The sequence below is a fragment of the Eucalyptus grandis genome, chromosome 6, assembly GCF_016545825.1.
Source record: "Eucalyptus grandis isolate ANBG69807.140 chromosome 6, ASM1654582v1, whole genome shotgun sequence".
NCBI classification, from domain to species: Eukaryota; Viridiplantae; Streptophyta; class Magnoliopsida; order Myrtales; family Myrtaceae; genus Eucalyptus; species Eucalyptus grandis.
The window spans coordinates 20,441,839-20,512,079 of NC_052617.1; the positions used below are offsets into that span (position 1 = coordinate 20,441,839).

At 40.2% G+C, this 70,241-nt stretch overlaps 7 protein-coding genes and 1 non-coding gene across 10 annotated transcripts; 3 read left to right on the forward strand and 5 right to left on the reverse strand.

The window, feature by feature from the left end:
- Nucleotides 1-2,671: 2,671 nt before the first annotated feature.
- Nucleotides 2,672-25,857, reverse strand: LOC104448845. The gene is given in 33 exon segments (XM_039315676.1): nt 2,672-3,586; nt 4,287-4,481; nt 5,090-5,976; nt 5,979-6,508; nt 7,561-7,715; nt 7,802-7,913; nt 8,028-8,184; nt 8,187-8,222; nt 8,346-8,463; nt 8,607-8,735; nt 9,882-10,036; nt 10,115-10,132; nt 10,135-10,353; nt 10,454-10,616; nt 10,738-10,820; nt 10,823-10,883; nt 10,970-11,071; nt 12,218-12,269; nt 12,402-12,498; nt 13,230-13,329; nt 13,411-13,493; nt 13,496-13,540; nt 14,641-14,795; nt 17,042-17,177; nt 17,252-17,324; nt 17,438-17,538; nt 19,295-19,327; nt 19,330-19,459; nt 20,285-20,394; nt 23,212-23,355; nt 24,440-24,503; nt 25,292-25,354; nt 25,474-25,857. Coding segments are annotated over 30 exon segments (4,845 nt in total). The 5' UTR covers nt 23,345-23,355; nt 24,440-24,503; nt 25,292-25,354; nt 25,474-25,857; the 3' UTR covers nt 2,672-3,109.
- A 2,650-nt stretch (nt 25,858-28,507) lies between these two features.
- On the reverse strand, nt 28,508-31,564 carry LOC104448846 (probable alkaline/neutral invertase B). 3 transcript variants are annotated; one of them, XM_010062767.3, is made up of 5 exons: nt 31,402-31,564; nt 30,565-31,040; nt 29,791-30,222; nt 29,099-29,657; nt 28,508-28,910 (listed from the first exon to the last, which is right to left on the reverse strand). In XM_010062767.3, exons 2-5 carry the CDS (start codon nt 30,988-30,990, stop codon nt 28,615-28,617), a joined length of 1,713 nt encoding a protein of 570 aa, XP_010061069.1. In that variant the 5' UTR covers nt 30,991-31,040; nt 31,402-31,564; the 3' UTR covers nt 28,508-28,614. The 3 variants fall into 3 exon arrangements, with proteins under 3 accessions (XP_010061069.1, XP_010061068.1, XP_010061067.1); XM_010062766.3 differs by having other exon boundaries at nt 31,398-31,564; XM_010062765.3 differs by having other exon boundaries at nt 31,271-31,563.
- Nucleotides 31,565-35,049: 3,485 nt separating this feature from the next.
- LOC104448848 (protein IWS1 homolog A) lies at nt 35,050-37,777 on the forward strand. Its single transcript, XM_010062768.3, has 4 exons — nt 35,050-35,719; nt 35,925-36,086; nt 36,192-36,262; nt 37,171-37,777. The coding sequence occupies exons 1-4, from the start codon at nt 35,321-35,323 to the stop codon at nt 37,478-37,480; spliced, it is 942 nt and encodes a 313-aa protein (XP_010061070.2). The 5' UTR covers nt 35,050-35,320; the 3' UTR covers nt 37,481-37,777.
- Nucleotides 37,778-37,937: 160 nt separating this feature from the next.
- Nucleotides 37,938-41,926, reverse strand: TUB3 (tubulin beta chain). The gene is made up of 3 exons (XM_010062769.3): nt 41,362-41,926; nt 39,027-39,296; nt 37,938-38,938 (listed from the first exon to the last, which is right to left on the reverse strand). The coding sequence occupies exons 1-3, from the start codon at nt 41,759-41,761 to the stop codon at nt 38,265-38,267; spliced, it is 1,344 nt and encodes a 447-aa protein (XP_010061071.1). The 5' UTR covers nt 41,762-41,926; the 3' UTR covers nt 37,938-38,264.
- Nucleotides 41,927-43,256: 1,330 nt separating this feature from the next.
- LOC104448850 (BRISC and BRCA1-A complex member 2) lies at nt 43,257-49,309 on the reverse strand. Its single transcript, XM_039315569.1, is given in 14 exon segments — nt 43,257-43,725; nt 43,805-43,902; nt 44,548-44,613; nt 46,708-46,761; nt 46,844-46,933; nt 47,027-47,075; nt 47,181-47,311; nt 47,392-47,490; nt 47,605-47,640; nt 48,236-48,326; nt 48,423-48,501; nt 48,504-48,614; nt 48,895-48,985; nt 49,073-49,309. Coding segments are annotated over 14 exon segments (1,140 nt in total). The 5' UTR covers nt 49,151-49,309; the 3' UTR covers nt 43,257-43,658.
- Nucleotides 49,310-49,723: 414 nt separating this feature from the next.
- LOC120295208 lies at nt 49,724-49,824 on the forward strand. Its single transcript, XR_005552566.1, has one exon. It is a non-coding gene; the product is annotated as a small nucleolar RNA Z161/Z228 (small nucleolar RNA).
- A 634-nt stretch (nt 49,825-50,458) lies between these two features.
- Nucleotides 50,459-57,663, reverse strand: LOC104451650 (putative E3 ubiquitin-protein ligase LIN-1). The gene is made up of 16 exons (XM_039315872.1): nt 56,258-57,663; nt 56,111-56,174; nt 55,616-55,999; nt 55,421-55,506; nt 53,988-55,268; nt 53,437-53,581; nt 53,082-53,339; nt 52,693-53,002; nt 52,491-52,615; nt 52,288-52,407; nt 52,018-52,149; nt 51,668-51,790; nt 51,468-51,584; nt 51,237-51,380; nt 50,893-51,147; nt 50,459-50,774 (listed from the first exon to the last, which is right to left on the reverse strand). The coding sequence occupies exons 1-16, from the start codon at nt 57,193-57,195 to the stop codon at nt 50,757-50,759; spliced, it is 4,500 nt and encodes a 1,499-aa protein (XP_039171806.1). The 5' UTR covers nt 57,196-57,663; the 3' UTR covers nt 50,459-50,756.
- Nucleotides 57,664-62,482: 4,819 nt separating this feature from the next.
- LOC104448852 (peptidyl-prolyl cis-trans isomerase 1) lies at nt 62,483-64,161 on the forward strand. The gene is made up of 2 exons (XM_010062773.3): nt 62,483-62,785; nt 63,520-64,161. The coding sequence occupies exons 1-2, from the start codon at nt 62,576-62,578 to the stop codon at nt 63,826-63,828; spliced, it is 519 nt and encodes a 172-aa protein (XP_010061075.2). The 5' UTR covers nt 62,483-62,575; the 3' UTR covers nt 63,829-64,161.
- The last annotated feature ends 6,080 nt before the right edge of the window (nt 64,162-70,241 follow it).

Below are 70,241 nucleotides of genomic sequence, written 5' to 3' on the forward strand. Positions count from 1 at the left end.
ACTCTAATACACCAGACAGAGTGAATTTCTCAAATACAGTACACCCAAGAAAAGCGAACCAAATACAGCAGTTTCCTTCCTCGAGTGCCAACGCCAGGTTGACTTCAGCAAGAGGTCATGCGCACTAAATTTTATAATCCAAATGAGGAAAGGCTCTTCCCACAGTTTTTTTTTTTTCCAAATGAGGAAAAGCTCATTAGTATATATTGTATGATAACACACCCATAAAAGAAAAGATTACTCAATATTATCCCTAAACTTTTGATAAATGTTCAATCTAATCTTCAGACTATATGAAAATGTTTAATGTAATCCCTACACTTGAATTAACAGAAGAATAGCATTGGATATTTTCATATAGCCTATAGACTAAATCATATATTTATCAAAAATTCGGAGATCATATTGGACAAATCAAAAGTTCAGGTGATAATATTGTACGTTGGGTTAAAGTTTATGAATCACGTTTGACAAATTAAAATATTAGGGATGAAATTGTTTTTGCATATTGGGTTAAAGTTCATGTACCATTTGATAATTATTCCAAGTACAAATAATAACCATTACTAAAGAACAATATTGACAGACTGAATAGTCAGGATTTTCTACGAAGCCCTTATTAATTTATAATGAACAATGCATGACCATTTGTAATTAGTATGTCATTGCAACACAGCATAGACCTATACTAATTCAGTACAGACACTCCTCTTGACTCGCTCTCGAGGTAGATCATGCATACTATATGGGGAACACATGGTAATGGGGTCGTGCAATTTTGCTAATAAGCAAATCGGCATTGGCAAGCTAATCAATCAGTAATTAGCTTATCCATGGAGAAATTAACCAATCGATTCTAAATATACTATATGTATGTCAATTTAGTCCTAAACATTTAATTATTGTCAATTTAGTCATAAATTTTTGTGTGAAATTTCAATTTCTCTCTTAATCATTTTGGTACCATATAAAAATAGGGTTAATAAAATGAAAAATCCCAAACTAGTACATATGTGACAAATTTACCCTAAACTAATTTTGGGTCACGAATAATCCCAAACTACAATACCTATCACAAATTTATCCCAAACTAATTTTTAGGTCACCCAAACTCCACATTGGTACACTAATGATACATTTACCATCCATTAGCTTCTTTCAAATTTTACCTAAAATTGCTAAGCTAGATGACACAAGACAAGAACTTAATTGGCATGGCAAATCCACATGATAATCCATAACAATTTGGGGTAAATTTATCATAAATATACCAAATTGAGATTTTTGATAACCCAAAATATAATTTGGGATAAATTTGTCACAAGTAAACTAGTTTATGATTTTTTGTGATCCAAAAATTATTTTGAGGTAAATTTGTCACAAAGCATTAGTTTGAGGTTTTTCGTAACATTAATCCATAATAATGAAAGATGAAAAGAGAAATATCGACAATTTTGGTGCACCCATTAGACAATGTATTACAGGTACGACACTGTAGCACCCAATTTACAAACTATACCTAATATTCTTCACCAATATATATAACCAAGGGTGCACGACTTGAGAATTATTCAACACCTGGAATCTCGAAGCTGTGACCATCGGTGCACGATCTAAAATTTGAAAGATCCCCCCTAAAAATGCTTTTCGGGTCAATCGGTCCCACGTGCACTCATTGTGGTGGCAAACAAGCAGGTTTAAACTCGAGCAAGTAGCTACTTCAGTCAATCTCCGGGACATGATTGTTAATCGTGAGGGACAATGATTCGTCATTTTCCTCAATCGGTCTCGAAAGGTCAGTCAAACCTCGTTGGTAGGCCTCACTCCAAAGTATCATTTCCATGCCGAGACAAACCCTCGTGGCTGGAAAAAGCTAGTTGAAGCGTGCGCGGTGCTCATGAACTTTGATCCCGCATTACTGATACATGTCCTGAAAAAGGCTTGTGTATATTTCCACTAGGAAGAATTCAAGATTGACTAAAAGATTCTCAGGATTCTTGCCCTGGGACAATCCGAAGCCATCTTTACATCTAACTTGCGAAAAAAAAATACCAGTGCATTATTCCTTCTCCTTGGAATATGAAGGTATCAGAGAGGTATCAACCATTAAATAGCTCGATATTTGGAGGTGTTGAAGGATGGAGAGAGATTATAAAATGAATGTAGACCTTATTATAGTCTGGATTTGAATGCTACTGATGTGGAACCAAAGATACATTTCAATACACCTGCGGAGGATCTGGTGGGACATCGAAGATCGACTTTTCATTTGGTGCATTCCCTCGGAAATGATGATAATTTGGACAATCATTGCGCTTTTGTTCGTCAATACTTTAGTTCCTACCAACACTAAGGCTTGTTTTCCCTCCTACTTGCCTCTAAAGGTCTTTGGGACCAAAGGGTAAGTCAAAATATATCTTGGTCAGAGAATCAGTGAATCTATCTATATATCGCCGACAGCACGCAGTAACTAGACAAAGCATCACATAAGCAATTAGAAGCAAAATCCTGCAACAGCATCCATCAAAGATAAACTACATCAACCGCCAATAAATCCCATGGACACTAGCGCTCCATTCGTCCATGAAAATTACCCCGGTTAAGCCACAAGTTCTTCACAGGAGAGTTCCGATGTAACTTCAGAAAACAACTTCACTTGGTCTTTAGGACATTTGATTTCCGGCATCTATCATTTGCCATAAAAAAAACTTCCACAACAAGCCACTCTTCCTTCGAGTCACTCTCTAGCCTTTCCTTTTTCCATTACAGATCAATGGACAATAATCAATGAGGACCTTCAACTAGTAGAATTTGTATGTTACATATACACACCGGTGACATGAATGCGTGGCCATGACAAAATGGCTCAACATATACAATGAATAAAACAAGGGGAAAATTTGGAAGCATACCACAAGCTCCTACAAAAGAATACAGAGAGTACGTACCTAAAGGGCACAAGTTCTATTCAAACTCTCCAATAAGCAGCTTCAACATCCTACAGAAGCATTTTATCTAGCAGCACCTTGAATCATTGAGTAAGCAACATGAAGCCTAGAGGATCGAGAACTCAAAACTCTCATATCTGTGTATAAATGAGAGTATGTCCTTAGCCGAATGGTGAAGGTACAGGAGCAGGACCTGCAAGAGCATCCGATCTTTTGATGCTTCCCATACCACATATGATGCATCCAGGAGTTGATAAAGCTGAGAACTTCGCTCCACATAGATCACAGACATCGTACCCAATAGTTGAAAGACGGCTGAGAGTGGCAGCACAGAACTGAGAGGGATCTTCCAAAGGATCAATAGATTTGTTGGACAAACCCCTCTGAACGCACATGTCAATAAGACTCCTTAGCTCGTCCTGTTTGCCTGGAGGTGCTTTTGACAAGAGGAGATCAAGCATCTGCTTGGCATAAGCAAAGTTTTGAACATCCATGTTTCGTTTGATGGCAGTCCGAATGCAATTTATTCGGTGCTTTGCAAGTAGTGGCAAAGAACCCAAATGTCGGGATAGTCTGGCCATCTCATCTTTAGCACTAATTGCACTGGCACCTTGGACTTTTTGCAGGCGTCCAATTTCCTGTGGTATCAAAGTCAATAGAGGTAGATGTGGTCTGAAGAAACTCAAATAACGGGGAAAACAATTAAGCGGACTCCTTATTGATTATGACTACTTTATCCTCCCAAACTCTCTGCATTATATCAAAACAAATTTCATATCACAGAGGTGGCACTGACAATGTCACAGAAAAATGGGCTTCACTAACAAGAAAGAACCTCGTGCAATTACATATAGTAATCACTTTTCTGGGCACCGCTTACAGAATGGCAAAGTGAAATTTTACTCTGGCTGTATAATGTGAGCGGATGAGGTTCCATGAGTGGGTCTTGCTGTAGTCAAATTCTCTATATTCAGGATATGACTACTCAACTAAAATGAATGCAGCATTCTCAAAAGTGGCAGTCATACATCGAAAACCATAGAAGATTAGACCATGTCTCCACAAATATTCCTTTGTAAAATGTGCTGAAGGTTTTCAGAGCTGCAGTGTCAATATAAAAAATGTAATGATGCAAGTTTGGGCATAATAATATGGCCAAATTATGGATATCTAGAGGAAATAGAGTTCACCTATAAGAATAAGTTGTGAAATTTGCATGTTCAACAATACTGACAAAATGAACCGAAAGAGATTTTCCAGAGTTAAACTGACTTGCCTTCAAAATCAAAACGAGCATTTCATTAATTTACTGTAACTGACATAAAAATTACCACACACCTGTAGAAGAGTAACTGCAATTTTGTACTGAGCACAAATAGTGCCTTGTGCCTTAATATCAGCCCCACGTGACTGGTCCTTTGCAAGTGCCAGGAAGGCTTCATCAAAACAAGATAATGCATCAGCTAGCTGATTCTGCTCAAGGTGTACAAGACCAGTTTTAAAACATACTGATGCAGCAGCCCCACGTGGAACCTGTAAATGCCAACAACATAAAATTAACATGCATTCCACATGAGGAATCCAACAATCAGTTGTTGAAGCAGAGTGGGAGTTCAATGTGGCCACTGGCCAACTAATGCATAACCTCAATGTACAATCATCTAATCATATATCAAGCAAAACTTTGACAACGTTAAGATTGCAACATCATTGAAAAATGAGAATAAAACAGGGTGCAGCCCCACTTTGTTGTCCATAACAAGAGAGAGATCAAATGGAGTTCTTCACAAAATTTTAAAAAGTAAAAAGAAAAAAAAGAAAGAAAGAAAGAAATACTCAATAGATCAAGGTGTTAAAGTATTTTACTTCATATAACATAGTTCCAGAATCTTGCTCTTTGCCATACTACAGCAGCAGCATTATCAAACCATAAGCATTTGTGCAGTCTAACACAACTTTCATACTATAGCAAAAGGAGAGAAGCAAAGACTAGCCCGTTACACTAGTCTAGAACTTAGAAGCACCAAAACTACTCTTCATGGGATCCAAATAGGTGGAAATGCTTCTCAATACTCAAGAGAAGAAATCTATAGGACAATTTCACAATTCAATATACGTCTATGTAAATAATTTAAGTTCACCTGTCCAGGCCGCACGGATGCTGGTGGAGAAGCAGGATGGACAGGTTTTCCAGAATCTGTGGAAGCTGATGCCCCAAGAACACTAAGATCAAGAGGTTGGGTTGAGATGGGGACTTGAGCCTGAGGCTGCGGTGCTACTACAGTGTGAGCAGCAGTTTGTGGTGGAACGCCACCATCAGGAAGTCCAATTGAATCAAGTGGGACAGCAGGTTGTTGAGAGGCTTGAGGGGGAACACCACCATCAGCAAGCCCTATATCAGCTGCAGATGTATTGACCTGACTAGTTGTTACTTTTCCAGTTTCAGCGCCTCTAGCAGGTTCACCCATTCTTGAGAGAGATGTCCCAGGAGGACGCAATTGAGCTGCAACCTGCAGGGACGATACGGTATTCTGGAAGAAGTCCTCAGGAATGGGTCTAGCTGTCACCCCCATTCCCGTAATGGCAGGACCAGGCTGTGCTGCTGGTGCAGATTGTGATAACACATCAGTACCAAAAATATCTGCAGGAGCAGAAACCGGACTAAAACCTGCAGGGCCAGTAACCATTGCACCAGTTGAAGAAGCAGAACGTTGTGACAAGCTCTGCCCAATATCCAATGACTTTGTCCTACTAATTGATGAAACTAAACCCTCACCTAGCTTGAATTGCTTTGTTGCCTCTTTGATCTTGTCAACATCCACGGGAGAGGCAACAGGTTTATCTCTAATTCTTATTTGCAATTTCTTTGTTTTGGACACACCTTCCTCATCGCTGCTGCTACCCTCATCACCATACATTGTTTTCTTAAATTCTTCTTCAGCTTTGGCTTGTTCGTCTGCAGCAGTAGCAGTATGCATTGTAAGGGTTTCCAGACCCATCAAGGATTCAGCCTTGAGTCGGCCTTGGCAATGCCATTAGACGTTGATTTCACCAAAGAAGTTTGTATACCATTTGGCTTACTGTCATTTCTAACAGGAATGAGAACTTTGGCCAAGCTGTCTTCCCTAACTGCCACAATATTGCCCCTTCCTTTGATTGAACCCAAATACACACCAATATGATCTGCAATTATAGATGGAATAGCACCATCATCTGTTTTCATATATGGCATAACTTCAGCCGCAAGCTCCCACTGAGGTATGTCCTTCAGATTAGTAGGGGTCTTAATTTCCCAGTTTCCACCACCCCACTCGGGTCCTTTAGGGACCATGCTCTCTGCAGCAAAATTAGCAAAAATTCCTTGTGTCCATCCTGTAGAGCGGACTCTCAAAATTCGTTCACAATATCGCCGGATTTCTGAATCGCCACCATCTTCCTCCAATTTCTGAGCAAGACGTCGCATGGCACTGGGGTTCAAGTGGCATATAAAGAGATCCAGCATACTTTCATAGTCAGATATGACTTCAAAAGTCTCTTTTGCATAGTCAAACTGACCATACCTGCATGTCAATTCTCTATTAGCAACTGAAGGCAGGCACAAGTAAATGGACCCGCAAGTACAATATTATCTCTTCAATACACCATTCTGTATGCACTTGAGGTTAAGTGTCAACAAATATTACATATGGGACCCATACACTAAAGCAGCGAAATAGACAAGATTATGTATACTTAGGCAAGGCTAGTATTGCCAACTTAAACAAATATACCATGGTATTCAACCACGCGACCCAATCAACAGTATTCGCAAGCTTGAGAATAATCAATTTTCAAGGCTCCCCAAGTCAATATTCACGTTAATAACTGACATGGTGTTCATTGAAAAATAACGCTTAAACAATACATCAGAGCTTCAAACTGCATTTCGGATATATTTTCAGAGATATTCGTGGAGAATGAAATGTGTCACCTCACATGTTAAACAGAAGCAGCAAGATCACATAGAAATTGAATTCCATAAATCTTTTTGTATAGCAGTCTAAGTATCATTTTGAATAACAAAGGATGCATGTGTGTAATATGTTTGTCATCATGCTATATGGAATATAGCTAAAAAGGAATTAACAATAACATCACCAACTCAAAACCACTCCAGACTTCTGACCAAAAAGGAAAAAAAAAAAAAAACCCACTCCATAGTAAAAGCCGTCCAATGTCTCACTTGTCACACTATTGGCAGTCAAGCTCAACAAGCCAGTTCTTCCAGCACCAAATCATCACTGCCCAAACAAACATTGCACAAATTTCCAGCAATAACCTCATTCATACCAATAGGAATTACAAATCCAAGCATTTAGACCAAAGAATATACAAGAAAACAATAGATTTCAACAGGAAATCCCTTATACATTACTATATTGATTTATTATTAATCTGGTATATATGGGAGCAAATGTCGGATCAAGATAATTACAAGCAGAAACGGAAATTAACAGTACAGGTGGACTTTAAGAGTTGTAAGAATTGAAACAAATTATTAGGAATGACATGTAATGTGACAATATTTCTCGAGGCAAGTGAAGTTCCCAACAAGGTACTTATGTCTACTTACTTGATACAGGCATATCCCAATTGTCGAAAACGATGGAACAAATGAGAAGTTGGAGGGCATTTGGGATAGTCTCTCGAACGCAAAAACTCATCCTTCAAGACTGATAAAGCCGTAGAAAATCGGAGGGCTTTAATTGCATATATACCCCTCAAGACCTAGACAGCCAAAACAGTAAATAAACAGGATAGGTCCTAAGATGATTGATTATGATAAAGTCTGTTGAACACCATGTTAAGCAAACCTGTGTGAATTGTGGACCCGATTGAGAGAGTGATACAGCTAAATCCCCACAAACAGGAGGACCTCTTGCGAGGATGTTGAGTGATCGTGGAGTTATACGCAAGCTGTCAAACCTTGTTACCCAAAAAAGATATTGCATGTCAGGTTTCACTAGGATCTCATGCAAATTCATTTAGCAATAACATGTACATCTTCACTCCAGACAGTGTAGCATCAGGGTTGAGTACCTTGACGTTATTTGATATAGTATCTCAGAAAGGTCAATTTTTTGCTCAAAGTGTTGTTGCATTGTGGCAAATCCAATAAGAAGAGGTTCAAGAAATCCAACAAGACAGCTCCTAATTTCAACTCCTTTCTTCTGTCTAGGATTTATTTCGGTAGGGTGGCCAGCAACAGCCTATCATTCAAAGCACCTACCAAAACTGGAAAGGAAGATCATCCTGGTGTCAGAAGTACAGTGACAGTGTAAAAATCAAAAGATGAAATATAAATTTAAAAAATGCTGGAAATTTTTTAAAACATCCTAAAAATACAAAACTCAGCACCTGCATAAGGCATACTGATAGAGAGAATGGTCCTTGCTTTCCCATCCCAGCCAAGCACGCTAATTGAACTGGCTGTGGAGAACAGAAGTGCAGGCCCAACCCATAAAATAGATCTGAAGTATGGTGAAGTTAAGAACATACAATGTTCTCATCACATCAATAACAAAATTTTCATAATCTGTACATGTGAAAAGCATGAACTCTACTGCACATGTAGCCAAGAGGAAAAAGGCAAATTGAAAAGCCTCTAAATTAGGATATTGGAGGCATTCCTTTGTCAAATCTGGTAGAACTGGTTGCCAGCACATCAAGATCAGCAGATGCTATAAGAACCCTATGCGTAGTAATTATTCCTGCAACAAAGCCTCTGAGAGTTTCCTGCCAATGCACCTGCCGAAGTCTGACTGACATCAACATTTGAATTGGCAAACGCATTTATTCAATGTCATACATAAAATTACAAAAGAAAAAGGATACTAGCACATGTCAATAGGATTATCGACATTAAACAACAATACCTAACAATCAGGACATCAAGCCAGTATGATTTAGATGAGTTCAATTAATCACATAACAGCAGATAGGATCACATCAAGAGGTAACAGCTATGTCGTTGAACCAGCAACAAGGTGGCAAAAGAAGTCAGAGGAGAGGACATGAATCCTCCACAAAACTAGAGTGCATCATTTGAAATTGATACTAAAAGAAAATTTAAACCACATTTCTATGACCACACCCTTGCAGATTCTGAAGTGAAACAATGGAGCTTTTACATCTCCTCATTCTTGAAATTAGTTCACAGATAGGGAAAGAGGAAGAGGATCAATTTTCTTACAAAGAGATTCTCATTTCCTACTGAAAGTTACAAAAAAACACATGCTATAATATGTGCACAGATGCAGTTTCATTCCTATCAGCAGCACCCCAACACATATTCCTCAAATGTAATTTAACAATGTTCATCCAGATCCACTATCTACAGATCGCAGATTTGTCTTCCAAGTGCACACAATTCTCAGGTGCTCCTGAACAATCTAAAGCCTATATCTGCCCTCAATAAAAAGTTAATTCCAATTCTATAGCTGGTTGAAATCGGCAAAGTGTCCTCATGACTAGTATTAAGAGAAAGGTTTCCCAAATCAAACTGCAAACTACATGTGGCCAAAAAGCGAAAAAAAATCACAAGCTCATGCAGGAACCAAGAGTTTACAGAAATCCTATGTTATAACATTCTAACAGACCCACAAAAGATAAAATTAACTACAATGGTGAAAATTGCTCAGATCTCTGCTCGACAAGGGGTATCTTTATGCTAGTGTCACACAGAAAATAAAAATATATCCTCATGGACATTTTCTTATATCATTTGTCAGGACTGCAGGTTGCCTGGACAAAATTAGTTAAAGGTAAAAGATAGCCCTCTTCTTATCAGGAACATTTTCATTCAAGTGGCACAAAGGGGATACCAACCCATTTGCAAAATCAATTACTGGATAAAGAGTCCAGAAGGCTTAAAACATTTCTAGTTAACATTACCTGGAGAACAATCTCATTTACTTTCAGCTTAATGGATTTTTTCCCTTCTGCTTTTGTCGATATGTAATGGCCATTTGTAGTTGAAAGGCGGGACCCTTGGACCAGCTTCGCCAAACTGATGGTGTTCCCATGTGAAGCAAACATCAAAGTTGACTCTGCACATTAATCTGGATCGTGTAAAAGCATCTAACAAGATATATGAATGACAAAAGCAAATTCCACTCTTCAGGTACCTATAGGAGTCGTAAAATTCTATCAACTTCAGTTTCAAACATGAATGGAAGAGGGCCTTGAATAGAACCAACATTAGTATCTGCAGATTGGCTTTGCTCAGCACTAGAAGCTTCCTTCTTCTGATTATCAGCTTCTAGTAAAGTTCCTCCTGGTAGTACAAATAAAGAGAGTCCAGATTTGTCGTTGTCGAGTACTGCAAACTGATTCTCATTTGGACCAACAAATGCAGCATCTAAACCTGAAAAGTTCAGAAATAAATGATCTAAGTCATTCTGTGGCTTTTATATCGATGTACATGAAGTAAAAGTGGATTTTCCTTGGAAATTGGAAAGACAAACCTTTGACCGAGCTCCCCTTACTGTTAGCAGCCTGTATATTAGTATTTTCCCAGTAAAGGAAAACTTCATTTGCAGCGCCTCTGCACTCATAAACAATGAGAAAAAGATGCTGCTTCATGCTGTAGACTATGCGCGTTGGATAGTAATCCACATTCCCAGGGATCTGCAATTGAAATAACATACTGCATCAATTATAAGAGGACAAGTTTCTGGAGACATTAGCCTAAGATGATTGACAATTCAAAACAATATTCCGGATGCCAGGGTTTTGCGTTGCATCATACCGATTTTTGAAGTTTCTTGTAGATAGAATCTGTCCCAGAACAAAGATTGTATGCCATGAGGTTTAGGTCATCTACATAAAAGCTCGGACAGGATAGTGAAGGACTCGACTCTCTTTATTAAAGAAATTCATCTCCAAATGGAATGGCTGCCAAATGAAAATGGCTTCAGACAAAAATACAATGAAAATAGATAGAGATTGTAGAGATTGAGCATCACAGACTGAAAAGTTACCTGGCAAACAGGAATATCTTTCAGAGGATGGCTAGCATTGGAGACAGTAACAAGGGGTAATCGAGAAATAGGAGCACTTTTTGCATGACCTTCCATGAAATGCTGCAACAACATACCAATAAGTAGTGTGAACAACTATTAAATACAACAAAACACCATGCTTTCCATCTGAAGAGAAAAATAGAGACAGGCTAGCTAATACTCATAGGGTGGAAAAACACCTACTACAGAAAAACATCAAATAGCACCCACAAATCTGAAATCTTTTCCAGCATGAAAAATAATAGAAACAGTGAAACCACTTATTGCCAAAGGTAAAAATGTCATCATTTCCTGATAAAAATTCAAAGAAAGTTGAAGTTCAAGGGTTTTGTCAATATGAATTTAAAGCAATTTAACCAGCCCAGACCTGATAAGCATTTCAATGCATTAATAGTAAACAAATTTAGAGCACATTCCTTTGGGCCTTCAAAAAATTCCCAATCCAGGCCTACTGAAAGATTGAAACTCATTGCATGGGTTACGCTCAATGAAAGTCTTTTTAAGGTTCAAATTTTTAGCTAATGCAGCCAACTGACTTCTGAACTGAAATCTGAATTAATTATGCTCCATTTATGAAAGACAGAATTAAGTACATATTCTCATTCAAACCAGGAGACACTACATCTATATTCAAAGTGCAATAACACAAAATGCAGCTCTCAGGTAAACCGTCTTAGTTAATATTGTGCTTGGGCAAATCTTATAGCGTATTTCAGATGCAAGAAGATTTATAAATTTAAAACTTCCACAACTCAACCATACCCTTATATGTAAAGAGTGATTACACAACCACATAAGACTATGTTATACAGCCCACCCATGGTTCAAAAATCTGGAAAGCAGAAAAGGACTCATGTCTCGGCTGATACTTCTTTTCATCATACTGTGTAACTTGGAGATTATATATTCAATAACTTTGAATCAGTCTTGTATTTTATTAGCAAGCTTTCCTTCTGCTATCTAATCTTATATATTAATCATGTGGTGAACGATTTTTTCAGTAAATTTCATCGAATATACAAAGGACTGGAGAAGAAAAACAAAGGCCAAGGGAGAAGACTGCAACATGCAGCCACACATTGCCAAATTAGTTAGCTGAGGTAAAAAAAAAAAAAAAACCATTAGATATATATGTGGTAAAGCACAGAAAGGTGAGACAAATAATCAACATTAGTCCACAAAAATTAAAGCAAAGAAGAAACATACGCTATAAAGAAATGCCTTCCTTGCAATATCTGAAATTGTAAGGTGACTTTGACTGGAAAAAAGATCAAAAAGAAATTAATCATTCAACAAAGATACAGAATAGCATAAATGATTTCAGCGAACAGATAAGCTCATGTAACAGGGTATAATAAAAAATGAACGCTGTGAGAATTTCTGGACTCACCCCTTCAAGTGATGCTCTTGCAATTGTGCTTGAAGTTGATGCTCGGCCAAGATTCCAGAGGAACCCAAGGAGGAAAGTTTCTCTTTCAAAACAGATGCTGCACATCACTTATGAATTATTAGTTCACATATTGGACGCTAGAATAAAAATATTAGCCATAACCAATGAAAATATTACTTGATGGCAGTAAAAAGATGATATATGATAAGATGTATTTTCAGGATGCACTAGAAGGATTTCAGGTAAGTCACTGATGATGGTCTATAATTTTACTAAAACATACAAAAGCAAATATTTCAGAATGCATGGATTGAAGATAAGTTCTCTAACCCCACAGAGGAAAAGTGTATAACAATTAGAACTAAAACTTAACAAGAAAGGGGACAGAATTCAAAGGGATTCAAGATACGTTCAATCACCCATTGGGTGGAAGAGAGGGTCATGAAACTAGAACCTAAATCTAATGCCTAGAGGTCCATGGTAATTGCCAAGTAAGCCACTCCTTTTCTTGGTAAAATCACACATTTTCCTCAAAGAAGGAATTTAAACATTCAAAAGTTGTCCATAAGTTAGACCAAACATTCACCAAAGAAACACATTGTCAATAAATATAGCTCATGACTATTAACTTGACTGAAATTGCTTGAAAAGCATCGACACTATAGAATATCCGAAGATGCAGCAATAAATTGAGAGAAGGATAAATCAACTTATACATAGATGAGAGTGTTCAGCAGTTGTTTGAAGATTATAAGCATGAGAATCTCAATGTATGGAATAACAAAAAAATAGGTCAAATGGTACATCAAGGTAAATACTAGAAATCACCTGAAGACCCCCTAGCACTTTGGAGAACTGCAAAGAGTTGTTTCCGTCCCTCCCGAGTGTATGAAGCTCTACTTTTCGGGTTGTCAGTGCTTGCCATACTCTGTCAATGGAAAAAATGAGATTCATTTCACAAGTCCAATCAGGATACTTTGGTAGTAATAAGTAGATGGCTGCACGTAACTGCAAAGAGAAGAGTGGCTAAATTCAATTTGGGATGCACTTCTAATGCTCTAATCCGTGGTAAGGGATACACCGTTTCTCCCCTTGTTGAGATAAAATGTTAGGGATATCAATTGGTTCAATTGCTGCAGCCAAAATCAAGAAGACCATGAGCCAAAGCAGATCAGAATATGTGCAAGTACATGCAAGGCAGCGGAGAAACTAGACATCAGTTATTTCAGCTCCAGCACTTCAACAGTTGACAACAACATCAAAGTTGCAGAAGTCAAGAACTCATGAAGAAAATGAAAATACATCTTTGGAACACTGATTCTGTTCATAAGACATTAGTAGTCAGGACTATGGAACACCAGTAATAATTATTTTTTATTTGGCAAAATATTTGTTATATGTTAACAATGCCACATAGATTATGGAGCTTTTACTAATGACTCCTGCAAAATAGACTGCATGTGATCATGATTATTGCTTTACTTTCCACATCCAACTGGATAATTTATAGATCGATACTGAATCATCCTATCATGCTTCAGATAAGCACTTCATTCACATAAAGAAGCAAACCAAACTCATGCTGACTTCTTATCGATGCAAATTTTATATATGGGTCAACAGCTGGAAGACTAACAATCCAAAAAGAAGCAGCTTTCACCCATGGAATGGAACATATTTTAGCAACTGGGGGTCAAAACCCATTATTTCAATATCCATGAGAAAAAGCCTCTTCACAACTTTCAATATCAAAAGCTGGTCAACAAGATGCAGGGAAAACAAAAATACTTAGAATACTTATCGAGCTAGCTGCCAAAAAAGCCAGTGCAAATCTTATCAACCAAGTAACAAAACACAAAGTTCAATCCACAACACAACAAGCACCATCCACCAGACTCCCATGATACGTAATAAATGCAAATTGAATTTCCAACACAAACCATCACATGGTTTCCATATTTAAGTTCTTTTACATGATCTCATATGTAAAATGTGAAATCATTGCCAGCATTTAAACATATTGGACTGAAATAAGAATCTAAAATAGAGGAGAAATCAGAGTTGCTCGCGTCAGGAAAGAACTTGACAATTTTTTTCCTTATAAGATCAAAACACTTTGCACTTCCTTGAGTATCAAATGACGGTTTCACACAAAAAGAGACGACGGGAAAAATCAGCATATTCTGCTATGGTGATGTTGTGAAATGCATGAAGAACCCATAAATCTGGAATACCTGCAGGTTCAAAAAATTTGCTTGCATGGGTGGTCTGTTTGGATTAAGGTTCACACGTGTTTTCCAGACTTGAAGGTTCCCATCCTTTGAAAGTGTGACTAGCAGCCGCAGCATTGAAAGCCAAGCAATTGAAATAATTGGTTGAGAACCCACCTGCGTACTGGTTGCACGTAATTAAAATAATGCATCCATGGTCAGAAATTGTTACTGGGGCAATAAAATTCTTAACAGAACATTATAAACACAGTAAGAATTGCGTCACCACTAATCCAGAATGTACCACACAAATATCAATAAATTAGAAAAAAAGTACTGCAAAATTGTTATGATATCATGGACAATCCAAGCATCTTTTTTGTTTTCTTTTTGGTTTGGAGGACCCCACCGTTTAAAAATGACATCTCTATATCCAATTGCAACTAGTCCAGATCATAATAACAAGTCGTGAAGCATTATACACCAATTGCCTAGAGATGCTAACTGTACCATGACTTTCTCATCCACATTCCAAAAAAATTCCACTTAGCATATTATCCAGGATATTAACCCCCTATTAAATGCTCCAATTATCAAGATCTTCAATCTTTCCAACAGCTAAAATTTAAGGAAATGTCTCCCTTCTATTGTGATTGATCATCTGAACATAGGTGAATTCCCTTGGTGCTTCATCAATTTACCCACATAAAAGAACTACATTGATGTCATATCTAAGGACAGAATTTTAAAATAGCAACGGATAGAGCTTTAATAATTTCATGGCAACAATTGTACTGCAAATCAATAGCTATGAGCAAAAATATAACTCACATATTATTTTTTCGGGTTCGTATATAAAAGTAACTAGACCATTACTGATTCTCCACTTCTAAAGCTTGAAACATGAAGATTTAGCTACTTTTGAGATATTATAAACAAAAGATTAGCCACTGTACATAATGTACATTATGCATGTTCACCACACACATTGCAATAGGCATTTGATTCCTAGTATGTGATCATGCTTCAGAAATGCCAACTTCAGTAAATGCAGAGACCTATAATTACACTTGATTGACTGGAAATAATACCTGCTTCACTCAATGATACGCCCACAAAAGTAAAAGATGTAAAAATCAATAAATGGAAAAGAATCGGAAGTTGAAGGTGGACCAAGGATGATTATAACATTAGTAATTCACCTTTGTGGATGACAAGAGTGAAAACAATGTTTTGATTTAGACCAGAGGTGCTCAAAAAAATTGATATCCTATGTCACAAGTTAAATAAACAGCATGGGTTCATCTATTGGCTACTTTTCTATGGACACATAGGATGCTTCTCCTTTATTGAGTCTCCAAATTAATTATCCAAACAAAACAGATACCCATGCATAGGGAGTATGAAATCTAACTTTCCTACACTCGATTGATTCCTATAAAATGCAGTAGCAAAAACCCTCCCAACCCACTCATTGAAGGGGAGAATGGATAATCCAAGCTCATTGATCATTATTTGAAACCCTATGTAGCAGCAAAAACGCCTCCCAACCCACTCTTTAAACGGGAGAATGGATAATTTAAGCTCATTGATCATTATTTGAAACCCTAACTACTACCTATTTATGCTAAGTATTCTCCTTCCTCAATATAGTCCCATAATGTATTTCCCTGCAGCAAATGCATGTTAACTTATAGTCATTGTCAACATGGTTTCTTTGTCGTCATTGTCAACATGGCTTCTCTGTTTAACTTGCAGGTTGCATGGTCTATTTAGTTTCACGGGAATCTTAAGCTCCATTGATGAAAATCAACTTAGATTCTGATTTTCTGGGACTTGCCTTGGCAATTAATTCATCAAAGTCCATGATCTGTAACAAACTAGAATAACTGGTTAGGTGATTTTACCAGTGGGTTGGGTTTGGTTGAAATATTTGAACCCAAATATGTCACTATAAAGGGCATCAGGTAAAAAGAAGAGATGTCATTAAGGAAAGAGACTTAATATACCCCCAACTGAATTGAAGCAAACCCAATCACAAACAACTCTAATTTAGATGCAATAGACAACTTTGACTATGATGATGACGACAATGGTGATGGAGAAAGGAGATGAACTCAGAACGTCCTACTTCTGTAGCAGCATACTTCAATGAAGCCGCACCAACTACCAAGGAGCAAGTAGACAAGTTGACTCCCCAATGAACAGCCCAAATAACCAAACTGGTCTAAAACACAAATAAAAATTCTGAGCCGGTATGACCAGGTTGGTTCATGTTCTCAAGCCTCCGAACTTTTCTAAACACCCCGAAGATTCAGTCTCTCCTACCTTTCACATATTTATGATAATATAGACGTGTCATTGACAAGATGAAGCCCCTAAGCATAACAAATGACCCCAATGCATCACAAGATAACTATTAGAACTTACATTCCAATCATATTAGGTCTCTCAGTGGAGACATCCCATGCCAATAAAGTACCCCGTCTATCACCAACAAAAACCCATTCTAAAGTAGGATGAAAAGCGAAGGCACTGGTTCCAAGGAGCTTGATAGTATTATCAACTGCAATGAAAGCAAAGCCAGTTAAAGCCACACATTAAAATGTCAAAAGGACGCATAGTGGAATGAGCTCTCACGTTGTAATGTGTAATGAACAGCATATGTATGGATGTTGTAAGCTCGAATCAATCCATCTGCATAAGCTACATACTGTAGTTGGAAAAAAAAAAGCAAACGTTCAGCATTAGCAGTACCCACAAAGGAAAAGGACAGAAAGTTCTTTTAACTGAAAGTAAAGAGAAAAAAGGAAGACAATATGTTACCAGGACAGGAAGGCGAGGATGGCAAGCAAGATTGACAATAGGTTTCTTCAAGTCTGTCTTTATTTTTGTTGGTGCCCTACCTCCTTCAACAGTTCCAACAACTACAAGCATGTGCCAGAAAAACAACCTTATTAATATGCATCCATCAATAAGGCCAGAACAAAGATTTATCTGCTTTGCCAGAATCATATTATTTAAGAGCAAGTCTAAGGCTCTGTGCATGAAATGACAGTTCTGTAGCTACAATCTGGAGATTATAAAGCTCAATAAGAAAGTAGCTCAAAAATGAGCCCAGCAGATGACTGTTTGAGTGGCATTTGTGCTTTATCTTTCTTTCTATGCTTTTTTAAGGACCTTTTCCACAATATTTGAATAAGCTATTAGAGCCCAATTGGTGACGCCTTTTTCCAGGATCACGACGTAAGATCTATTCCCTAGAACCCTTTCTACTAAAGAATAAAAAGACCAAGATGATCCTTATGCAACAGCTCAAAAACATATGCAACCATATATCGATGCAGCACTGCTGAAATTTTGCTAAGGACATCTGTCGTCATCTTGTCTTGCACATTATATCCCAGATAAGAATACAGCAAACGTACTTTCAGTTTAAAAACCAACCAAAAACAATTAGCTTTCCAGTTCTGGGAAACAAATTTCTGAATCGGAGCATTACCAAAAGCCCACACAATAGAGCTACAAGATTGCATCTACTGAGCTATCCATCCAATCTAAGTAGTAGCATCTCAACTCAAGTAATGTAGTATATAGGCTTTTCAACAATATTGAATATAACTAAGTGATTGCATAATGCCAATTTTTTCTGCAGTAATTCTAAATGTAGTAGAGATATCCTGGTTATCGGTTAAATCAGATACACTCATTTTTAGTCTTTTTTTCCACCAACATCAGCTCATGGCTTGATGCCCACAACTGTATTCCTTCCATCTCTTAATACCATTGGTCTAAGAACATTTTCCTTTTTAGGTAAGTAAATTGAAGATGAGAGAGGACAGAGGTGTAAGTGTGCTTATTGGCAGAGCCCACTCAAGCATAATGCATGATGTACTTTACTATTCTGGAAGTGTGCATAATGCATGCCTAACAAGGCTCTTCTTTTATTTCTTCAGCTCATCCTTGCTTATCTTTCAGAATATTTCTCTCTTCCAATTTTCAATACCTGCCACTTTATTCTCCACTTGCTATATACACCCGTCAAGCCATCATGACGGAAAAAACCTACCAATAGACTTAAAGCCTTCCATATTGCCTCACAAACCAAAGCATAAACATTTATTAGTGTCTTATAGCTAAGATCTGGTCAGAGTTTTATGCTCCTACAATATGAACTGGATCATGGCAGGTTATAGATTAAGCTTGGCAGAGTATAAGAGGCCCCTTTAGTAAAACAGTTCGACTTTCTTGTACCTTTCTTCATAATTTGGGCCATGGCTCTTGAGAGGAAAGAGTTCCCCATTAAGATATTAACAGATAGGTGGGTGATAACTTTGTGCTCTTGGAATATTGTAAGATCTCTGAGTTTCTCTAACCCTTGAGTTCTGTTTATATTAAAATGCTTCAATAAATACAGCAGACTCTCAGTTTCTTTCTAGCTCAGAGGTTCTTTTGTATATGGATTTACATCCCTTATTTCCTCAAAACGAATCCTTTACCTTCTAATAGAAAATATGCTCTAAAAAAGTGTGTGTGAATTATATAGTATACATGCATGTGTGTATTGGCGCCCCCCGGGGGGGGAGAGAACAAAACAAATGCATAGGAGAAAAAGCATAAGATGTAAAAACTAAACATTTCATAATGGATCAATAACTAAATCAAATGAAGAGATCAACTAACCTGTCACACTCATCCTTCGATGAAAACCAAAAACACAACGGGTTGCAGAGGGGTCAAAGCAAGATGGACTTCTGTGTCGATGGAAATCTGCTCCATCCTCTTTTCAGGTGAATGTAACACACAGGTCTGTTCGGAGTCAAAATCACAAGATCGAATTGTGCAGTCCTGTGAAGGGAATGAATAAGAGCAGTGAGGTGAAAAGAAGCACAAGTGAAACAACACCCACCCAAAAAAAAAAGGAAAACTGCTTCAGATAGGTATCTAATACATACAGCACTTAGACGTGAAGTGCTTAAGAAGAGAATCAAACAAATAAGACTGCAGCATGATTTAGAGATGGAAGATTACCACGAGTAATGTAAATTTACAATGACTAACTCAATGAGCACTGAAAGAGAAGAGGCAGGGTTTCCTCTCAATAACTCATGCTTGTCCATGAGCGAAAAGGAAAGGAAAAAAATCAGTAAAGCAGATACATTTGGTATATAGTAAATGTCAATAGCTATCTACTTGTTTCCTTCATGAAAACTGAAACAGATAAGCTAGTGTAGATCATTCTATTGGATTTAGTTTACAATAAGAAGGAACACAGCAGATCTAGATTCTAGAGATGATAGTCAAAGCAGTGGTCATCAAATTGTGTCCCTCATTGGGGTCACAAAAGTATCACTCACTTCCATCCAGCTGGAAAATTGGTAATTAACTGCAAAAATTTCCTCACTATGAAAATCATGCACTCCTATTTATCATGTGAACTTTACAAGTATGTGCATCTGCATCCATGCATAAGTTTGTGCGACGTGTGCAACTGTTACATATCGACCATGAAAGAAAGGATCCTATACCTATATGCTCAAGTTATGATACCACCAGCCTAAAACATCAAATAGACCATGCAAGGACAGTAACGCAGAAACATCCCAGGAACATATCGTCATCTTCATTTAGCAACTTAAAATCCTATATGCAGAAAGCCATCAAGAAACTGACCTCAAGGATAGCAATTACAGCATGCCCACTAGTGGGACTATACTGCATCCGAACAACAGGAGAACCGATATCAATTGACGAAATCTTGCTTCCAGTAACTGCATCAAATTCTGGTTGACACAAAAAAAATTAAAAGTTATCATTTTCACCACCGGCAAACAACATGCAGAGAAAAGATTATAGGAAATACAGACATTTTCCCAAACTGGGCAAAAGGAAAGTATTATGACATGTAAAAATTCTGGGTCAAAAAAGAGAAAAATGAATGCAGATGATTATTGACATGGCAGGCCTCATGAAGCTAACTGATGTCTTTGTCTGATCAATGGAAGTTTTGCCACTTCTTCCAGAATCAAGGGAGTTCTGAAACATTGTAACTTCTAAGCACTAATTTTTTTTAAATGAGCCCAATGTGCCAAACTTGTCTAGTATGTGGTATTATTTGCTACAAATCACAGCATGGTTTTAATAAATTATTCAGGGGCATCCACAAAGTAGTCTATGAATCATTCAGTTGCTTTGTTTCAAAGTTACAGCCAACATTAGACATTGACTACACCATAATCATATAAAGTGTTAAAGTATCTTCCATCGCTTGTTTATAGGGTTTCGATGGGCCTTACACTCATGCAATGTCCCACAACTATCTGCTTAAACTTTTGGATTCAACTTTCTAACATAAAGTAATAGCATCACTCGCCCAATTGAAAGTATATCATTCAAGAAGCTGAGTTAAACTACACAAGGCACTGTATTTTGTTCCACAATAAGTTGGCACCAACCTTATGTTAAATCTTTTAATTGCATGAGCAGGAGGTGGGTCGTTAGGATTGCCAATTGGGTATCCAGTATAAAAAGGTACCCAAAAATTGTGATAAGTAGAGCCCCAATGGAACAAGGAATATATCAACCAAATTCAGACTTCAAAAATTAGGCAACAGTTCTCGTCAACCAAACCAATAAAAGGAGAAGGTAAAGTTGGAATCATGCTCAGCCAGCACCACAATCAAAACAAACTTAGTGGCAAAAACTTAATTTAGTAATTAGAATGCACATGGCCAAGCTTGCATAATTCTTGTACCCAACAAACTACCAAAGTCGTAAAGCTATGCTATCGACCTATCTGAAAAATACAAACTATCTGCATTCTATAAGTCAAAAGCAATAGGTGATCAATGTAGATTGTGGCCCATCTTAATACATTAAAATTCGTAAGTTAACTTTTTCTTGACCACACATGAGGGAGAATGCTGGTCTCAAATCCACCTACTCCCACTTTCAAGCTTTTTTAGGGAAAAGAAACCTCTTTTATGTACTTGTCCCTGTTTCCAATATAATTGTTTAAAAAAATTGTTAATTATGTACCTGGCAATAATTGGCACGATAAAATACAGTACAACCACGGTAATTGCAGTTCAAGATGTATCAAAACACAACTCAATTTCCACACAAAATAGCAAATTTCGATTCACGTTAATAGAGTTGGTGTATATATTTCTCAATTAATTGGTTGTCAATTTCTCAACACATAATATACAAACTTTATTCCACAATGATCGTATGTGTATCAAGGCCATAAATGCTAATCTTATGTTCACTGGTTGCCTTTCAAGTCATCTACATGCTTCCAATCTTATAACTTTAAAAACTATGACAAGTAGGTCATTAGCAAGCTACTCCCATATGTATATTATCATTTTAAAAATAGGTGTTTTGAACTTCTCATTCAATGTCTTGCGTATTAGAAATTTTTCACCCAAAAGATTAAAGACATTGAATATATAATCAGTGTATATCCACTCATCTCGGTAATAGGTACAAGAAGTCAAACGTTTTGAGGATAGGTTTTCTCAAATTACCAAACATTTGTGGGTAGAAACCATAAATAAAATTGTTGGTGGAAAAAAAGAAACCATAAGAATTTGAGTTCATCATATACCTATCATTTTCTCCCTCTTGATGTATATTAAGTATTTTTAATAATATAACTCTTAATCTTAACGAAAATCTGGCTAAAATTACTTTAAGCGTTGCTGTAACTCATAATGCCAAAGGCATTGGTTTATCACCAAGTACACATCTGATCTAGCATTGCACTCGATAGGAAATCTACCCAAGAAAAACTCTTTAAGCCGACTCGAGTTAGCGAGTAGGTTAGGCATTTGAGTAGCAACCATCCTTGGGTAAAACCGTATTTTGCCTCAAATTCTCTCTATTTTTATTCATATCCATACAAGAAATTTTACAAACTTGGCTATCTTTATAGAAATGAGAAATTTCATCTTCTTCAATCCGGTTGAGATAGTGAGGTACTTGACAAATTCATTGGTAACTCCTCCCTAGTCTATTTAGCAAGATAACATGACAACTTACCTCTCTTGTTAAGTGAATTCTAGAGGGTAGTGGGAAGGCAAGGAACTTATCATTGCATTTCCTCTGCTTAAGATTCTAGTTCAACTTCAACTCCAACTTTACCTTTACCTCATTGATTGATGGATATGCCTAGTCGATCTAACAATTTTCAATAATAGTCATCATTCAAATATACCATCTTGCAAAACGGTTTCAAGTCAACATCTGTAGCCATGTTTGTAAGTGTACGAAAGTTAAACTACACTAAAGAAGAATTGAATAAAGAGATAAAAGGGGAATGAAAAAGGAAAGAACACATATACTAATAACCGGAACTCAACTAGATCACTCTGCACCACGTGCGAAGTTCTACTCTACCATTTTAAGTCAGAAAACCAAACGAAAAAGTAGCAAAACCAATCGCACCGAGCAGCTTGATCACAGCCAATCACAACAAACCTGACTAATACCGTAATCAAATGACTCCCAAACTACTTCAAACCAAACATTTGAAACATAACGCAAAACAAAGCCGTCGAAGCAAAGACAAGAAAAATCACAAGAGCGGCATTTACCGACGACACGGGTTCCGATAGCCGCGGCGACAATCGCCTGATGGGGATGGAACGCCGCCGCGTGAGGCTGCGAGGGCTTGAGGCCTCTCCCTATGTGCCTCAAATCCAGATGCTGCACCGTCGACCACTCCATCTCCTACCCACCTGAAACTCCGATTCCCATCCTCAGCATCGATTCAAAGAAAAATAAAAATAAAAAATAAAGAAGGGACACGAGTGCCCAAAAACAGCAATCACGAACAACAGCCAAGACGGAAACATCCTCGATCGTCCGCATTAAGCTCAATTCCGCAGCCGAATCGGTCGATGGCGCCCGGCTGAGATCGCCATGCCGTGAGAAGCAAGATACACGAAACTACGACCGGCGTAGCTCCGATCCACGAGCAAAAGCGCTTGCGCACGGATGGAGGGAGACCGATCTGGGCAAGATGTAGTTCGATCGAAGAGGAGTTGCGGAATTACTGAAGATCGCTCCGATTCGAACGCGCATCCAAGAACCGATCGATGGAATGCCGAAGCTAGCGGAGAGATCCCAGAGAGAGATTGAGGAAATGAAGACGGCTGAAATCGAAGAAACGGAGCAATTCTTCCCGTTCCTCTTTTTTTTATTTTTCCTTTTTTCCATTTGACGGAATTGTTGAAATTTTCTTTTTCTTTTTTTCTTTGATCGTACATGGGCCCAAGGGTGGAGCGGATCTGGGCCGAATTAGCCTGCACTCTAGGCTGAACAGCTACACAAACAGCTTCCTCGGTTTGAGTCCATTTAATTATTTAACCAAAATTTTTGAGTCAATTTATTTTTGTAAAATCTTTAATGCGGGTCGAAAGGGTTAAAAATAGACCCAAATCTCACCCTGAATTAGGGGTGAGCGGGTCCAGGGTGGGTAGGGTCTAGACCTGACCCCCCTTCCCTACCCCGTTATAACCTAGCTCTTTTTTGGACCCTATTCCCTACCCCGTTTCACCGGACCCCGTTCCCGCCCCACCCTGTTTTTCCGGTCCGGGAACAGGGTTGACCCTGTTTTCATTGGACCCTATTTTGCATAAACTCATAATTGAACAGAGATCTGGCCATTCAACAGCGATGCTTCTTTTACACTCTTCGACGGGCAAGCAAATTTTTGGTGATGCTGAAGTAGACCATTTAGCACAACACCACAATTCCTCAAGAAAGATTGTGGGACCCACAATTCCTAGAGTTGAGCAAAATTTACCTCCCAAAGAGTACCTGAAATATTTTTGCGCCGTAGAACCTTGACTGCAGCAGTTCAATCTATACAGTGGCTAGAAGCCTGTCCAACAGTAAGAAAGATTAAGAAAATGCTTTCCACCAACTGTGCGTTATTAGAAAATAGAACCAACAAAAAGGTGCTAAAACATGATATTGATGATGCATTCAGATAGCAAAAATGGTTATGGCAACGGATCAAGTGCTAGAGGCGTCTCTTGTTTATAGATATGGAAACTGAGAAGGGTTATCACAAAGAAATTGCTAGGGTCAAAGTTGATCCCAAATCTGATTTAGCAGATTAGTTCATTTCTTGCAAGATGGAAACGCTTTGGAAATCTCTCTGGAATATCTACAGAAAATTTCTATGGTCTCAATCCTAATTTTCAAAGCCAGAAGAATAATAAGAGGAAGGACATTTGGGTCCCTAAAATGACGTGCAAATCTCTATATGTTGAACCATCCTTAGCAGTGCTGTCGTGAAAGATACAGGGTTCTTCTTCATCCTAAGATTCTAGGAAGAGCAGTAGCTTTACCAAAAAAAGCAAGAATAATACTGTTGGTGGTGATTCTTAATGAACGAGTATGGCAATGGGTGAATGATGATGCAAATCTTTTAGATAATGCTTTCACTGAGCTTAACTCTAGTGATATTAACTCTGCCAATTCTGTCATGAAGAAGCTTGATAAGCAGGACGCTCTTCCTGCCGTAAACTCTATTGATGCTGATGAAATGCTTAAAAGTGTGTTGTGAATGCAGACAAGATCAAGGAAGACAGCAACAGTTGGATGCAGATTTAAGGACAGAAATAATGCTAGTGTGAAAAAAGAATACAAAATGACTAATGTTACCTGATGGACAGCACAATCAGAATGGCTTGGATCCCAGAAAACAGAACAGAAGCACTCCCAAATCTGATTTAAAACAACAAGCTGTTGTTATACTAGGGTTATAGAGTTAACCATAAAATCGATATTCTAAATATAGCTTCTGTATTGATCCAAATGTGACAAGATGAGAGACAAATTGGTACTGCAGCAGGGGACGCGGCGACGTCGGGTCGACGCAGATCAGCTCAGCAGTGGCTTCGACAGGCTGCTGGTATCGCGGCTGGTGAGGGCGGCAAGGATCGACGCGGCTTCAGCTGGTGTCAGCGAGCAGAGCAGGGGGCGTCGTTCGGGCGGCGGTAGATCGGCAGCAGGGGAGATTTGCGAACGCGAGATTTGCGGGGGTCAGCGACTTCGCGGCGAGGGGCGATCGAACGGAGATTTGCGGGTCAGGGGCGTCGGCGAGGCAACAGCAGCAGGTGGGATGAGGCGATCGAACGGAGGCGGCGTCGGTGCTTGGGTGCTTCGCGAAGCTTCAGATGACCGGCGGAATGGCGATAAGGACACATGACCACATTTAGTTTGCCTGAACACATAACCAATGTTAAAGGTAATAAGGACCTTGGGTTAAAATCATAAGGTTCGAAGGTAGAAAGGATTTGTGTTCCAATAGAAATACTTCAAGTGGCCCTAAGTGAGTAATTAGGATACAAGTGGCCTCATGAGATAAGTTAGAAAGTGATATTTTGAGAGGAAACTTTTTGGTCAAGCATGATGAATGGATGAGAATTAAGTCTTCTTTCCTAAGCAAAATGAATGGATGAGAGTTAAGCCTTATTGACCAAGTAAATTAAGGGCTTGTTTGTTAAAAATAATTTATGTTCCTCGAAAAAAAAATTATGTTTTTTTGTTCTAGGGAACGAAAAAAAGAATAGAAACATGTTTGGTAAAATTTTTGTTCCCAGGAATAGATTTGAAACAAAAAATAGCTTCTTATTTCCGAGAACAATTTTTTTCTTCTTTCTTCTCTTTTATCTTCTTCTCTTTTCTTTCCTTCTTCTTCCTTTTGGCCGATCGCCGGCCTCGGCCATGGCCGACAAGGGCTAGCGACCTCGCTAGAGTTTCGTCGGTCCTCGGCGACGCCGAGCCATGGCAAGGCTCGTTGGCCCGAGCCTCGCTAGGCCAAGGTGAGGCCGAGCCTTGCCGATGGCCTGGCGAGGCTCCAATGAGCTCGGTGGACCTCGCCCAACCAGTCATCGGTCGCCGCCTTGGCCGACGACCGGCCACAAGAAAGGAAGAAGGAGAAAAAAGAAAAAAGAAAAAAAGGAAAAATATTTTTAAAAAAAAACAAAGAAACAACAAAATTATACAATTCTACCAAAGACATTTCTATCCTAGGAATAGAAATTTTTATAGTTAGCAAGTGCGTTCTCATACTTAGAAATTGTTCTCGGGAACAAAAACAAAACAAAAAATTATTTTTGGTCAAAAATTATTTCCTAGAACGGAATTGTTACCAAATGCGCCCTAATGGAAGTTGTCATGAATGATGTAATACATGATCTCATAGTTAGCCAAGTTCAATTTCTCAAATCAAAACATAAGTTTAAAAATTTTGGTAGAGAAAAGAGAAGTGACTTGTAAGTTGAAGGCAAATAGGGATTTAGGAAATCAATTCTCGTTTAGAACATTTGATTCTAAAACATTCTTGCATCTAAAAATATTTTCATCCTGATTATCTTATTTTGAACATTCGTGAGTCTGAAAATATTTTGAATCATTGATTAAAGATATCAAAATCAGGAAAATATCAATTCAATAAATTTGAAACTTGAACATCATAAAATATGAATTTAGAGCATATCAATCCATTTCTACAATTAATATAACTAATATAATTGGAACAGAAAATCATATCAAATACTATTGTCAAAAGTAGAAAATTCAAGATGTCACATAAGGCTATGCTTATTGTATGAAAAATTTAACCTCTTAGGAAAATATCTTCTAGCAAGTCATTTTTTCATGGAAAATAATAACATTTCTTTGGTGTTTCCCTAAATTTAAAACTGAGCTGAAAATTATCATCTATTATTGAAGAAAAACTTACTTTTATTTTCCTTATGAGAAATACATTGTTAGTGTGATGTAAGGATAACATAAGCTATTTCAACAATATGGAATTTCTTCGAAAGATTAGAATCAATCAAATTCTATACAAACGCTATCTATAGAAAAATTCAAAAAAAAAAAATAATATTATCTTGATCTAAAAATAAGCCTTTTTCTATACTCGTTCTTTATTAAGCTTTATGTATTTTTAATCAAACACAATAAAGTTTCAGTTAAAATAAATAGGACATCCAGATAAAAGGGAAAAAGTTAACCACAATTACTCACTCGATGTTTCTAAAGAAAAACAAAAACAAAAAAAAAAACTTAGGATCGCATCTTTCTTTTTGTGTGAAAAATTTACCCTCTCAAAATTCCGTTAAAGAATGCTGCTAAAAATCTTATGTGGCTACCCACGTAGACGATAGAAAACAAATGATGCCAAGGTGGCACTCACATGGCAAAAGCATGTCACTTCATTGTGTGTATATATATTTTAAGGTTTTTTTTTTTTCAATTTCCTCCTTCGTCTTCTTCATTGGTTTGGTGATGGTGGCTATGGCAATAGTAAAGGCGGTAGCGGTAGTGAAGATGAAGGAGGAAGAGAAAAAAAGAGGAAGAGAAAGGAAAAAACCTCTTGACAGGGAGTAAATGTGTGGTTAGTGTCGTAAGAAAAAAGTTTTGGATAAATATATCACATAAATATAAGTCTAGATTTTTTATGTTATTAAAAACAGTCTTGGGTAAATATATCACATGAGTATAAAGTTTAAGATAAATATTGCATGCGGGTGTAAATTTGAGGTTATATATATATATATATATATATAAATATATATATAAAAGAGGTTGAGGCAAATAGTCTCTTAGATCTGTTGCGTCAGTTTGTATCCTTCCCTTGTATCTTGCAACGCTAGATGAGGTGATAACAAGAAAGTATTTCCTAAACCGGACCCCACAAGCTTTCATCTCATTACTGACAGAACGCCAAAAACCGCAGCAACTTCGCTTTGGTAGTGCTCGTGCGGATGCAGTGATCCTGTGAATGTAGAGGAACAGATAATTGAGAACCGGTCCATTCATGTGATGGCATTTACATTTGGTAAAGTAACCCATGTCCATTATTTGTCACCGAAACAATTTATTACATCGGTCTTCACAAATGTTCATGAATTCGTACTATGAATAAGCTGTATCATAAAGCTCCTGGACTTCTGGAGGGAACATATATGCGGTTAACAGGTCCAAGAAGCAGATCTCTTCAGTAGGGGCTTCAGTTGTCTGTCTTCCTCGAGCGAGACCATTCCCAAATGAGACGGGTCCTCGAGCATCATCTTGGCCACCAGGTAACCGGCGATGGACCAGGTCTGGAACTTCCGGGCCTGCTTCCCAACGTACTTGCCAAGCTTCCCATCGTAGTACTCAGGCCAGTGGTCCTTTGACAACCGGCTCTCAATGAGCTCGATGGCACGCCTTGCTATTTGTGGGCGCCCGGTCTTGATGCACGCCGCCGTGAGGAGCCAGAGAAGCACTGCACCAACCAATTAGGAAAAAGAACACTCAATTCTGAAACATATTTGAGAAGGTCAAGAAATAGCTGATTAGTCTTGTTTGTTGCAAGTCACGTGTGTTGTGAAAGAAGGTTGGTTTTTCAAAGCATTTGTGTGGTCTTTTGCAACTTGTAGTTCTTGGCCATTAGGGAACCAAGAGCATACTCACCTGGCCAAGACCCTCCATTATGATAGCTCCACCGAGTATTCTTCGGGTCGCATCCTGTGACGATCGTCCATTCGTGGCTTTCTATAGCCGGATAGCATATCTTCAGCGGCATCTCGCCTACCAGCTCTTCCCAGCGTTCTTCTATCAGATCCATTATGGCTGCAGACTGTTCAGGGGTCGCTAGGGACGACAAAATGGCCACGCAGTTGCCCAAGCAGAACCACCGGAAATCCATCCTCGCTGGGCTCACGTTCCCAATGAAGTAACCACCGCGACTTGGCATGAAATCAAACACCCAATCAGGAAGAGAATCGGGCATCACGTTGAACTTGTTGACCGCCGTATGAGAATACTCCTCGGTCTTGTACCGGTATATGTCATTGAGCTGCTTCAGGTCCAGCCAGAAATAGTTCCTCATGTGGTAGCTCAGCGCGTGGAGGCGCTGCACAATCCTCTCCACCAAGTCCTTGCCCTCACCTTCTTGCTTAAGCAAGACTAGGGCACATCGGAGTGCCATAAAAAAGAGGGCCTGGATTTCAATCGGATACCCATATACACCCTAACATTGCAGAGAGAGAATCAAAAAATCAGTTCATAATAAGGACGATCCAACAGTACATGTCTTCAACAAACATACTAGCTATTAGTAAACATAGCCTCATTTGAACAAAGGGAAAATAAAAGAAACCAACCATTCTCCTGTCAATCATGCAGCATCCGTCCGCACAGAGCAGCGTCGGGAAAGTGTCGAAGCCTTCCGAGAGACATAAGCTCAGGATAAGGCGCATGCCCCTCTGGCACTCGGGCAGTTCTGCCAAGGATGAATCACCTGTGGACTTGGTATATGCACGGAGCAATATGATCCACCAGAATCCCGAGTCCACCGGGGCTACTCTCCCTATTGCGCTCTCGCCAAAGTCTGCGGTCAAGGTCTCGTGATTCCTTGCCGGATCATGGATCACCTTGAAGCTAGTGGGCATTACCCCTTCCCCTAGCTTGAACTGGTCAACCATCTTCTCTCGTGATTGGAGGTGAAGGGTTCTGAGGAGGAAATTCTTCACTATTTCTGTCTGGCCATTCATCAGAAACGCCAGTGCGCTTGGGACAAAGTCCCTAACAAAGACCTGCCAAGTAGACAAACGCGATATTTTTCTCATACTCATATTCTAAGGAAGGCTTGAGCACAAGGAATAGACAGGCAGGATTGGGAATCGTGGTAGAACATGTCAACGTTCAAATTCATATTGCTTTTGAATTGTTCAGATCAACGACACAAAGTAAGGACATGTCAATAGGCCATACGCCCACAATCTGCAACTCTTTTGCCAATAACATCGGGTATTTAGAATATTATGACAGATGAGCTTATGAATATGTATTGTGGATTCACAGTAGAACTCCATTGATATTGTTGTTTTGACTTCTTAGTGAACTGACAATTTCAGAGCAGAGGAGAGCACATTCACCTGATCATAGTTCAGTTCTTCTACAGAATGATCCAGAGCTGCAATAGTCCCAACAGGTTGCCCCCGGAAGTGAACCACAGACCTTCTCAGGGCTTCCCATGCATCAGCAATCATAGGGAGTGTCTCGTAGTAACTCTCGGATCTCGGAGTGTGAAAGCCTGACCTTCTTCCTGGAGAGTATACATACTCATGATGGTCTAGCATGTGAAAGCTATCAGCCATCCTATAAGAAGGACGAGGCGATAAAGTGATCGACATCTCACTGTAGGACTTCTCATCAAACGACCTCTTTCTCTCCACGTTGACTGGCCTTGGCCTGTCCATTAACTTCAAAATATCGGAGTCATCAATCTCAAAGATTGAGTTGGTGGTGTCGTGATTTCCCATGCTTCCATTCATCGACACGTCCGTGGCAATTGAGGACATCCTTGATTTCTCTCGATAGTGACCAAGAAACAACTTGAGGCTTCTAAAACCTGCATTTATCAACACGCAACAAACAACTTGACGGTGAATGTGGTGGAGATATCTCCTTCGAACTTGAAGCAGAAAACAGCAATTAGATGCTTCCAGGCAATTTAGCAGAAACAGATTGAAATGAGTGTCGAATTTTGACTACCAATCTCTCGGTGCCTACTACACGTAACTTCCGCATTATATGGATTCTTTACTCGCTTATCGGCATAAACATGAGCTAATTACATACCAAAATGAATCAATGATGACGGGGCACAACGTGCAACAGGGAACCAACAAGAATCTTCCTTTGAACAGTTGATCACCCAGCAAAAGCTAAGAACGAAATTTGGAGGCTCCAAAAGAATGAAAGAAACCTGCCTATTCCATGAACAGCATCGTACAAGCAATGCCCTAAATTCTCATAACATCTTATGCTAACACGGAGAGGAAGGTGATCCCATAGGGATTATCTCGGTTTGTCCGACGAGTGGTTTGGGATGACCTCCCAAGTGTTTTGTCCCTTTGTCTCAAAGAAAGCTAGGAGGCGATGCGTTCGGAACCGTAATAAAGGCTATGCATTTGTCGGCAAGCTGAAAGCTGCTTTTGGTCAGGTCATGAAGGTATCTTTTCGTGAGCGATGACTTTAGAGGGCTGATGGTGACGTGCCTTTTACCGAACTAAACCATTGAATCTTCACGACGCGATTCGGAATTTGTCAGCTATACAATTCGTTGAGGATGCATACGATAAACTGTGAACAGGAGATTCCGTAGCAGTCGCAAAAAAACCAAAACTTTCACTTGATTTTTTCAGCCCTTTGATTTTATTCTGCCAAAATTGATATTTCATTTATTTAACATTTCCTCAAGATGGACGGATAGGATAAACCAAGATATTTATTTTCACCTTACTCTAGAATGGAGTGTTTCCTATCTTGACTGATATAAATACATAGAATATATAGATTAATCCCTCATAGATTGAAAAAGAAATGATTTTTGCTTCATAAGATAAATATTATTTTGATTGCAGCAGGAAACTAGGGATGACAATATAAAGAAGACCACCCAATAATATTTGAGGCAGCTTGAGCCGGCCAAACTAAGACCCTAGCTTTGCGGAAGGCGTGCCGATATCTAACGAAAAAAAAATCGAGAATATTATATTTCGATGCTACATAAAATTTATCAACCAAAACCGGATGTTTTAGATGCAATTATTAAATAGGGAACATTACCAAAAAAAATTAAATTTATTACATTTATGTCAATTACCTATTACATTTATGCTAATTTAATTCTAAAATCTTTCAACTGTGTCAATTGAATTTTAAATCTCTTAACATTTTACCAATTTAGTCTTAAATATTTTGATGATTTTTTAATTTAGTCATTTTGATTAATTTTGACTAGAAATCGTTAACATCATAGATTAGTTAACACCATTCACCCTAGATGGCATGGCCAGTAATGAAATGGACAAACTTTTGCAATTTTTTAAAAGTTATCTGATTTTTTTCTTTTTTCTTTATTTCTAGTGAGGCTAAGGCCAAAAAGAGGAAAAAAATTACAAAATTTACAAAAATCGTCTACGTTAGCATCAATCTTGTTTCGTAGAACAACCATCATTTACTGAATGCTATGTCAATGTTTTTTTTTGTTTTTTTTTGCCAAAATTAGCTAAAAAAATAAATTGGCAAACTGCCAAAATATTAATGACTCAATTGGCACAAATTTCGACAACAAATGGGCATAATTAAAAGATTTAAAATTAAATTGGCAAATAGTCAAATTGTTTTAGACTAAATTGATAAACTTGAAAGGTTTATCATTGAATTGGTACAAGTGCAATATGTTTATAATTCTTTTTAGTAATTTTCCCAATTAAATACAATTGTGCAAGGACACTTGAACCAAAATTGGAGTAGATTTTTGAATGCATATTGCCATAATGAATCAAGAAGAACGTAGAATATAACTTATGATCAAACAGAACATAGTGGAAAATAAAATCACGCACTATAGTACAACATATTGACTACATTTACTTTCTTAAACCACACCGTCAATAACCTTTAGGGAGTCCTTATGTAGAGATGAAACTACAGCGCTCCGGGGGGGACAACCCTGATAACAAGCTCCCATGCGGCTGGGGTAAATGCCGTGCCTCCCGAGCATTCTCCGGGCCCAAAGGCCATACGAGGGTATTTCCCTTCCTGGGGAAGAAAAAGATACAGGTTGGGGGGAAAATCTTGCCCCCCGAAAAACACATAAGAACCAGGTTTTGGACCTGAGCAGGTCCTTAAAAGGCTCTGACCACTAGGAAAGTCTGGGTAGAGGCTCGGGTCCGGGGTTTTGATAAAAAATATACCGGCCTCATTAGTTCTCCTGTCCACACCCCCTTGACGAGGGGTAGGGGAACCAGCCTGGATCCCCGTGAAGTCCGTCCGTTCACCCGGGGGAGTTCTCCCCCGAACCTTTCATTTCCCTAAACCATGCTAGCGTGTTTTAGCCGGGAAGGCTTCACGGGGATCCAAGCTGGTTCCCCTACCCCCTGTAAGGGGGGGTGTGGACGGGAGAACCAATGGGGCCGGTATATTTTTTATCAAGACCACGGACTTGAGCCTCTACCCACACGCTCTATAACCTTTAGGAAGTCCTTATGTAGAGATGATTAAGAAATTATAGAGGTTACATAATTGGCTCTCCATTGGCTGAAAATACTTGATGGTAAAAATTCTCTAATGGCTTAGGTAGCCTCTAGGCCGTAAACCACCTATAAAAAAAAAAACAATTCTTGCAATGAGTATAAAGCACTTCAGCTCATTTTCTTAAGGAAGTGTCTTTTTTACCTAATAGAGACAAAGGAGGAAAATAAAATAAACGAAAACATTCGTGTCATAAATATAATTGTCAACAATAAAAATTAAAAACAAAAATTGTTAAAATTTAATCAATATATTAATAAAACTAATAAGAAATTTTAAGAAACCACCAATTTTAATTTGAGTCCTAAATTTGCTCCCGTTAACCCTCCATCCAAAAATTCTTATTGGCAATGGAGAGATGGAAAGTTCCCAAGTGTAAGCGGTTCGTGTGTCCTGAGCGAAATGTCTTAAGCGTGAGTTCTCAAAGTGTCAACTCTACAATTGTGATGAATGGAAGACCCCCGAGAGAGATTGAAAACCAAGTGCAAAATTAAAGATCTCCAAATGAGATGAAAAAAGACTCTCTGAAAGAGTAGAGTAATTAAAGAAAGCTAACCCAAGTGCTCTAGTTTTTCCCAAATTTCAAATTCAAGAAAATGTTGTTTGGGCTAATTCCAAAAGATGTCTTCTTATATGTGATGTTTGAGGAAAAACTAGAATAATGATGTGGAAATACCATGTATAATCACTAAGGGTGATTTTGGACAGAAGGTTAACAAGTATTAGGGCAAATATGAAACTCAAGTTAAAGTTGGTGGTTTTTTATGGGACAAAAAAAAAAAAAAAAAGTCTACATAGAATTGGGACTTGACCCTAAGTAGTTGTTTTATTTGGCGAGACAATAACAAGTTTATGATAGAATTGAGATTTAAGCTAAAGCTATAATATTTTTTTTTTAGGGTATTAGGTCAATAAGTTGCAAAGAAAGTTACAACCAACAAGAGAGGGAGTTTTATTTTTTAATCAACTATACCATTAAATGTAAAGAAAGCCCATAAAAGGATAGGGACTAAAATTAAGGAAAAAAACCAAGTGAATATGAAATCATCAAATATCACCTTGAACGAATTAAAACTACAAGAATGACATCATACATTGAACCGTTCAATTAAAACTACAAGAATGATATCATACATTGAACCAATATACAAGATTAAAGAGAGAGAGAGAGAGAGATGAATGGGCCCAAGCCAACATGGCGATCAGGCCCATTGGACAGGCCCAACTCTTTCAGGGCACACCTTACCGTCCGATCTGATTAAAATCCGTCCTCTTCCTCTCCTTTTTCCACCTTTTTTTCCGCTCGGAAAAATAAAAGGAAAAAGACAGAACTTGAACTTTACCCAACAAACGGTGGGGAGAGAAAGGAGAAGGAGAATCGGCAAAACGGCGCCGCATCCGTCGTTCCGGTCGTCGTCGTCGTCGTCGCCGTCGTACTCCTCCTTCACCCTCGCTTCCAAGCTCACCGCATCCTTTTCCAGCAGAAAAAGAAAAAAGCCATTTTTCCCCGGGAGGAAAGGAGAGGGACCCATCTCGATTTCGCTTCCTTCGTCCACCGCGGAGGGGCGGGAGAACGAGTAGAGCGCAGCGATGCCGTCGGAGGACGCGAAGGCGGCGGCGACTGTGGCGGCGGCGGCCCAGTTGGCGAGGGACGAGGACGAGGACGGGATGAGCTTGGGCTCCATGCTCAAGGACAGGAAGAACAGGGCCCTCAATGCCGCCCCCGCCTCTTCTTCCAAGCCCCGCCCCAAGGCCGCCGGTGGCTACTCCGGCGACGGCCCCGACAAGAAGAAGGGGGTCTCCGGTCCTGGGTTTAGGGCGGTTAAGCTGAAGAAGGAGGAGAAGGTGGAGGAAGACGACGACGACGATGACAAGCCCATTTCGAGGAAGTTGAGTAGCTTGAAGAGGGAAGAGAAGGTGAAGGAAGAGGACGACGACGATGATGACAAGCCCATTACGAGGAAGTTGGCCAATGTCAAGGTTGATAAGGTATGTGTTCGTTCTGGGGTTAGGGTTGGTCTCGAAAGATGATTGCTTTGTGGGTTGGTTTGCTGAATCGTTGCAATTGTATAGGGAGAGAGAAAAAAGAGAGGATAAATTGGTCTCAGCTTCTGTGCTAGAGTGAGGTGCTGATGAAAGGTTGATGTTGGATTGGTTTATTAGTTGGTTGTTTTTTCCTTTTTTTTGGTTGAAGGAAGTGAATGTGAAGAAGAAAGTCAAGCAAGAGGATGTTAAGACGGTTAAAGTTGAAGTGAAGCGGAAGAGGAGCGTGGTTGTATCGAAGGTGGAAACTGGGAAGAAGAGGGAGAAGAAGGTCTACGATTTGCCTGGCCAGAAGCGCGATCCTCCCGAAGAGGTATAGCTGTTTTGTCCTTGTGAATTTCGTTCATATTGTGTGATGAAAGTTGACTGGATTTTCCCAGATAAAGGTGGTAGTTCACATTGTTATCTGGATTTGCAGAGAGACCCACTGAGGATTTTCTATGAGTCGCTGCACAAGCAAGTTCCCCGCAGTGAGATGGCGCAATTCTGGTGAATGTCTATTCCATATGTTTGTTTGTATGAAGTAAAATAGTGTTAAATGTGATTGGAAAGTTTGGGTATGAATCTAGCTAGTTCATATTTGTGGCTCCATGTTTATGCAATCGAGGTAATTGTGCTTTGGCAGTATGATTCTAATTGACAAGAGAGAATTGCCAATAGGTAACATCAGTTGGATTCTGCAGTTTCTGTTTATCCTGTCTGAATGATCCTGTCTATTCTTTTTCTTCTGGCAACGTAAAGTTGCTGGCCTTTGATGAGGACCTGGAAAATGAGGAAATGGGCGTGATCAGGTGTATTTCTGTGAGAAGAGCAACCCATTTAGTTAGAATTAATGGGCAGTGATTAGGGCATCAGTGGCTCCTGTAGTGTAAATTTCCTTGTGATACCCAAATCAATAGGTATAAAGATGATTGTTTCTTAATGAACTAACGGTACCTTTGCTGGTGGCTTTATCAGAGACCTACTCAATGTTACCCCTTGCACAACAGAAATTGAGAAAGTTAGCTAACATAATGAGTATACTGGAATTCTGAGGTTATTTGAGTACTTGATAGTCTACCATATTTCTAATAAGCACAAGCTATTTTTGCACATTGTGGCAAGACATACCTCCGGTTATGATGGCGGAGGACAGATATAGCATTGTGGATGTTATGTTGGTTTTGACTGGTGGATATTCAATGCTCATGCTTATGAGTGCGATGTGCCCTGCTATCTGTTCATGCAGTAAAGCACTGATAGTCTAGCTTACTCCAGAGGATCATAGATATATGGTGGTATCTTTAGGATTTTAGGTATGTATTAGATCTTTTGTCTGTATAGATACTCTTTTTCTGTGTTTGCAATTTCAATTTTTCATGTCCATTTGGAGAGAAGGATAATTCTGGCTACTGCAGGATGATGGAGTCTGGGTTGCTACCCAAAGATGAGGCAAAGAAGGTTTTCGAGAAAAAACAGAGGAAGGGCCAAGCTCCAAAACATAGTTCCCCTGCAAAATCTGCCATATCAGTTCAGAGAAGCTCTCAAACCATGTCCATCAAGAAGAAAGATCTGTCTTCTTCAGTGTATTCCAAAAAGAAGACAACGGATGTCAAAGTATTGTCGAAGCAGCCCAAGAAGCCCAAGGATGAAGACAGTAGCTGTGGCGAAGATTCAGATGACGACTTTGTTATTTCTAAAACAAAGAGACAGAGAACTGGTAATTAGTTCTTTCGTTCTTAGCTGCTTTTATCATCTTTTATTGTTGAGCTTGATCCAACATTACTTCAGACAGATCTAGCTCTTCAGTGCTTTCTTTCATCAGGAAGTTTCTCGATATTTTAGTTCACAGATCTCAATTTGCATTGAAAGAGATTGATTGTCAACAAAACAAGTTCTTTGATTCAGCTTAAGTCGGTGAGCTATTGCTTATGTGCCGTGTAGTTCATATTGTACTGGTAGGATCTGAAGAAGTGACTGATGAAATCATGGATCGATATTGGTGATCAAGGGCTTTTCCTCCCTTTCTTTCTCTCTCAACCATGTTTGTGCCAATAATTTCTTGCGACGATGAAATAGTAGCTCATATGGCAATCTCTATTTGAGTGTGAGGATTGTTATAGCAGCACGCTTTCTGAAGGATAAACTTGACTCGGATTCTCAGTAACCGGCCATAAAACATGTGTAAGCAACAGCTTTCCAAACTCCATATCAATGTTATCTCAACGTGACTCATGACTTATACATCACATTGGCTATACGAAAACTAACGCGTACATGGCTTTACTCGCCTGCAAGTGAAGATACAAGAACAATTGGCGGCCTTTCTTGTCTGGAATGCTAAACTCAATTAAAAACGCAGAACGATTAACCAGGAGCTCCAAAGTCTTGGGAAACAACATGGCAAAAGAATTTAGACAAACACGGACATAAGCAACAGCAACAGATACAGGAAATACATCCATGTACGAAACTCAATACAAGTAGAAATGATTGAAGAACTTCTGAAACATCAGTCCTCGTAGGCCTCTTCTCCCTCTTCGTACTCTGCCTCATCGTCAGCGGTGGCATCCTGATATTGTTGATACTCAGCCACAAGATCATTCATGTTGCTCTCTGCCTCGGTGAACTCCATCTCGTCCATCCCTTCACCAGTGTACCAGTGCAAAAATGCCTTGCGCCTGAACATGGCAGTGAATTGCTCACTCACTCTCCTGAACATTTCCTGAATCGAAGTGGAGTTCCCCACAAACGTGGACGCCATCTTCAGGCCCTTTGGTGGGATGTCGCACACGCTGGACTTCACATTGTTAGGGATCCACTCCACGAAGTAGGATGAGTTCTTGTTCTGCACATTGATCATCTGTTCGTCCACCTCTTTTGTGCTCATCTTCCCCCTGAACATTGCAGAGGCTGTGAGGTATCGACCGTGGCGGGGGTCGGCTGCGCACATCATGTTCTTGGAATCCCACATTTGCTGAGTCAGCTCAGGAACAGTGAGGGAGATGTACTGCTGAGAGCCACGAGATGTGAGTGGAGCGAAGCCAACCATAAAGAAGTGAAGGCGTGGGAATGGAATCAAGTTCACAGCCAATTTGCGGAGATCAGAGTTCAGCTGGCCAGGGAACCTCAAGCAGCATGTCACTCCACTCATGGTGGCAGAGATCAAGTGATTTAGGTCTCCAACTGTGACACAGAATTCAGAAAGCAAATTTTAGAATCATAGGAGCTGATATCTTTCCGTGTGCACGGATAATTCACAAATGGAACTCACAGCTTGGAGTGCTAAGCTTTAAGGTCCTGAAGCAAATGTCATAGAGTGCTTCGTTGTCAAGAACCATGCATTCATCTGCATTCTCGACCAACTGATGCACTGAGAGGGTGGCATTGTATGGTTCCACGACTGTGTCAGACACCTTTGGTGAAGGGAAGACAGAGAATGTAAGCATCATCCTGTCGGGATACTCCTCTCTGATTTTTGAAATCAGGAGAGTTCCCATACCCGAACCTGTGCCTCCTCCTAGTGAGTGACATACTTGGAAACCTGAGAGGGAAAGAAAAACAAATGATGAGTATAAACCTCTGTAGAACTTAGAATCTGCGTAACAACTACAACATTTGCGCTCAGCCACTACGATTGGAGCATCACGGATGGTATCCATCAAGAGAGAGAGAGAGAGAGAGAGAGATCTGTTGTGTCAGTGCCAACTTCAAAAGACAGATTGGATTAATGTGAATTCTGACTTGCCATGGACCATGGTCTGCAGCAACTTAATGGGATAAGAGCCAGTGGAACTTAGACTGGTATAATGGTTACATTCTTACAAACTTAATGTTTGCAAAAGAACAACCACATTAGAAGATTCAGAGATGTGCTTGAGCGAGGAGAGATGCACTAAATAAACATGCAGATCCAGATCAGCGATGAATGATAAAATTCTAGAAAGCAACTCTAAAGAATTAGAAGATTCAAAAATGTCTTTTCCACGGAGGCTAACTGGGACACCATCAGTACTCCTCAATTGTGTTGATCAACAATGAAAAACTAGTAGGAAGCATTGAGAAAGATAGCCATGACAGACTATTTGCATCAGGCAACACAGAGAGCAAGGTGTAATCATATGCTTCGTTTGTTATCATTATTAAAATTCCAGTCCTGTATTCTTTAATCACGGAACACTTAACACTCACTAAGGACTAACTTGCAGCTCCAACTAACGTAAGATTTTATTTTGATTCGATGAAAATCTACAATTCTAATTGTCAGGCTAACCCAAATGCCAAATTCTAACTCAAGTACATAAGAGAGCAGTTGCTTCATGTTTCTGATAATCAGATTCAGCTTATATGTTAGTTTGTCCCATATCATGCATTGTTGTCATCAACATCTTTACAAAGCGAAAAAGAAGTCTTAGAAACGGGAATGCCATTCAATGAAGCCGATAAACGTCCCAAAAGAGTGAGGCGTTTGATAGGAAAACAGAAGATCAAGAGGGTTTCTCTGTCCGTACCTAAACAATTACAAATTATGTGACTTTACACGTCGAACTTTAATATGCACGCCTTGTCTGATCTAAGCGCTTCTTAACCGGGTCCTCGTCGGCACAACAGGAAGATGGGCCATCCCAGTCATCCGTCTCTCTGGGAAGAGATAGCTAGCTGTCTTTCTGGAATTATTATAGTGCACGCGAGTCTCACTCATGGACAAAAAGCATGAGCAAACAAGCTCAACAGGTGAGACAAAGACAAGGCCCACCAACATGTACCAAGAAAGCTTCATCATCGAGCCGGCCCTTGTCCCACAAGCTCCCATCTTTTTCCCCACCAGGACCCCCAAAAGGCTAATCGCCATTATTTACTTTAAACAGTCATGACGAGAATTAAAAATGCTTGCTTGAAGGGAAAGGCCAGGGAAGGGAAAGTTTGTCTCATTCCATAAAGATGGGCAATTATTGCCCGAGGCCTAACGTCGGTGGCTAGCCTCTGGGCGCATCATGGCTCCCTGAAACTACTGCAGAGCTTGACAACGACGGCCCTGCTACCTATCATCACTCGAGCATTAGCTGTCTAGCTCCCGTTCCTGTCCTAGAAGATCCAGCGGTCCAATCGGATCGCCCATCTCATCCTTTTCCTCACCTAACAGGCCGTGTTGCGATCAATCCTAAGAAAACCCGGAATCGAAATCTAAAGAAAATAGGACTGTTCGAGGGAAGACTGCGTACAGATTTGTAGCACGGCAGAACAAACATAATCGTTCGCTGAGATATGCATTGCGAAGCAAATGATGATTCAAACGTAGGATGAATTGGAAGTATGATCGTGGTTGCTTGAATCATGAAAATGCATGAAATGAGAAGTCTTGATGGGCGACAGAGATCACAGAATGGGTTGTGGTTGTTCAGCACGTCTCCTCAGCTCACGCGAAAATATTCAAACACAACGAGAGATCCGATCCAATGCGCATGACCGAAACCGGCATTGCGAAGATCGAATTTCGGGAAATGCTAGTAGCGATCGGATGATCAGATCTCGAGCAATACGCAGGTGGAAACAACGCATGTTCGGACAACGAGTATACGAGCGCTCCCCCTAGAAGCGAGGAAACGCACCTTGCAAGCAGTCGCAGTTCTCGGCCTCCTTGCGGACGACGTCGAGGACGGCGTCGATGAGCTCGGCGCCCTCGGTGTAGTGGCCCTTGGCCCAGTTGTTGCCGGCGCCGGACTGGCCGAACACGAAGTTGTCGGGGCGGAAGATCTGGCCGAAGGGGCCGGAGCGGATGCTGTCCATGGTGCCGGGCTCGAGGTCCATGAGGACGGCGCGGGGGACGTAGCGGCCGCCGGAGGCCTCATTGTAGTAGACGTTGATGCGCTCGAGCTGGAGGTCGGAGGAGGCGTCGCCGGTGAACTTACCGGTGGGGTCGATGCCGTGCTCGTCGCAGATGACCTCCCAGAACTTGGACCCGATCTGGTTCCCGCATTGGCCCCCCTGGATGTGCAGGATCTCCCTCATCTTCTCTTCTTTCCCCGGAAAGTTGCAGAGCTTCGATGGGGATGGAGATGGAAGGTTGGTGGGTGCGCCTGCTCTCGTTGGTCCGACGGCAGTTATATGGAGAAGGAGAGAGAGAGAGAGAGAGAGAGAAAGATTGGCGGTTAAAATGAGAATGACAGAGGAGTAGAAAGGAGAGGAGGTTATTACAGTGCAGAGGATGTCTTTCAAATAGGTCGGATGTAACGGTTACTACACGCCCCGTCGAGAATTCGACAGTCCAGATGGATCCCGGTTCCAACCATAACCGAAGTTCGACTTGCTTCTACGTTTAATAATTTATGTCCATTGTCCCTGTATGATGTGTTTTTCTTACACATATGCGTGACGCCTTGGACAAATCACTTACAAAGTTAAGTCTAACCACACGCATTACTCACATCCAATGGTAAAAGATGTGTCAAAAAGTCCAGTACTTCAATACCAAGAGCCGCACATATATTTGCGAAAGGTGAGAAAATTTAATTTCAAAGTTTAAATTGATAGGTGAAAATATATTATATTAATATAAAGAACCTCTAAGACCCATTATCCAATCAATGTGAGACAAAGACCATGCCCGTCAATGTATATTCAATATGCGAGAATCATAAGGTTTGGTTAGATCTACAGGAGACCTGCTGTAGATTGATGGCTCGTGAATGTCGTTGGGCTTTTGTGACCGGTTGCACGCCAGAAATTACACCAGATCCGCGGGAACGGTATTATAATACGAATGAATGTGTGTGTGTGTGAGAGAGAGAGAGAGAAAGCGGGGAGCCTATATGTCGAGGGAAGTGGGAGCATATGGACAAGGCGGTCATGTGGGATGCATGTGCGGACGAGATGGTACACCAGTTCATGAGGTTTCTCATTTCAGGCAAAAACTAAATAAAAGATCGCCGCGATGCTGCACCCCCGGATTTTCGCTTGATCTTCTGCACTGTGACACCATGTGCACCGCAGGTGGGGAAAGAAAGCCATGCGATCTACTGCTATTCAATGTCGTGGATCTTGCATTTCAGAATTTGCTTACGAAAGAACTGTTTCGCAATTTACTTACGAAAGAACTGAGTACATCGAGATGAGTCGTCCCATGTATGTTGGGGAACGTGCATTTTAAAATTTGCTATGAAAGAGCTCAAGAGTAGGTCGAGGTGAGTCATCTCATTATGTGGTATAAGAAAATGTGATGATTAATACAGCTTCATTTATCGTAGCCAATGAAAATATTTCTTCATTCATTTCGTGAACGATATAAACAATCATTTTCGAGATTATATTTTCCAAATCATATATTTTTTCACGAAACAAAGCCTATTTGTTTTCATGTTAAAGTGAAGCCATCAATGGTAACTCAAGAAATATAGATATATGTATGCGAAGCTTCCTAAGTGGGAAATCTTCCTGTTCCTTTACATCAGCGCAAGTCATTCACATCAGATGGAGCATTGTAGTAACAAATTATGCAAAATACATGTGAATGAACCATGAATTTTTTAAATTATCTTTTTCAATATATATTCTTCCATTTGTCCCCTATTTTTGCGACGTGGTTTGTTCTCTCGAGAACAGAGAGCTCACAGGAACCGCGTAGTCCCCTGGCATTGGCGGCTTCTAGAGAGATCCCCCATGGGAAAGATCGCAAAAGAAGGATTAACCATATTTCACCCGCACGGGATCTAAAGATACCATCATCTCACACACTGTCCAATAACACAATACGGACCTTCAGTGAGACGCAGGACAAAATGATTTCAGTTGCAGTTCAAGAGCCGCGGAAATATAGTGTCACTATTGCCAGAAACAAACAGAGACAACTCAGACGATTATAATAGGTACAGACTGACCACAAGGTGAACCAGCAATCCAGAAGCTCGAGCTATGGTTGAAGTTGTGCCTCGTTGCAGTATCTCTTGAAGTTCAAAGACTCGTCCACCAAGAATTCGCTATGATAATTGGGACTTGAATTAGCAAAATCGGGTAGAAAGTTCAACCAGAAAAAACTTGACAGTTCAAGAAACTCACAGTATCCTCTCAACCATCTGCGATGCATCCCATCTCGGACTCCATGGGTAATCTGTCAGAAGTGATGACTTGATCGGTGCACCTTGGGAATTAAAGTGCTGCAACCAATAAAAATATTTTAGCTAGCAACAAAGTTTCCACTAGAAAGCATTCCTTATATCCATAACAGAAATGGGAAAAGAAACCTCTTCCTAAGGTTCCGGATGCAAAATCAAGAACTTCCAACAATCTACAAAGCTGCTAATAATGCTTACTGCAGCAGACAATCTACTAAATTTGAACTTCCGATCAAAATTGTAGAAGTTTTTCAAAATGTGTATAATCTATTGTAATGCCCTACGTTAGAACTAGAAAAAAATCTGCTCCTCGCCATTATACAGGACTGGCAACTCAATTAGATGGATATGACAGATGGAAAAGTCCAATGTCAACTCTGCCAAATATGCACACACACATATGTATGTGTGCGTCCATCCATCAGCGTGGGTGTCTGTGAGAGAGAGAAGGAGAGAGAATCTGGGGGTTTGAAATATCTGAACCAAAGGCCATGTGTTTATGCTTGTCAAGTTCTCTTTGAAGAATCTGAAATACCAGCAGTTATTGCAATATTGAGAGCTTTTCCTTTCCCGCAAAGGGAGTCAAAAGCATGATATACGTACTTCCTGTTGCACACTACTCTCCAGAACATACACATGTGCTCAACACATGAACCAAAGCCAATATATGTAAAGAAATTAACTTACCTGAGAACTCTGAAGCATCAGAGCTGGTTGTTGTCTCGGAAATTGTGTTGGAATGAAAAGGTGCACCTAGAGAAATACCACTCTTAGAAGCTTTGAATATTATATACAGAAAGCATGGAGAGCTAGAATTGTTTCTGAAAGAGAGCTAGAATGTCAGGCGAATGTCATAGAAAAAGTTCACAGATTAAAACAAATTCAAACTGTATACTTCATCTCATTGAGGACTCGTTTAATCACTACTAAGTCTGAAGCAAAGAATATCTAGAAATTGATGAAGCCACAATTATATTATACAACAAAGTCATGCATTCTTCATCCTTTATCACCAAAACCAACATAAAATATAGGTGAACTTGGCCTATGTAGAGGATCTGCTTAACTAAAATGGTTTTTTTTTCTTTTTTTTTTGCTTAACTAAAATGGTTAATATCATAAAAAATCTCAAACTAGTATACTTGTGATAAATCTATACCAAGCTATTTTTTTTTTTTTTTTATCATGAAAAACCCTAAACAAATACACTTGTGACAAATTTACTCCAAACTAATTTTTTGACCACAAAAAATCTCAAATTGGTACATTTGTGATAAATTTATCCTCCGTTACTTTCTATTAAACTAAATTAATATCACAAAAAACCACAAGCTATTACACTTGTGACAAATGAAAGGTAAAATCCCAAATCGGTATAGCAGCTAAATGCCACGTGTGTCCAACTCAGCAATTTAATTGTACAATTTAATGAAAACTAACGGAGAGTAAATTCGTCACGGGTAAATCAATTTGGGATCTTTCATGGCATTAACCCTAACTAAAATAAAGAACAGATTTTTTTTTTTAAATATATATGAGCAAAAAAATCCCATTATTATCAGAACAGAACACTAAAATTGTAGCTTCATCACCAAATATTGCTCAAAAAGTATCACTAGTATGACCTAATCTGTCCATTGATGTATTACAATACTCCATGCACGGATCCTTCCAGGTGAATTATGTCTTCACCTGTTCAGCAGCCTAGACAACAGCAATGTGCTCAACCTACCAGAACTTGAAGGCCAGTCCTCATATCTTAGTTCCAGATATTCAACTAGCACACCATCACCTCTGCTGATGATCATTCTAACATTCAACAGCCCATCCTTCACCATCACCAATTCTATCAATGACATGAGGACAGCCAATCAGTCTGACCACTAAGCGTGCACTCTTCCAGCTGCAACCATCTAGTTTCATTGTATCTGGGCATTCATCTGCTAGTTCTATCTTTAAAAGCCAAATGCCATTCTGTGTGCAATCTCTAAGAACTGCAGACTGGCCATCACCAGCCAATAGTTTAAAATCACTGTCCTGTGGATACTCAACAACTATTTCTACTAATACACAATCACTCTGGGTACTGAATAACCATGACTCCAATATCTTGAAGTCATATGTTTTATACGTAGATATCATATGGGCAAAGTCAAACGATGGAACTTTCAGTGCAGTCACCTTTCACCTTAGTTGCTGAGGTCTACTTCAGACTGGTCAACTATTTATTTTGCAGCTCTTGTCAAGTCTCGTTTGCCAGATCTTTGCAAATCTACCAGTATATCTCTCAAATCCTATTCATGTTTCACAAATCCATAGATGCCAAACTTTCACAGCAGTCACCTTTCATGTCGATCAGCAATGCCAACTTCAGAATGTTCATACATCTGTTTTGCAGTTCATGTGAATCTTTTGCCAGAACTCCCCACATCTACTAGCAGGCCCTCTCAAATTCTAACTCATTTTTTTCACAATTCCGTAGACATAAATCATCTGTGTCCACATTGAAGAGCCAGCAGAGAACATTGGCTGGTTTTTTGAACTACTAATTTTGAGAAAGTTGCCATCACAAGAAGCGGAGATACAAAATAATCGTGACCTTTCCAAAGTGGCGCAATAATCATCTTAGATATCATTGAAAGAAATGCAGCCACTAACATGCACTCTCTTGATGAGCCATATTTCACCATTTTTATTTACTACCTCGATGGATCCGAGTGTATGCATCTTAGGGCCAGACTAACAATAGCTACTTACTTAGAGAACACTGCCTATAACAAAATAGCTCAAAACTCTAGTCCAATCAGAGTCTAAAATAAAGAAGACATAGCAAAATATAAGTGATACCAGAAAGGTGAATACGCCAGAGGCAACCAGAACCGTTGCTTTTCTGCAAAAGACCTGGGAAAACAAGCCATGAGTATTAGGGGATTAGTCATAATGATTGACATATCTGCCCACGCACACATTTGATCATGCATACCGGATCAGCTTCCACTGGTCTGCCAAACACAGGGGCTAATGCCTCGATAAAGTGCCTCCTAATATCGATTAGTGCTACTGCTTCCATAATCTGAGAAGAATTCGGTATTAACCTTCTGAAGTATAATAGTCATTCGAGAAGATATCAACAGTCACAAGTAACTGCCAAACAAATGCAGCTGACCTGTCCTTGAAGAGATTCTTCGAGATGGGGAAGGTATTCAGCCATGCACCTTCCAGGAAGAGAAATCAAAGCACGAGAAAGCAACGCCTGAAAATAAGTACTTTTCTACGAGAAAAATAGAATCATGAACCACGCAACATATAGCTATACGTACATTCCATCCACCCATGAAGGAAGCTTGACATCATCCACCGAAAATAAAGCCTTCAGTTCAGGAGTAGATACTAATTTAAGACGAGGGGCGGAGGCAGCAGATACATACTTTTTTCCAACTGGATACACAACCTGCCACCATGAAAATTTCCCATATTGCCATATGCATGCCATTGAATTTAAGATACATTCAACAGAAAATTTGAGGAGACCTGTAAATGTATTTTCTGGAGATGTCGCCAAGGGCATCCATGCACCATTTTGTTTATATTCATGTCCACCAGGGGAACTGCAAACTTTACCTCCTGTGGCTACGCTAAAATTCAAAGGCACAATAACCGGAAATATAATTGAATGGTATTCAAATATCAACACTACTGCTGCAACTTAAATGAGAATACAGAACACATCCTTCCAAGAAATACCTTATCAAGTCCAGAACTCATATGCATTTCAATTCCCTGTAGAAAGAAAAGGGAGTTATGCACAACAAGAAGATGAGGAATGGTCCAACAACTTGGATGGACTGTGGAATGAACTCAATCAAAATGAGACATCAGTTATATCACTTCATTAGTAAAGAAGTAAATAAGCAAGTCCAAACAAATTTCTACCATCAATATTGATGTGAATATCAGACCAGTTTTATTATCCACTGATCAATTACACTGTAGGAACCATGTACTAGTTAGAACCTACCCTGTCATTGGTAATTACCCATTTCAACCAATGCAAGAGATAGAATCCTATGGTCATACCGGACTTCATATTTGGAGGACGGCACAATTGCATATGAGAGATTTTAAGAAGCAGAATCATGAAGATTCTGTTCCTATAGTGAACCAATAGATTAAAAAGTGGGAAGAGAAGATTAGGTTGATTAAAACTTCAGCAAACTAGTCAAGTTCAAATACCACATATGCAGTGCCAACAAATGTCTCAAGCATACAAGCAATCTAGATGTCACAAGACTGCTCATGATAAGAGTCACATCATCATTTTGCTTCTCATAATATAATGGAAGAGTCAAAGTTTAGAGTGTCTAGAGTCATTTACCTCCCTAGACAAAATAGTGCTAATCTCGAACGTCAGCCTATCATCATCAACCTCTCCAGCACGTCTCCTCTGATAGTTCGTGTACTCATCCCTAATTAGCAAAGTCATTCTCCGGTTAACCACTTTCGAACGTTTAGAATACTCACATCCACAAACCACGACACATCAAATTCGAGAGAACACTAGCCTCAGTTCTTGGATGAGAGCACATAGCCGAGTAGGGTCTTTGTGGTTCCAATCAGACAAGCTGTTCTTGGCTCCTCCATTTCGTTTCCTCCCTCCCTGCTCCTCAGCCGAAACGGATGAAAATGTTCATCTTCTGGCGCGAATATAACATCTGGGGGACAAAGGGGAAACTCCGCGTTGTATAGAACATCCCCTACACAAACACCGACGAATCATCTCAGATCACAAAGCTTTCCGCCTCGAGGCAAACATCGGCAGATACTCCACTCGCCAAAATCTAATGTAGCCAAGACGATAGACAAATACCAAAAGCGTGCGCTTCAACTAAAAAACCTAAAATCTTCCGACATTGCGTCGAAATGCGCGGTCCGGACATTCGAGGAACGCGTAAAGCAAACAGATCAGACACCGATCATCCGCAGGATACCAGGAATTTCGCCATCTAAAAGCAGAGCACTAGAGGTGCGACTTACACTTGATGTAGTCCAGGCAGTAAGGAATCAACAGAGTGAACCGATCGAGCACTCCGGGGTAGCTCTTGCTCCCGGACCACACGTTCTCGACCTGCGACCACCGGAGCTCGCTCACGAAAACGGAAACCGCAAAACTCGAAAAGTAAGGACGGTCCGGGAGCCGAACCGAGTTCCGTACCTTGACGCCGAGAGTAGACTGGTGGACGAGGTAATTGAGCTGAGCGGCGATGAACGGAGGGAAGCAATCGGAGGCCATGACCCCCGGCGGCGGCGGCGGCGGCGGCGGCGGAGGCGGCCGAATTCGGTGCGGCTTCGGCGATCGAGCGCCGGTTGGCTCGTGATCGGGGATCGTTGGCCCTTCGATCTCCGGCGATCCGAGAAAGGAGTCGCGGGGGGGTGGGAGAGGCTGGTGTCGATTCGGAAGTGGGACGCGACGGAGCTCGCCGACTCTGGGCAATCGCCTTGGTGAAAAGACTTCTCTCCCCGTACCGGGCCCAGAACAGGGACGGGCCGCGGCCCAAGAGCGAGCCGGCCCGGAAGTGAGTCTACCGGGGGGCAAAATCGTAACTTCAAAGGGGAACGAAACCCTAATCCTCCCCGACCGCAAGCATAAGTACGTCCTCTGCATCCCGTCTCTTCCATTCACTCGCTCGCTCGCTCTCTCTTGCTCCTCTCTGTGTTGCCGTGCCGGCGTGCTTCCAAAGCCCTCGCCCTCCCCCCTCTCTCTCTCTCTCTCTCTCTCTCTCTCTCTCTCTCTCTCTCTCTATATCTTGTGTGTGTGTTGTGTTGATGTTGTTGATGTTGATGGCGATGGTGGTGGTGATGGAGGGATTCAGGTGATGAGTTTGGATTACAAATTTCTCACGACGGTCGTCTGAGACACGCCAGTGTCGAGCACTGATGTTACAAGATCCAATGTTCCTGATGATTCCCCTTCATTCACCGTCCTCGGGTCTCCATCCATCGCGAGATCCAATCTCTCCCCCTTTTCTTTCTCGTCTTTTCTCTTCATCTGGGCAGTCCGTTTCCGTCGTCCTTTGCTTTCCATTCGTTTTTTCGATTGACGGTGCGTGTTGGAGGCGGAGGTGGGCACGATGAGGAGTACAGAACAAATGCGATTTGAGATCGAAAGATCAGTGAAAGCCTTTGTCAACATTAAGTCCTTTTCATTCTGAGTGCAAAGCCTCTGCCTTTGATCTTTTTTGTTTAAGCCAAAACATTGTCTTTCGACTTTTCTCTAGTGTCGGATCCGATGATACGGTCTCGGTCGATGAGGAGCCTCGGTTGGACGGATTTGGTCATTAAGAAATCTGCAGTGACATTCGGACCAAACTGAATTTTCTTCGGACTGGTCGTACTGCAGAATAAGAATGCAGATGCACCAGCACGGCTTCCCCAACCAAAATTAATCTAACAATCTGCTCGTATCCCGGATTTTCAAACCCGTAGCGGCGAACAAACCGGATTTTCAAGTGATACACGATTGAATTCGGTCCATATTTTTCTAAAATGTATCACTTAGATAATCAGTAAAAAAAAAATGAAAATTTATGGACAGCAATGATGATGAAAATATTCTTTTTTGTGAACTTATCATTTTTAGCAAGTGATTCACCAAAACACCCTTAATTGGAGAAAAACCAGCCAGAGGCTTGGACCATTTCTATGAACTGCAATAATTAACAAGCGGCTGATTGCAGTCCAACATCAGGCTAATACCAACGTCATATGAAGGGACATATGATTCAGCTTGGTACATAAAGGAAAATCATGATTGGCAAGCAAATACTGAGATGCAAAACTATTCTTTTCTGCTGGATCTGCCCTAGTTTGTATATTTCTCCCTGTAGCTGGCAGTGTGTTTAGTCCAGAGTCCAAACCTGCAAAATAGGAAAGGAAGAACATTATGGGAGGAATACAATGGAGCTAAGTGAGGTCCCATTTTGTTCTTTTAAGTTTCTTAAATCATAGTTTTTGGGTTCTGAGTTCAATTCAGACCTGTATCTTGCCATCTGAGTAGCCGGCAAAAAGCATGCCTCCATCCATGTCTGCCGCCAGGGATGTAGTCTTTGCGGTGTTCCCTCCACTACCCATCTTGATGGAGGCGACCCTCGCAACTCTCTCTTTCAACCAGACCTCGATGGTCCCGCATTTCGTTGCTGTGAATATGAAGTCGTTGCTCACTGCCATCCGTTGGATATCGAACCCCGTCGAGAGCGACCCGCTGATAGCCTTGCTGGGGAGAGAGAATACCTTCAACGCGCAAGTTCAGAAACATAAGTTTTGACTCATTTATCAGTCAAATTTTTATGTGAATGGACGGTGGGCAATGGAAGTCATACCTTTCCCGCCGTTCCATCCACGGATGAACCACCGGCGAGGAGAAGGTTGTCGTGAACAAGCAGGGAATGAATAGTTTTCTTCCCGAGCAACTTCCTAGTCCCTGAGTAGAACACACCCGATGTCGACTTTCCCAAATCCACCTCCTATGACATTGTAGCATGCTTGAAGATTTGTGACCGTTAATTTGTTAATTGCAAGGATTAGACTATGCAAAGATATCTAGTGTGTACCTGGATGCTGTATCCAGAACAGCCACAGTAGAGCTTACCCTCAGCCATGGCGAGGCACCGAGCCATTTTGTTGTTGCTGAAGTTTATATGCTTTGGAGTCCCTGACCAATTATACACCTGAAACAGCATAAAGAGTTGGCTACTATCCTTGTCCTCTTGCCAATCAGATCCAATGAGTATGTATGAAAAGTTGCTCTTGCCTTAACCCCGGTTCCTTGAGAAATGAAGCACGCGGCATGTGCGTTGGCGGTCAGCTCATACACTGGCTCTTTCACGTCATGGACTTGAAGACAATGGATTTCTTCAGGTTTGATTACCCATACCTGCAGAAGAAGTATGGAATGGCGACCTTTTCAGCATTATAAGACAAAAGCAAAGCCCATTTATCTGCTTAGTCGTGCGAGGCCCGCTTCGTGCATGAGAAAACGAAGGTAATGGTCTAGATAATCTTCCTGTGATTTATATTTGTGCCATTGGTCAAGTTCAGGTCTATGAATTGGCCATGGTCTGAGCTAGAAGAACGAAAAGAGTGCATTCTGAGATGATTTACCCGAATTGTCTTGTCCAACGAACCGCTGTACAGTCTGTCGCCAGAAGGGGGAACGTAGAGGCATGTAACAGCTTTTGTGTGTTCACGAACTTCTTGGATCAATCTCAAGACCCTCTTGCCAGCGTCCCAGACCTATGGGAAAGATAATGCACATGATCAGAGGAGACTTTGTTATGGAAGCTGTCCCATGATAGAGTGAGCATGTAGTGTGCTTGCTTTCGCGTGAAGGAATACTAAAAGTCGGAAACAGCGGTTTGCTTTGCATCTTACCTTAATGGTTCCGTCAGAATGGCTGCTCAAAAGCAGCCCCTTTAAATGAAGCAAACAGAGGACCTCGCCATTCGCAGATGATTCCAATTCGATCACTTCACTGCAACTCCATAACTGTGTCTAAATTATGATATTGGGAATCACTAGTTGCTCATTTGGATATAGAACCATTGATACACTGCAAGAGGAATAGGACCACTTACTGCATTCACAGATGTTAAGTTCATCAAGGCGTTCAATATGTCAGCAACTAATACTGAATGCTTCTTCAGCTTTCTCAGCGTCTTGTAGATGCATTTAGCGTACATTCCCAGTTCTTCAAGTGCCGCTGATAATTCGATAGCAACCTGTCAATTTATGCGGCATTCTAAATGTGAGCATTAACTACACTATAACGGATCATACCTGGGTCGCTGATGAAAGTTTTTATCGCTAAGGTAGCCAAAATCTTCTCCTCTAAGTTCTTAGAAGACTGGAGCACATTTATTAATTCTTCGAGGAAAGACTTTCGGGCAGCATTTTTCATGCCAGTATCGGGAAGAACAGAAAGCATGTAAGTGAGCCATGTGGCAATCACGAGGCATGATTTTGCCATTTCAATGGAATTACTTTTGAGGCATTCCTCTAGAGCTTTGAAAATGACTCCCCTTTCATGGTTGCAAAGGACAAAGGCCACTCTTCTCTCCCAAGAATTTGCGGCTTTCTCTTCCTCTTCCTACACAGGAGAGAAGCTTTTAGAGTTTTTGGAAAGAGCATATGAATGCACATAAACTACCGAACAAACGTATTCAAACCATTGTTTCTGCCAATTCATTCTCATGCATGGTTGGCCTTTCCCCCTTCATTAGAGCATTGAATGGTTGATCGAACCCTGCAACCTTCAGCAACCAAGCTTCAGTGCAGGATTTTCCCGAGGCAGTCATGCGTCCAGAAAGACATAGTAGAGCATTCAAAGCTGTTATCTGGGAACTGGGAAAATCCTTCTTCTGCAGTGCCTCAATCAGGGCCTCTATCGCTTCTTCCCTGTAAATGCTCATGTTCCTAGGTTCTACCTGGAAAAGCGAAAAATCATCGAGTATGTGAATTCTAAGCTCGATCAATAGGTGCAATTTCTGATGCAGACCGTGTTTGAGATGCAGAAGTACTAACCAGGAGATCAAGCATAAGAAGAAGTGTAGCAATAGCTGGTTGTTGCTCCATAGGAGCCATTTGAAGATGCACCAGGAGGGTGTGCATGGTGCTAAATGCACCTTCATCTTTGATCAACTGCAATATCTGGTTGGAGATTGTTCTTCTGAGACAACAAAATCATGTATTAATAATGCTTCTCCTAGAAGATGACAAGAAAGGTGTTCAAGATAGTAACGTAGAGGCAGCCACATAGAATGTTTTCCTCTAAGTTCTCCGATGCCTCAAAAAATTGAAATTATTACATGAGGGTCAACTTTTTCAGACCACGTACATGAGCCATTACAATGATGAAACATGTGGTACTATGAACTTTTTATTTGACAAATTAGAAACTGAACTTTCCTTTAGTCCAGACTTTGATTATTTTAGGCCAACATGAAGACACTCGTCTCACATGAGGAAACTTCTGAATTTTGATGCATTTCAAATGGTAAGGCTGAAACATGTGAAGCTTGCATGACAAGTGAACGCTAACATTAATTAGATTCGTATACTCCAGCAGAAAGTACCTGTCGGTTTGGACCAGTTCCAGCAGAAATTCTATGCAAATGCCTCTTACGGTGTCATTTCCAGCATGAAATAGGTCAAGGACTGAAGACAATTCGATTCTGTTTGCTATCAAATTCCTGCAAGTTCTATCAGCATGTATACAGCACAGTAGTATGGAGATAATTGACTGCCTTCCTTCAACCTTGTCCATGTACTTGATCAGGCCTGGAACTCCATTTGCAGAAATAACACTTTGAGCATTGACAGACCGGCTGTTTTCGTCCCCTCCCATCAAAATCTGCTCAAGCATCGCTATAGCAGCGTCCTTTGGTTCGATTAACAGTTGGAGATCATTCAGATCTTCACTTTTGTTAAGTATTAACTGCACAAGGGAGGGTACAAGATTGTTCGCTGAAAGCTGGGCATATGCTGGCCTCAGCTGGTATATGAGGACGGCAGCCTCCGCAAGACCATTCTTGAGTAATTCAGCCAGGCAATCAAAATCAGAGTCAATACTAGTGAGGGTCTCTCCAATAGGTTCGTCGACATGTATTAGCTCCGAAAGAATGTAAATTGAATATCTGAGAACCTCCCTATTCAGTGAGGCCGATAATATTTCAACTAACCCATTCACAGTCGTAGGTTTGGACAGGTATGAATGAATTGCGGGATCTCCTTTTGTCTCCTTCCAGGTCTTGGCAATTGTCAGGACTGCCGCCTCACATTCTTGCAAGTCCTCTGATGTACAAAGGCACGAGACATGTGGTTTTAACCCATTTATGATTGTCTCCATAGCAGCTTGAGATATGACACTCGTCGGTGATGTAGATACTACTCCTTGTGTAAATCTTTTGCGCCTCAGACTCATGTACCCATCTGAGTTTGTATTACTGGGGAAGTCAAATGTCCTGGACACATTTGAAGGTTCGAGGTTTTCAGTCATAGAGGAAGAACTCATCGAGTTTCTTGGTGTTTCTGCATATGACAACTCTTGAGCAATATCAGGATACTGTTCTTTCCAAGATGTGATTAGTCTTTTGAGGACGTAGTTTGTCTTGGGCAATGTGTTCGCAGAGAGAGCTTGCCGAGTGATGGGACAAGTCGTGTTTCCCCGCTCTATCCATTCTTGAATTGCTCTTCTTTCATATGTCTGACCAGTTTCAAGGGTAACTGGATCGCTGAAAAGCTGGCCTGTGATTGGGCAGACAAAATCTTTGGGTGGTTTTGTTCGACTAGTTTGATTGTCAGATAGTGGGAGCGACATGCAGCTATTATTGTCATCGTCACTTTCAGTATGAAAACTGCAGAATCACAAAAGAGTAACATGTATGAGGAAAGCAAGAACCAAAGTCATTAATTTCGATAACAGTATTTGTCAGGGTCCTGCATATCAAGTAAAAGAAATTGACTCAAGAAATCTACAGATTATTACTTCCCAATAACACTTTCTTACCTATTGTCAAATACTTGGCCTCTCACATAGTCATTGCTTATACTCCGTGATCTGTTGTCACTTTTCCTGCAGCTTCTATGCGACAACTGCCTTGAAAAACCAGTTTTAGTGAGAATTCATCATTTCAATTTGTACCAGAGGAAGGACATGAACACAAATCTGAAGGGGGTCTGGATTGTGCAAAAGAAAACATACAATGGCTTCACCATCTGACTTTGCAGAGTTTATACTGAAATCACCATTGAGGCGTGGCGATTGAGGCAAAGAGTTGGACATTGTTGAATCTCGGATGCGTCCTGAAAGCAGGTGCAATACTGCTGCCGGTTCCTTTCTGTCATATATGTCGGCTTTTGGAGATGAAACCTTAGAAGTAGTTTGGGGGGAATCGACAGGAGAGAACATTTTGGGACTCCGTCGAACTTTTGCTGGATATGGAAGTCCTTTGGGCCCATTGCTTCTTTCCTCAGCGATTCTCATACTCTTAAGAGAGATTAGCCTGCGATTCTTATATTCAGAAACTGTGGAGGGCTCATCATTATCACATTCAGAATCGTTGTCGTTCTTGTCAGTTAGCTCTTCCTGGAATTGCATCCAACATTCGAGTCATAATCATATTAAAATTCGATGAAATTCAAAGAGCTGACGGAGCTTAAGAGTGTATCAAGCGACGGTTAGAATGTTCCGACTTACGTGGTGCTCGTGGGTGACATCCTCCTCCATATCCTCGGAAATGCTGGACGCTACATTTCTTAATCTGTGGAAGACATCAGAAGGAATATATACTGAAATGCAATGAAAATGCAAAGCAATAGTGCAGCAACTAGAATAACAGCTAACCTGCTCGCTTGTCTCATGCCATCATTTGATTTCAGGATCGGCGAGAACCCTGCACTCTTGGGCAGAATCGGACCGAATTTCATGTAATCTGGAATGGAACGGCTCAACTCATGCAAGGGAGTCATTGGGGGCTCTGCGATTGGGAACATGGGCATTGCCTTCTTTCCGCTGCTCGAGTCGCAGTTCAGGCAGTCCCTATAGTACTTTGCATAAAGCCTTGTATTCTCATCCAAGGACTCTCGATAGAGCTGCTCGAGCTTCTGCGTCTTCTCCATTTGGTCAGGCCTCATCGAGAAGATGACCGACTCGTTGAGGAACTGGTCCATATCAGCCGTGAAGGACAGGTCAGAAGCATCTGGAATAGCTTCCATCACAAGCCTGTGCCTCGCCTCTGTGTACCACCCGGCGATCGAGTTCATGTGCGGAAGAAACAGGTCCCTCCAAACATCTGGAGCAAAATCGATCCGTGAAAAGAAAGGGTCCACAATGAACATCTCAATGACATGAAGTACGGACTCGCGATCCTCGTTCCTCAGCATCCACAAGTACGAAAGATTGAGATGCGCCCAAGCAGAGAGGTAGAAATTGGGGACTCCAGCAGTCTTCTGCTGGGAATTCAACATCGCGCACACTTGCAGCATCTTCTCGGCGTAGTCCAACCGGGCAAGCTTCGTCTCCATGTTGGAGGTATTGATAGCTTCTTCAAGGGCATCTATCCCCCAATCCAAATTCGCCAGCACTGCCTGATCAGAATACCGAACCTCGGTGTCCATGTCATTGCTACCTCCCTCAGCCGCCAATCTCTCCGCACACTGTTCCTTCTGGCGTATCCTCTGCTCCTTGTCGATCAACCGGTCTCGGATAAAACTCCCGACGTTCGTGATCAACAATTGAACTATGTCCTGCTGGTCCATTGAGAATCTGTAATTTCCAGACATGTTTATTCAAACGCCGAACGAATTCTTTCAGTCTCCTTGGGTCGCCTTACTTGTCCCTCTCTCTCTCTCAGGCTGCTCTGATCAGGACATTGGTGTAGACAGTTTCCAATGGTTTCTGCAAAGTCAAGCGTTACTCTCTAGTCTCCCATAACAAAACTGCAGCATCGAAACTACGGGCTTCTTCATCCTTCACCCGGCGATCAGTCTGTCCCAGTGGCGCGGCTCGATCGACGTAAAGCACAAAGTCATGCAGACACCGAACTCTGCCGACGCAACAAAAGTACCGGGGCGTGCGAACATTCGCCAAGGGAGCGCTTTTCGAGTCACTTCGCGAACTACCCGGAAACGGGAGCGAAGACGGGAAGGGATTAAATAAAGTCATCATTCACTCTGTCCCATTGGCCACTTCATTCGCTGACAGTTTCCATGGAAATGAATGTTGGAAACATTCAACGCGAGAGGGAAAGAGACAGGAGGGGGGAACTAGCTGAGCCGGCAATGGCTGGCCGCAAGGCGATGATGGAAGCATTGGAGTGGGAATGATTATCTGCTAAATACATAAAATATAAGCTTAGCTGTCGTGATTTGACTGCTAATTAGGTGGTTTAGTTGACGATCGGGAAGTCGTTTCCATTTGGCTCCATTGTTGTCCGGGTCGAGTCGACGTCAGGACCAGGCCAACATGGTATGACCCGGGAGTCCTTGTTTATTGAACGAAAAAATTTGGCGCGAAGGAGGTGGTGCTGGGCCGGACTAGATCTTGTGCCCGGCCCACGTTGACTGGTTTTGGGCTGGACTATGGGTCAGGCTCTGCCCGTGCATTCTCCCACCCATGGGCCTCATAATACTCTTTTTGGTATTAGGGAAAAAAGCAGGGGCGGTGCGACCGGTGGGGGTGAGCATCTGGACTGACCCCAGACCGGCCCATCGATAGGTCCTAGTCCAGTTCCTAAGAGGATTGGGTCTGTCCCTAGAACCCCTAAGCGGGTTGATCTTAGAACTGGACTAGAACCATAGGGTTGATCCGGTTCTCGGTTCTAGACTCGACATGATCAGTCCTCCATCTCAAAAATTAAGGACCAATAATGTAGGTTGGTTCCTAGGTTAAATGCTAGACTGGACTTATCGAGACCGTACTCAATCATAGCAATCGGGGCTAGACACTCCATCTGAATGTGATCATAAATGCACCATACTTGCTATGATTCCAAACAATTAGCCCGTGACACATAGCTACTCCAGCCTAAAAGATTTGAAGCTAGCAAGCTTATTACCATAGCTCCATTGAGATGCTAGAAGTCAAGACGTCTTCCCACACAAGGCATATCGCTATTGGGTAACGCAAGACAGCCAATTCAAATTTTAGCTCACAATAGAAATCAAAGTCACAACCTCGTAGAAGACACTTGACCCATTGCTACTAATTTAACTATCTAGGTGGTTGTTAGGGCACTAGCCTAACGAACACGTTTAGACTGGGCATAATCTTCAGGAAGGATGCAATAGCAACGGAGCTAAAGACGCAAGTCAAGCCAAGAAATTTCCTCTTTGAAGTAGCAGGAAACCTTTCATATTGTTTTGTTCCTTTTACGGTAGGTATAAAGAGGAACTCTATACATATATTAAAGCTAGTTTTGATCGGATAAGACTAGATAAAGATATAATATAAAATCTACGGATTTTGCGATATTTTAGCCACTATATGATGAATCATAGTAACAAAGCTGTCTATTTTATACTTTGTCATATCTATTATTTGATATGAACGACATATCAATGTAAATAAACATGAAAAGGTACAAACGAAAACGGTAAAAATTCCTCAGGATTCAATGCTAAAGAAATTTCAAATGCATGAAGATAACTCATCAATTAATTCATAATTATTGTACGACATGTATCTTAAAAAGATTTGATACTGAGAATAAATGCAAAGAGAGAAGACATTATTATTCATTTTTGTGATTCCAAAAAGTACGGTGCATTAAATCTATTGCCATTTTTGTAAAACTGCAAAATGAACCACAAAGATATGAAAAATAGGAGTTTCGACTCATTTGCTAGTTTTGCGGATTTTTTTACGTTGATTAGAGAGTTATGGATGAGAAGAAGCTTTGACTTTCTCATGCTTTCGTGGAGCTTTAACGTGAAGAAAGAATTATGGAGGAATTGTGAAGCTTCAATATGAACCAAAGGAAAAGATGGAGATGAAGTGAATTAAAAAGATCCATTTCAAGTTTGAAAATGTTTAGTTAAAATCAGGGTCTTCTATTTCATTTTTGTTTACTAATTATTATTATTATTATTATTATTATTATTATTATTATTATTATTATTATTATTATTATTATTATTATTATTATTATTATTATTATTTTATGTTTTTTCTCTCTCTTTTTATTTATTTATTTTATTTCTTTTTTATTCCCTTCGAACTATACTAATTTACCTAAAATATGTAGTAAACATGATTAGTATCATGGAAAACCTCAAATTATACACTTGTGACAAATTTACTCAAAATTAATTTTGGATTACCAAAAACCCCAAATTAGTGCACGTACACATTTACTCTCTATTAGTTTTTGTCAAATTTTATCGTTACTGAACTAGATGGCATATGGCAATAGCTTAATTGACATGGCAAATCCACATAAAAATTCATAACTCTCCCCCTGCTCCAGTTAGCCATAATTTGAAAACAAATATGGTTCACTCCACATCTCCCTCAAAGTACGAAAAATCCCAGATCATCTTTCAACAAATTTAGTTGATAGAGTTGGAAGATGACATGCTCACCTTCAAATCACTTTCAATTGAAGCCATTGAACATCCTAATATAGTGATCCGGATGAGTTAGCCAAACAAGCTTGGAAAAAGAAATCAAAAGCGGGAAGATTGTTGTGTGCTTGAACGAGTTCCAACGCATAATTACGAAATCAAAGATGATAATAAAGGAGCATGCTCGATGAAGAGGAAGATGAAAAAGGATTAGAGTGCTTTGGGAGAGAGTGTTATGAATTTCCACGTGAACTTGCCACGTCGACCAAGCTATTGCGAGGTGTCATCAAATTTGGTAATTTCATGGTAAAACTTGAAGGAAGCTAACCGAGGGTAATTGTGTCGTGCTTGTATCAGTTGTAAGTTTTTGGTGACCAAATAATTAGTTTGAAATAAATTTATCATATGTATACCAATTTAGGGTTTTTGACAATCTAAAATTAATTTGAGGTAAATTTGTCATAAGTATATTTATTTGAAATTTTTCATTGTATTAATCCTAATAAATATAGATACTATATAAGTGTATTAAAAGAGCATATATTATAGAATAGAAAGAAATAAGAATATATCACTGAAAATAGAAATCAATCGACAACAAAATTGTCCATTATTTTTTTTTTGTTATTTTGAATCTTCTTTTTTATATTAGAATCTAAATAACATTTTATATTAATTTTTTTATTTGAGAAGTATATTATTTGAGATAAATATCTTTTATATCATGGATATAAAAAATCTTATCGACCTTTGTCCTATCTCCCCCATAGAATATTTTTATCTGGATTATATCACGTCTATATATGATTTTATCTTGTTTTGGACAAAAAAAAACACGGAATATCATAAATTTTATTTTATTTTTGGGTAAAGGAATATCATAAATTTTTTTCTAGTTCACTTTTATCTTGATTACCAAACGTAGTCTAAAGGATTGGATGGGGAACACTAATGGGATGATGTGGCTTAATGAGGAATTTTCAATGAATATTTTTGTTACCACACTACTACTTTTCACCTATTACAATATTGCTATTATATTTAAATGTTCAATTTAGTCCTAGACTATATAAAAGTTTTCAATACCATCTTTCCATTAATTCAAGTTGACGGAATATGCTAATAATAAAAGAAAAAGTTGCATGTGGATTATCCGAATAAGATATTCATATTAAAGTAGAAAATAATAATCTATGTTATCGAATAATGATGGAAGTGTCGATGTCCTCTAATTTTTGCCTTTTCTAAAGTAGATAGATAAATAAATAGATATGTTGATTGATGTTTACGAAAATCCAACTCATCATATAGATAATTTCACGCCATCAAATAATTTGTTGTTTGTAGGCCGCGTTCATCTCTAGCATGTTATATCTTCAAAAACTTGAATGACTCACTCATAATAAACATTGAACCAACCACCTCTGCAAAACAACAAGATGCACTGATTAAATCTCATATGTGCATCCCGATAGCTTTTGCTTACAATTCCGATTGAAAAAATGTGCTCATTAGATGATTTTTACGGCTTGGGGGTCTTTTTCTTCTTCCGATATTTTTCAAGTAGGTATTATTGATTTTGTCGCCAAAACTTAAAACCTTTTCGAGCTTTAAAAGTCATGCTTTAATCCGTGTTCCTAAATGAAAACCAAATGACAGAAATGTAGCGTTTGAGATGGTAAAACGTAGAATGGTCTCAATTAATCCGACTAAATAAGTAATTTTTTGCTTGTGAGCATAACACAAGTAAAACTATCAAATCAGTGGGTCGGCTCATTAATGGTCCGACCCAAATAAATCTATTTAACTCATTTTGATCAATTTCCACGTAATACAAATTTAACCTAATCTATGAAAAGTCATAGTCAAATTAAGATAAGTGTGCAAGTGGGTGAGTGCGAGATCAAGTGAGGTGAGAGAGATTGAAGAGAGAGTCATCAGAATAAGTTATGTTTAAGTTAATTGTAAACCTATATACGACTAATTTATAGTCAATTTATAATTCATCTAATACTCATATTGTGTTTAAATCCATTTATGACATATTTACCAATAAAACTAATATATTCATAACCTATTAACATTCATATGGGTTAAGCACTATGTTTACGAACCATTTTGACGTGTTAGAAAGAGACTGCATGGAAGGAAGCAATTTTTCTTTACCGAGGTATTTAGCAAATGCTCCGAAGATACTTGCCAATAAAATTCAAATCTACAAAGATCCCTCTAAACAAATTTTAAAATTCCCGAAAATTCTCTCGACGTCCGTTTCGCACTTTAGTGGATAATAATTCCCCCAAATGTGGGGTCCACCCTCCCAATCGATTTTTATTCCTCGTCCATCAACCACTTGTAGTCGAGGAGATGGTCGCGTCCATCTCCCGCAGCTGCTTTTCCGACAGGACCCGCCGCCGCCCAATCCGCGCTCGACACGCGTCCGCTTCCAACGCGCCAGCCTGCTCCCCTCCAGATATTCTGCCCCTACTTCGTCCGCCCCCGCTCCTATATATCAACGCCTCCGCCACCACGCCTCCGCAGAACATCCGTCCACAGCACTCTCGATCTCGAACTCTCTACCTGTTGATCCGTGTTGACCATGCCGAACCCGAAGGTCTTCTTCGACATGACGATCGGCGGGGCGGCCGCCGGGCGGGTCGTGATGGAGCTGTATGCGGACACGACCCCACGCACCGCGGAGAACTTCCGGGCGCTCTGCACCGGCGAGAAGGGGGTCGGGAGGAGCAAGAAGCCGCTCCACTACAAGGGCTCCAAGTTCCACCGGGTCATACCTAGCTTCATGTGCCAGGTTACTTCCAACATCTCGATTTTCATTTTCGTATCAGATGCGTTGATTATCGTGATTTTTAATTTGTCTAAATTTTCGTAGCCCGTCGATGAGATGGTGGAAATGTAAGATCATGGCTTGCTGTGATTTCGTACGGGAAAGAATAACCTCAGACTTGGGAGCAAAATATGATCGAGAGAAGTCAACGAAAGGGAGTTTGACTATGGAGTATGCTGATAAGACTGTCCAATTGATGTGATTTGAGAATTAAATGAGTGATCGAGGTACCACTAATTAACGTTCCGCGATATGAGGAGACTAGATGATGAGATAGATAGCCCTGGCGGGATTGAGTAACAAAACTCATATGATCTATTAACAAAGTTGAAAATTGGATTGAGAAAGTCATATTTAATTCTCGATTAGAATATTTCAGAGGTTAAATTTAGTGATTTTGTAAATTAGTTTTAGTGGAGCATCGTGCTGTGTCTTTCATCTCGCGAAAGTGCATGTCAACCCATCTTAAAGCTCTTTTCCTATTGTGAGTGGTGAATTAGGATGAATCCTAGAGAGCCAATGAGGTTAGCTCACGGGCTAAGGGATAGGGTCCAAGCGCCTATAGAGATACAAGAAGCTTGTAAAGTGGTTATTGCCAACGATTCATTTCCTTAGTTGGTGGAATTCGATTCCTCTCGGACCTTATAATTTTTAAGTCTGGAGAATATTCTGAATGTTTCATATATCTTTCATGTAAGGGAGGTGACTTCACGGCCGGGAATGGGACCGGAGGGGAGTCCATATACGGAGTGAAGTTTGCAGATGAGAACTTCATAAAGAAGCACACGGGGCCGGGGATCTTGTCCATGGCCAACGCAGGGCCAGGGACGAACGGGTCCCAATTCTTCATATGCACTACGAAGACGGAGTGGCTCGACGGGAAGCACGTGGTGTTTGGGAAGGTGGTGGAGGGAATGGAAGTGGTCAAGGCCATCGAGAAGGTTGGGTCCTCTTCCGGTCGCACATCCAAGCCCGTCGTGGTTGCTGATTGCGGCCAGCTTCCTTGAGCCATAATAATAGAGATCTCTCTCTCACACACAATGGCTTCTTCATATAATAAAAAGTGTCACCTATGAAGTGTTCAATGTTGTCGATCTTTTGTATGTGCTCGTTTGAGGTTTGATTACTTCTTGGTCGTGCACTCCTGAAAAGAAGAGAAGATCTCACCCGTTTTTCGTTTTCAATGGGATAATCTCGTATTACTTGGCTGAAAATAAGGTGAAACATTTACTTGCCTTGCAAGAGGGAAACTTTTGACAAGGTTTGGAACATAAATTGTTGAATACGATGTATTATAATGTTGGTGTCTTGGTGAAATACAGAATTATGCTTGCGTGGAATCAGGATCCGAATTGGATGAGCAAAGACATTTTTTTTTTTGGATTTAGAATGTTTTGGCAAAAGGGGAAAGAACTTTTTAACGTATCTAGATGATGTACTTGCCGAGAATTGTTTGTCTTTAGTTTACAATTGCATGATGTTGCACCCCAACTCTTAAAGTAGAGGGGAAATGATATGGCCGTTCTACCCAAAAGATGTAGCCCTATGTTACGGTATGTGATTCCCTGAACTCATGAACTCTTGTGAGTGGAGCTTGGGGAGATAAGATGAAGAGTGAGTGATGAGGAGGGGATCAATATAATTGGTCTATGAGAGTGGTGTCAAGATGATTGGTACTAAGAGTTCAAATGAATATATTCCTATGGAGCTCTGAATGCCGGGTTAACCTCTTGTGAACAAAGTAATCGGGAGCTTATATTGCTCTCCTGATGAAGTCATGGCAGATCGAAACCAATTGTTGAGCCTAAAATGATCTAATATCTTATTTAATAGACCAAACGCTCAAGTTAAGTTGGGTGTGGTACGATCCGGTATGAGGAAGCTGGAACAATATTATAGAAGGAAGGCTAGCTTGGTGTGTTCGCTCACTAGGCGCAACATCGGGTGCCGCATAGGCAATTCCATGGCCAAGGAACTACCGGCCTGTCAAAGATGGTATCAGAGTAGGATCCCTTTTTTTTTTGGTGAAGAGAGTAGGATCCCTTTAATAAGTGAGTTTGAGTCGGAGAAAAGATGCGCAACCCAACCATATGAGGGGTGAGAGCGAATTGGATGAACAAAGACATTTTTTGGATTTAAAATGTTTTGGCAAAAAGGGAAAGAACTTTTTATGTGTCTAGGTGATGTACATGTCGAGAATTGTTCGTCTTTAGTTTACAAATGCCTAATGTCGAACCCCAAGTCTTCAAGTAGGGGAGGAAATGATATAGCCATTCTTCTACCCGAAAGATGTAGCCCTATGTCACGATTCATGATTCTTCCATATTCTTGAATTCTTGTTAGTGGAGCTTGGGATATTGGGTGAACAATGAGTGATGTAGATGGGGTAAATACAATTCGTCGATGAGAGTAGTGTCAAGACGATTGGTGTTAGGAGTTTTAGGATAGAATGAATATATCCCTATATCGCTCTAATAGCATGGTTAATCTCCTGTGAACAAATTGATCAAGAATTGGTATTGCTTTCCTAATGAGGCCATGTCAGATCGAAATTAATTATTGAGTCTAAAGTGATTAGCTATCTCATTTAATAGACTAGACGCTCGAGTTAAGTTAGGCGTACGATTTGACACAAAGAAACTAGAACAATATATAGAAGGAAGGTTAGCTGGGTGTGTTCGCTCACTAGGCACAACACTAGGTGCCGCATAGGCTATTCTGTGGCCAAGGAATTGCCGGCTCGTTACAGATGGTATCAAAGCAAGATCCCTTTAGTAAGTGAGTTTGAGTTGGAGCCCAAACAAAGTATAACTCTCGACTAGCTTTTAGGATGACAATGGAGGTATAGGAAAGAACCTACTCCTTACTAAATAGGGAAAATGTTTCTAGATCAATTGACAAATCTTAAAATGATGCGTGTTGCCATGTTTTCAACAATGGAAGAAACCTCCATTCGTTTGCTGAGATCAAGGAAGGTTTAGTAGGTGAAATAGGGTGTTGCCAAAAGGTGCAACTGGCGGAAAATGCCACACTTCTCAAAAAAGTACAAAAGACCAAAGAGGCCCAAATAGCTATGATCAAAAGAAGCTATCAATGGAGTGACCTATTTTGTTAGGTGATGGTTGCCATTCAATGTATGATCTAAAGCAGCGCATTAATGTTTAAGGAAACGTAGTGAAGCGATAGAACAATCCACAATGAAGGCGTTGCAAAATTGAGTGAGGGAGAATGTGTGATACCCTGAATTTTTCTAACTTTGAAAATCATTAGACAAATAAATAGAAAGTTCGGAAAGTTGACTTGGGCTGATTTAAGCCATGGTTTGGGCCTTAAGATCTATTAGTGGCTACTTGATGAAAGAAAGAAAGTCAAGTTGGGCTCACAAGTCAGGTTGGGTGACAATAACAGGCCAAATTAATATTTCGGATTTGAATGAGGTTCATAGGGCCTTAAAGCCTAGTTTTGTTAAAGGTTGGGGTTGCTCAAGATGATGCGAGCTTTATTTTTTAGTGTTATTCAGGCCCATCTTAGGTTGTAAGAGATTTTAATTGTTTGTTTAGTTTAAAATAAAGCCTTTTTTTAGCTTTGTGGATACCGTAAGGTTTAGGATTTTTAGATGGCAAGAAGTCTCATGTGTTGCGGAGATATTAAGGTGACTCTTGTCAGTTAGTGTCGTAAAAATTGTCAACGTAAATGTTGCACAATCATCTTGAGAGCTTTGAAACATGTATGGGAGGACATATGCACTTGGTCTTAATTCAATTTTAAACCTAGTTTTAATAAATTCTTTGATTTAATTACATTAGTTTTTTTTTCCGGTTAAGAGTAGGAGAGATCACCCTCGTTCTCTCCGCCCATCATCCTCGGCCACCACCATTTTGGGGATTGAAGACACCATCATTAGCCTAAGATTTCCCTAAAAAAAAAAAAAAAAAAAAAAAACTCACAAAACCTATTCTTCCTTCATTTTTTTCTTCCTCTCCCGGACATTTCCTCTTTGCCGAACCCACTCTTCTCTTTCCTTCCCTTGACAGCAAGCACTTTCCATTTTTCCTTGCGATTTGTGGTTTGTGTGAAGCCAAGAGAGAGCTTAGAATTTTCATGAGGCTGATCCAAGATGGGGAGGGCATATGCGGCTTCAAAGGTAAGGGAAATTGTCACGTTTTAGGGTGTTCGAAATCCTTTGGAGCTCGAGACCTCTGGTCAACTTAAATGTAGTGTTGGATGGGTTCATGGTGTCTGGATGAGGCTTTGAATGCTCGTACATGTGGCGCCTAGTGGCTAAACTAGGGTCAGGGGATGAGAAGGGTGGTTTTTAGTGAGCTTTAGGGTCTTGAGTTACTGAATTTTTATCCTTGATGTTCTCTTTGCTGTTTTGGGTGTGTGCCATGATTATCTTATTGTCCGGTGGCTGGTTGCTCTCGTATGGCGGGGTTGTGGACATTTCTAAGTGCGATTGTTGATTCACGAATGGGTGACTGGCTATGTTAGGCTAAAGTGAGGGCTAATAGTGGCTGCGCGTATGTTGGTGTATGAATTCGTGAGGTTATAAACGGGTTTCTAGTAACCGACCATATTGGACCTCCTAGACATTTCGATTTTATACTATGGTTTGTGGTGTGAATTTGTAGGGGTCTCCTTCATGAAAGTTGCTCCAAATATCTTAATCCATAGCATATATATAATTCAATTTTTTTTGGATTGCTGTTGACACCTGATTTTTAGTCGATATATCATTAAAAAAGATAAGTCCAAATTTTGTTATGAGTTTTACGAAATTCGTAAATCGACCTCGCATGTTATGAAAATTAAAAAAAAAAAAATATATATATATATATATATATATATATATATATATATATAGAGAGAGAGAGAGAGAGAGAGAGAGAGAGAGAGAGAGAGAGAGAGAGAGAGAGAACCCCAATTAGTTCACGCTTGATCATCGCCGTTTACTAATAATGCATCATGGCCATTGAAAAAGTCATGTGCTCAATTAGAAGAGTTTTTAGGAATTTTAACAAAACAATTAGTTGGGAGGATCAAATCCTAGCCCTTAGATTAATCCAAGAGCTAAGATTTGATCTTGCTTTAGACTATATAACAAATTTTCCCTCCAAAATTAAAAGGGGGGGAGGTCATTTTCCAGATCCACTTTCTCTCTCTTAGACAACCGTTTCTCTCACTCTTTCGCTCTCTTTCTCGACTAAATGGCTCTCTCTTTCTCTCAGCTCTCTCTCTCTCTCTCTCTCTCTCTCTCTCTCACTGCAACCGAGAGAAGCAAGCGGCAACTCCCCTCGCTGGACGAAGCTCCCCTCTCCTTCGTCCCTCTCGATCTCGCTTCCACCTCTGGCATTTCTCTGATCGCCTGACCGCACCCCTTTCCCCTGGCGGTGATCGTTGGCGGACGGCGAAACCGAGGTAGCCACACTTCTTGCAGAGGAGCCCGCCGTCCTCGCAGCGGCTGCTTCTCGCCGCGATCTTGATGTTCAACCTCGCCGTGCTGATCCTGTTCACGCTTGGTGTGATCTCGTTCCTGAATAGCAGCGGCTCCTCCTCCGTTACTCTACTCTAGCAAACGAAGAAGCTGTGGTTGGCAGATCCACGTTGCCGGAGCTTAACTTTTATAGATCTGCTAATCCTCGACGTTTGTGAAGAGTTGCTAAGTTTGATTGTTGATCGATTAAGCCTAAATCGATTGAATTGCACAAAAGGTAAATATCTCTTCCCGAGCTCGATGAAGCGAGGTTGTTCTAGACAACTGGGGCTAGAGCTCACCCTATGCTTGTTCTGCAAAAATCATGTCTCTATCACAGATCTAAAAAATACTGTGCTATAAACTCGTTAGTATTGTTTTTTTTTGTGTTCGATGTTTTCATGAGAGTTGAAGATGACTCAAAGACCTTTCCAACGACCCATAGAGCATTCCGATCTGATGTCGTTTACTACCTAAAAATAGCTTGGCATTTAGCACCAGTTTATGGAAAATTGTTGTTTTCTAACTTGCTCTCTGTTTCGGATGACCTTCTGTGCAAATGACTTGATACAAGCCGGTTGTTGTGGTTTTCTTGTGTTTGAAGTCTTTGTGAAAGTCGTAGTATACTTCATGGGCTTTTCAATAATATAAATTTTGCACCGATTGGCATCCATTTTTCCTATCAATTTCATGTCCGAAGTTCTACTATGTTCTATGATGATGTAATCTTGTATTTTGGACAATCTAATATGTTTCACAATTTTGTGTGCAATTTTGTTGATTGAATTGGACTAGGGTATTTTCATGAGATTTAACCCTAACATTCAGACCTAGTTGCATAAATTTTTTTTTTTTTTGGAATTTTCTTACATCATATAGATAAGATTAATCACAATTCATTCTGGTCTGTGCTGTTGTTTCTATTACTGATTTGACCTCCAAGAGAAATGTTTTCGATTGAGCTTATTAATGAACCAATTTGTAGAAGATGCCTTATAGACATACTTAGAGCATATCATAAGCTTCACGATGATGTATGACATGCCTCATTTGAGGATCATTTACCAGATTTTGCTCCATGGTTCTTTGGGTTTTTGATATGAAGATGAGGGTGATGTATGGGCCGAGTGGTCTTCCAAACTTCTGAGTTGATTATACCCACTTTTTACTGAGTAATTGCCTAATTTGGTCACCATCCAAATACATTTATCTACCCTTCTGTCGAATGGTAAGGGGATAGCCAAAATTTCTCTTACAATTTTGTCTTCAAACAAGTTTTGAAGGTGTTCTTCCTTCCATGTTGAATTGTTCATATCTATGAGCTCGGCTACCATCAGGGGATCGTCTCGATTGGCTGGGCTTGGGATCATGCCTCGCTTTAACCATCTATCTTCATGTTTTTTAATTGATGCTTCGTTACCTACTGACCATAGTGCTGAGCCCGAAAATAGTTTTTCTACCACTTAATAGACTTTTCCATCTCCATGATGATCGATGGCCTGTCTTGGCATGATAGAAATCTGTAGAAGGGAAATAGAGTCCCTTGAATAGTTTACTCCATAAAGACGAGGGGTTTTCTATCAATCGCTAAGCCTGTCTTCCTAGCATTGTTCTATTGAATGTGATTAGATCTCTAAAATCCATTCCTCCTTGGTCCTTCCTCATCTTCAGCACATTCCAACTTTTCCAATGAATTCTAGCCCTGGATTCAGTGTTCTTCCACCAAAAGGAAGCAATTTTTATCTCTATAGCTTTACAGATGGAGATTGGAATCTTAAAGATGGACATCGCATATTGGGATAATGCTTGAATGAATGCTTTCAATAGAACTTATTTCCCAGCTTTGGACATCAACTTTTCCTTCTATCCTTTTAGCTTCATATTCACTCTAGCCAATATCCAAGCAAACATTTGTTTTTTAGATGTTCCCCAATTCGATGGAATGCC

Bases quoted from the DNA above. Each gene is read 5' to 3' on its own strand.
- LOC104448846 (XM_010062767.3), bottom strand. From the start codon at position 30,990: ATGTCCTCAATTGCCACGGACGTGTCGATGAATGGAAGCATGGGAAAT. The intron at 29,658-29,790 runs GTTGGTTTCTTT...CTGCAATGTTAG, and splicing joins GCATGATTGACAGGAGAATG to GGTGTATATGGGTATCCGAT. The intron at 28,911-29,098 runs GTGAGTATGCTC...TGGTTGGTGCAG, and splicing joins TAATGGAGGGTCTTGGCCAG to TGCTTCTCTGGCTCCTCACG.
- LOC104448848 (XM_010062768.3), top strand. From the start codon at position 35,321: ATGCCGTCGGAGGACGCGAAGGCGGCGGCGACTGTGGCGGCGGCGGCC. The intron at 36,087-36,191 runs GTATAGCTGTTT...CTGGATTTGCAG, and splicing joins AGCGCGATCCTCCCGAAGAG to AGAGACCCACTGAGGATTTT. The intron at 36,263-37,170 runs GTGAATGTCTAT...TGGCTACTGCAG, and splicing joins AGTGAGATGGCGCAATTCTG to GATGATGGAGTCTGGGTTGC.
- TUB3 (XM_010062769.3), bottom strand. From the start codon at position 41,761: ATGAGGGAGATCCTGCACATCCAGGGGGGCCAATGCGGGAACCAGATC. The intron at 39,297-41,361 runs GTGCGTTTCCTC...TTTCCCTCTCAG, and splicing joins GAACTGCGACTGCTTGCAAG to GTTTCCAAGTATGTCACTCA. The intron at 38,939-39,026 runs GTGAGTTCCATT...TCTGTGTCACAG, and splicing joins AAAGCTTAGCACTCCAAGCT to TTGGAGACCTAAATCACTTG.
- LOC104451650 (XM_039315872.1), bottom strand. From the start codon at position 57,195: ATGTCTGGAAATTACAGATTCTCAATGGACCAGCAGGACATAGTTCAA. The intron at 56,000-56,110 runs GTAAGTCGGAAC...ATGCAATTCCAG, and splicing joins ATGTCACCCACGAGCACCAC to GAAGAGCTAACTGACAAGAA. The intron at 55,269-55,420 runs GTAAGAAAGTGT...GTGATTCTGCAG, and splicing joins GGCCAAGTATTTGACAATAG to TTTTCATACTGAAAGTGACG.
- LOC104448852 (XM_010062773.3), top strand. From the start codon at position 62,576: ATGCCGAACCCGAAGGTCTTCTTCGACATGACGATCGGCGGGGCGGCC. The intron at 62,786-63,519 runs GTTACTTCCAAC...CTTTCATGTAAG, and splicing joins TACCTAGCTTCATGTGCCAG to GGAGGTGACTTCACGGCCGG.